This window comes from Hippopotamus amphibius, chromosome 15 (assembly GCF_030028045.1).
Source record: "Hippopotamus amphibius kiboko isolate mHipAmp2 chromosome 15, mHipAmp2.hap2, whole genome shotgun sequence".
NCBI classification, from domain to species: Eukaryota; Metazoa; Chordata; class Mammalia; order Artiodactyla; family Hippopotamidae; genus Hippopotamus; species Hippopotamus amphibius.
The window spans coordinates 24,677,433-24,729,232 of NC_080200.1; the positions used below are offsets into that span (position 1 = coordinate 24,677,433).

Here is a 51,800-nt window from a genome sequence, read left to right on the forward strand (position 1 = left end):
TATTTTGCACCAGTCTTTTTCTTCTCTTTCTTCTAGTATTCCAAACACATATCTGTTAAATGCTTTGAAATTGTCCCACAGTTCTTGGATGTTCTGGGTGTTTTTCAATTCTTTTTTCTTGTTGCATTGCAATTTGGGAAGTTCCTATTGACCTATCTTCAAGATCACATTTCCTCAGCCCTATCAAAACTACTGATAAGCCCTTCTTTCTGTTAGGTTTTCTGTTATATCTAGCCTTTCATTTTTATCCTTTCTTAAGTTTCCCTCTTTCTTCTTCATTATCCATATATTCTTGCATGATGTTTACCTTTTGCACTAAAGCCTTTAACATGTTAATAATAGGTATTTTAAATTATCTGATAATTTCAACATATGAATCTTGTTCTTATGTTCATGTTGTCCCTCTAGACTATTTTTTTCTTGTTTTGCCTTTTTGTATGATGTGTAATATTTTGTAGCAATCTTAAAATGTTTTATCCAGTAATAGGAACTGAGGTAAATCCTTTAATATGAGGATTTATATTAACCTGATAGGATTTGGGCTTTGGAGTTGGGCTTTGTTTAATTCATTCTAAATTTATAGATACCAGAGGCTTCAAATTCCACTGGTTTTCTTGTTTTTGTGGGCTTTATTACTTTGGGCTTCCCTAAGCATTCCTCCTCAGAGATAGCCTTTGTCCTGTAGCTCTTTTAACTGTAATTCGTGATTAGTGTACTGGAGCCACATTGGTGTGGTGGCAAAGTGTGGGGACAAGGAGCATTCTATAATCTTCCAATTAAACTTTAGTCTTTTAGTGAGCCTGTGACTTTCACAAACATTCTTCTTTTATAGCTTCAAAACCCTCCTTCCTTAGGTGAGATAGGAAAAACAGAAAGGGCTGGGTGGGAATAATGCCCTTCCCCCTGGTGGAATAAGCTCTGGTAATGTCTCCCCTGGATAGTAGGGTGTTATGTAGAATTCCCTGGGCAAACCTCTTGGGATTTCTGGAGGTGAAGCTGATGCCAAAATAATGGCTCTCTGAACAGCAATGCTGAAATGAGATATGGAGACACAATTTCATAGGAGAAAAAAGTACCTTTATTCTTTTTTTTTTTTTTTTTTCTGATGATAAAGAAGGTTACTGAAATTATTTGGAGATTATTTATGACAATATTTCTGAAGAGGGAGGCTATTGGCATTTAAGGTAGGGTAATTCTTCAATGTGTCCAGTGTATTGCTCCTGGTCCTTGTCCATCAAATTCTCATAGCATTCTCCAGTCATTGTGATAACCAACAATGTTTCCGCATATTTCCAAATGCCCCAGACTCTTTGAAATTTCCCTATGTGATTTAATTTCCACCAATAGCTGCATCTTCTTGACCGTAATTGGTGAATCATTGGAGGCTCAGATTGGACAAGTCTCGAGTTCTCCAGTCCATTCTCTGTATCTGCATCCTTGTTCTGGTCACTGAGTCCAACAGTACCATTTTTAGATTCCGTATATGTGAGTTAGCATACAATATTTGTCCTTCCCTTTCTGACTTACTTCACTCTGTATGACAGACTGTAGTTCTATCCACCTCATTACATATAGCTCCATCTCATCCCTTTTGATAGCTGAGTAATATTCCATTGTATATATATGCCACATCTTCTGTATCCATTCATTTGTTGATGGGCATTTAGGTTGCTTCCATGTCCTGGCTATTGTAAAGAGTGCTGCAATAAACATTATGGTACAAGTTTCTTTTGGGATTATGGTTTTCTTTGGGTATATGCCCAGTAGTGGGATGACTGGATCATATGGTAGTTCTATTTGTAGTTTTTGAAGGAACCTCCAAATTGTTTTCCATAGTGGCTGTACCAATTTACAGTCCCACCAACAGTGCAGGAGAGTTCCTTTTTCTCCACACCCTCTCCAACATTTGTTGTTTCCAGACTTTGTGATGATGGCCATTCTGACTGGTGTGAGGTGATACCTCATTGTGGCTTTGACTTTCATTTCTCTGATGATTAGTGATGTGGAGCATCTTTTCATGTGTTTGTTGGCCATCTGTATGTCTTCTTTGGAGAAATGTCTATTTAGGTCTTCTGCCCATTTGTGGATTGGGTTATTTGCTTTTTTGGTGTTAAGCTTCATGAGCTGCTTGTATATTTTGGAGGTTAATCCTTTGTCCGTTGTTTCATAGGCAATTATTTTTTCCCACTCTGAGGGTTGCCTTTTAGTCTTGTTTATGGTTTCTTTTGCTGTGCAAAAGCTTTTAAGTTTCATGAGGTCCCATTCATTTATTCTTGATTTTATTTCCATGATTCTAGGAGGTGGGTCAAAAAGGATGGCGCTTTGATGGATGTCATATAGTGTTCTGCCTAAGTTTTCCTCTAGGAGTTTGATAGTGTCTGGCCTTACATGCAGGTCTTTAATCCATTTGGAGTTTACTTTTGTGTATGGTGTTAGGAAGTGTTCTAATTTCATTCTTTTGCATGTTGCTGCCCAGTTCTCCCAGCACCACTTATGGAAGAGGCTGTCTTTTTTCCATTGTATATTCTTGCCTCCTTTGTCAAAGATAAGGTGCCCATATGTGTTTGGGCTTACTTCTGAGTTCTCTATTCTATTCCATTGATCTTCCTTTCTATTTTTGTGCCAGTACCATACTGTCTTGATCACTATGGCCTTGTAGTATAGTTTGAAGTCAGGAAGCCTGATTCCACCAACTCCATTTTTCCTTCTCAAGATTGCTTTGGCTATTCGGGGTCTTTTGCGTTTCCATACAAATCGTAAGATTTCTTGCTCTAGTTCTGTGAAAAATGCCATTGGTAATTTGATCGGAATTGCATTGAATCTGTAAATTGCTTTGGGTAGTACAGACATTTTCACGATGTTGATTCTTCCAATCCAGGAACATGGTATGTCCCTCCATCTGTTTCTGTCGTCTTTGATTTCTTTCATCAATGTCTTAAAGTTTTCTGCATACAGATCTTTTGCCTCCTTAGGCAGGTTTATTCCTAGGTATTTTATTCTTTTGGTTGCAATGGTGAATGGGAGAGTTTCCTTAATTTCTCTTTCTGCTCTTCCGTTGTTAGTGTATAGGAATGCAAGAGATTTCTGTGCATTAATTTTGTATCCTGCTACTTTACTAAACTCATCAATTAGTGCTAGCAGTTTTCTGGTAGAGTCTTTAGGGTTTTCTATATATAATATCATGTCATCTGCAAAGAGTGACAATTTTACTTCTTCTTTTCCAATTTGGATTCCTTTAATTTCTTTTTCTTCTCTGATTGCTGTGGCTAAAACTTCCAAAACTATGTTGAATAATAGTGGTGAGAGTGGACACCCTTGTCTTGTTCCTGTTTTTAGGGGGAATTCTTCCAGTTTTTCTCCATTGAGAACAATGTTGGCTTTTGGTTTTGCATATATGGCTTTTATTATGTTGAGGTAATTTCCTTCTATGCCCATTTTCTGGAGAGCTTTTATCATAAATGGATGTTGAACTTTGTCAAAAGCTTTTTCTGCATCTATTGAAATGATCATATGGTTTTTATCCTTCAATTTGTTGATATGATGTATCACATTGATTGATTTGCGTATATTGAAGAATCCTTGCATCCCAGGGATAAACCCCACTTGATCATGGTGTATGATTTTTTTAATGCGCTGTTGCAGTCTGTTAGCTAGTATTTTGTGGAGGATTTTTGCATCTATATTCATCAGTGATATTGGTCTATAGTTTTCTTTTTTTGTGACATCTTTGCCTGGTTTTGGTATCAGGGTGATGGTAGCCTCGTAGAATGAGTTTGGGAGTGCTCCGCCTTCTGCAATATTTTGGAAGAGTTTGAGAAGGATAGGTGTTAGCTCTTCTCGAAATGTTTGATAGAATTCGCCTGTGAAGCCATCTGGTCCTGGGCTTTTGTGTGTTGGGAGATTTTTAATCACTGCCTCAATTTCCGTACTTGTGATTGGTCTGTTCATGGTTTCTATTTCTTCCTGGTTCAGTCTTGGAAGATTGTATTTTTCTAAGAATGTATCCATTTCTTCCAGGTTATCCAATTGATTGGCATATAGTTGCTTGTAGTAGTCTCTCATGATCTTTTGTATTTCTGAGGTGTCCGTTGTTACTTCTCCTTTTTCATTTCTAATTCTGTTGATTTTCATCTTCTCCCTTTTTTTCTTGATGAGTCTGGCTAATGGTTTATCAATTTTGTTAATCTTCTCAAAGAACCAGCTTTTAGTTTTATTTATTTTTCTTATGGTTTCTTTCCTTTCTTTTTCATTTATTTCTGCTCTGATCTTTATGATTTCTTTTCTTCTGCTCACTTTAGGGTTTCTTTGTTCTTCTTTCTCTAGTTGTTTTAGGTGTAAGGTTAGGTTGTTTATTTGATCATTTTCTTGTTTCTTAAGGTAGGACTGTATTGCTATAAACTTCCCTCTTAGAACTGCTTTTGCTGCATCCCATAGGTTTTGGGTTGTTGTGTTTTCGTTGTCATTTGTTTCTAGATATTTTTTGATTTCCTCTTTGATTTCTTTAGTGATTCCTTGGTTGTTTAGGAGTGAATTGTTTAGCCTCCATGTGTTTGTCTTTTTTGCAGTTTTTTTCCTGTAATTGATATCTAGTCTCATGGCGTTGTGGTCTGAGAAGATGCTTGATATGATTTCAATTTTCTTGAATTTGCTGAGGTTTGATTTGTGACCCAAGATGTGATCTATCCTGGAAAATGTTCCGTGTGCACTTGAGAAGAACGTGTATTCTGTCGTTTTTGGATGGAATGTCCTATAAATATCAATTAAGTCGAGATGGTTTAATGTGTCATTTAAAGCTTGTGTGTCTTTATTTATTTTCTGTTTGGATGATCTGTCCATTGATGTAAGTGGGGTGTTCAAGTCTCCCACTATTATTGTGTTCCTGTCGATGTCCCCTTTTATAGCTGTTAGCATTTGCCTTATGTATTGAGGTGCTCCTATATTGGGGGCATAGATATTTACCATTGTGATATGTTCTTCTTGGATGGATCCCTTGATCATTATGTAGTGTCCTTCCTTGTCTCTTTTAATAGTCTTTACTTTCATGTCTAATTTGTCTGATATGAGTATTGCTACTCCAGCTTTCTTTTGACTTCCATTTGCATGGAATATCTTTTTCCATCCCTTCACTTTCAGTCTATATGTATCCCTTGGTCTGAAGTGGGTTTCTTGTAGGCAGCATATAGAAGGGTCTTGTTTTTGTATCCATTCAGCCAGTCTGTGTCTTTGGGTTGGAGCATTTAGTCCATTTACATTTAAAGTGATTATTGACATGTGTGTTCCAATTACCATTTTCTTAATTGTTTTGGGTTTGTATTTGTAGGTGTTTTCCTTTTCTTGTGTGTCCTACTTAGAGAAGTTCCTTTAGCAGTTGTTGTAAGGCTGGTTTGGTGGTGCTGAATTCTCTTAACTTTTGCTTGTCTGGAAAGCTTTTGATTTCTCCCTCAAATATGAATGAGATTCTTGCTGGGTAGAGTATTCTTGGCTGTAGGTTTCTCTCTTTCAGGACTTTCAGGATATCCTACCATTCCCTTCTGGCCTGCAGAGTTTCTGTGGAAAGGTCAGCTGTTATCCTGATGGGTTTTCCCTTATATGTTGTTTGTTGCTTTTCTCTTGCTGCTTTTAATATTGTTTCTTTGTGTTTAGTTGTCGTTAGTTTGATTAATATGTGTCTCGGTGTATTTCTCCTTGGGTTTATTCTGTATGGGACTCTCTGTGCTTCTTGGACTTGGTTCATTATTTCCTTTCCCATGTTGGGGAAGTTTTCCACTATAACCTCTTCAAATATTTTCTCAGACCCTTTCTTGTTTTCTTCTTCTTCTGGGATGCCTATAATTCGAATGTTGGTACGCTTAATGTTATCAGTGAGGTCTCTGAGACTGTCTTCTAATCTTTTTATTATTTTTTCTTTTTCCTGCTCTGTGGCAGTTATTTCCCCCATTCTATCTTCCAACTCACTTATTCGTTCTTCTGCCTCAGTCATTCTGCTGGTTATAGCATCTAGAGTATTTTTAATTTCAGTTATTTTGTTATCCATTGCTGTTTGTTTTTCTGAGGTCTTATGAACTGTTTCTTGTACTTTCTCTATTTTGTTATCGAGATTTTGTATCATTTTTACTATCATTACTCTAAATTCCTTTTCAGGCATTTTTCCTATTTCCTCCTCATTTATTTGGTCTTGTGGGTTTTTTTCTTGCTCCTTTGCCTGCATGGTGTTTCTTTGTTTCCTCATGGTTGTCCAAACTTTTGGGGTTGCTTGTCCTTGGGTTTTTTTGCGTTATTCTGTGACCAGCAGAGGTTCCTTTATTGTTCGTCTGTAAGCGTCGGTGTGTGGGGAGGGAGAGGGTACAACAGTGGCTCCTTCTCCTGGGAGGGAGTCAAGTACCTTTATTCTTTGCCAGGAAAAGAGGCAACACAGCAGGCTAGTGCCACAAGAACTGTGCCCCCTCCCTGGGGAATAGAGAGAAGTCTTATAGACAGAGTTTGTGATCAGAGGTAAGTGATAAGGATCAAGCCAGTAATGGGATTGCAATTTTCTGATGGGTTGATGGTGAGGTAAGTAGGAGTCAGCATCATTAACCTTCAGGTTCCAACTGGTCTGGGGTCTACATGCTTGTGGGCAACATACCACCCTTAATCATTAACCTCCCCCTCCTAGAGGGGGTTTCAGTATCTGGGAAACAGCTCAAAGATATCTTTGTGTGTATCCATTGATGGGGAACCAGGACCTTAACCCAAGGCTGCACTATTGTTTCTCTTGATTGTTTGTTTCTCCCTTGTCTTGCATCCCCTCCCTTCCCTAATTAACAACTGCTTGAATCTGCTCATTGGAAGTCAGGGAAGGTCATGGAGGCTGAATGAAGGCTATTTCCTATAATAAAAAATAAAAAATAAAAAAAGGAAGACACAGAAAGTCTTTCCACCCAGGAGCCCCAAGGAGATCTGCTTGGTATCAAAGTCTGTAGGAATAAAGGGTCCCCTAAGATTGTGGCCCAGGAAGTTTCTCAATCTCACACCAATCCACAAACTCCAAAAATTCATTGAAATTACCATATAAGTTTTCCTACAAGGTTATGGTTCCAGTGCCTTACAGGTTAACAGATCTTGGCTATGTCCTCTGATTTGCCTGTCTCTCCAGATTTGGGGTTGGCAATTTTCTCTGAAATTCAGTTCTCTGATGAATCTAAGACAAGTCACTGATTTTCAGTTTGTCCAGCTTTTTCTTGGTGTATAGATAGGAGTGTAAGAACTCCAAGTTCTTTACATGTCTGAGCTGAAATGAGAAGTCTCCTAGGATAGGGATCTTAATAATTGTATATTGCTATATATTTGAGAAATTGGTTCTTTGTTTACTTATTTAATGAATCAACATAGTTCTAAGAATTTTATTAATATATCCATTTATTCTGCAAAATTTTAGGCTTCTTCTAAGTCAAAATATAACTTCTAGAGGAACAAACCTCTGATATGTATTTTATCTGACACCACTAAGGAATTAACTCAATTCTGACACTATCTACTTGAAGATAGCATCAGATCCCACAGGTTAAGTGTGCAGTCCTACAAAACTGCTGCCACCTCCTCTTGAGACACCAATCCTAAGTCCAGGTTGTCACCCATGCTTTTGACCTACCAGTTACAGATGGGTTTCCATGGCCCCTGCTTGGGCTTGATTAATTTCCTGGAGTAGCTCACAGAGTTCGGATAAAAATGTTTTACTTACTGAATTAGAAAAGGATACACTTCAGGAAACACCAGATGGAAGAGATGCATAGGACAAGGTATGTGGGAAGGAGTGCAGAGCTTCCATGCTCTCTGGAATCTCCAGTCTCCATGTATTCACCAGACTGGAAGCTTTCTAAACATTCTGTTTGATTTTTATGGAAGCTTCATTACATAAGTATGGTTGGCCTCTGACGATTGAATTCAATCTCCAGCCCCTCTCTTCTTCCTAGGATGTTGGGGCTGGGGGTGGCAGTGGACTAAAAGTTCCAACTCTCTAACAACAAATTTGGTTCCCCTGGCAACCAGCCCCCAGCCTTGGGTTACCTAGGGCCTTTCCAAAAGTTACCTCTTCAACATAACAAAGACAACTTTATAGCTCCTACCAATTAGGAAATTCCAAGAGTTTTAGGACCTTTGTGCCAGGAACAGGATACACACACACACACACACACACACACACACATTTACACAGACACATCTATTTTATAAATCACAATATCACAATATTTTGACTTAAAAATATGTACAACCTAAAAGCTGAGAATTATGATTTATTCAGCAGACTTATTGAGTATTATAAGCCCAAGATACAGCTTCTCATATAGTTCTGAGGAACTGTTCCAAGAGTTAAGAGAGGACCAGGATATATAGGAGCTTCTGCTGAAGAAAAAACAAATGTAGTTGGACATTAAAAGATTATTGCTAACCATAAAAAGCAGACATCTCAAGTTAATGATTTTATTGCTTTTCTATGTATGGGAAGATGTAAGAGTCTGGGCTCATTGAAATTATTCCTTTGATATGTACCTTAATGATCTTGGGTCATTATCCTGATTTTCTCCAATTCCCCTCAGGGTGAACTTTCAAAGCAGCTGCAGCAGCTGGTGAGTTTATGGCCACAACATCTTTACTTTTTTACTGAAATGGTAGGTGACATTCTTTGTCCACAAATGTAATCCTCAGGCCTGGGTCTTTTCAATAACATAAACCATGCAGTATGATGCATAGTTAGGTGGCAGCTCCTTGCTAGCAGGAATTTTTTTGTATGCAATGCAGTGGGGCTCTGGAGAGGACTTAAGGCCTCACTACTCCAAGTGTGACACGGATGCTCAGGGACTCTGGCCCCAGACCCTCAGAAGCTGTATTGTCAATGAAAAGTTAATCAGTCAACCTACGAAAGAAATGGAAAATTTTATTTAAGTCAAATTGAGGATTATAACCTAAAAACAGCATCTCAGAAAGCTCTGAGAATTGTTCTGCCCAATAAAAGTCAAAGCACATTTATATACGTTTTTGGAGACAGAGGGCTGTACATCAAGTGACATATTATCAACAGTTTACACAATCCAAATCTGTGAGTATGAAGTGATGGGTCATGTGACTCCTTGCAAAATCAAGAAGGTAGGTTATCTTCTAAGGAGTTGTCTTGTTGATGCTAGTAGCTCTTTAGGGTTGGGCAGGTATTTCTGCCAATGGGAGAGGTTTGGTTGATGCATAATGCAGATACATGTTGACTTAAAAAATATGCACAACCTAGAGATAGCTTCCTCCACAAGAGGGCAGACAGCAGTATCAAGCAGTATCAGCAGTATTTCATCTTGTGGAACTGAAAACCACAGCCACAGAAAGATAGAGAAAATGAAAAAGCAGAGGACTTTGTACCAAATGAAGGGACAGGATAAAGCCCCAGAAAAACAACTAAATGAAGAGGAGATAGGCACCCTTACAGAAAAAAAATTCAGAATAATGATAGTGAAGATGATCAAGGACTTTGAAAAAGACTGGATGCAAAGATCAAAAAGTTTACCAAAGACCTAGAAGAATTAAAGAGCAAACAAACAGAGATATGCAACACAATAACGGAAATGAAAAATACACTAGAAGGAAACAACAGCAGATTAACTGAGGCAGAAGGGCGAATAAGTGACCTGGAAGACAGAATGGTGATCATCACTGATGCAGAAAAGAATAAGGAAAAAAGAATGAAAAGAACTGAAGACAGCCTAAGAGACCTCTTGGACAATGTTAAACACACCAACATTTGCATTATAGGGGTCCCAGAAGGCGACGAGAGAGAGAGAAAGGGCCTGAGAAAATATTGGAAGAGATTATAGTTGAAAACTTCTCTAACATGGGAAAGGAAATAGCTACCCAAGTCCAGGAAGTGCAGAGAGTCCCAGGCAGGATAAACCAAGGAGAAACACTCCAAGACATATATTAGTCAAGTTGACAAAAATTAAAGACAGAGAAAAGTTATTAAAAGCAACAAGGGAAAAACAAATAACATACAAGGGAACTCCCATAAGGTTAACAGCTGATTTCTCAGCAGAAACTCTGCAAGCCAGAAGGGAGTGGCATGATATATTTCAAGTGATGCAAGGGAAGAACCTACAACCAAGAACACTCTACCCAGCAAGGATCTCATTCACATTCAATGGAGAAATCAAAAGTTTTACAGACAAGCAACAGCTAAGAGAATTCAGCACCACCAAACCAGCCCTACAACAAATGCTAAAGGAACTTCTCTAAGAGGGAAACACAAGAGAAGAGAAGGACCTACAAAAACAAAAACAAAACAATTAAGAAAATGGTAATGGGAACATGCATATCAACAATTACCTTGAATGTAAATGGACTAAATGCACCAACCAAAAGACACAGACTGGCTGAATGGATACAAAAAGAAGACCCATATATATGCTGTCTACAAGAGACCCACTTCAGACCTAGGGGCACATACAGACTGAAAGTGAGGGGATGGAAAAAAGATATTCCATGCAAATGGAAATCAAAAGAAAGCTGGAGTAGCAATACTCATATCAGATAAAAGAGACTTTAAAATAACAAATGTTACAAGAGACAAGAAAGGACATTACATAAAGATCAAGGGATCAATCTGAGAAGAGGAGATAACAACTATAAATATATATGCACGCAATATAGGAGCACCTCAATACATAAGGCAAATGCTAACAACTATGAAAGAGGAAATGCAAGGCAGAAATGGAGACAGAGATGTAAAGAACAAACACATGGACACCAAGTGGGGAAAGCGGGGAGGGTTGGGGGGGGATGAATGGGGAGATTGGGATACCAAATTGTACACTCTAAATATATGCTGTTTATTGTCTGTTAACTGTATCTCAATAAAAGTTCTTTAAAAAAAATATGCACAACCTAAAAGTTGAGGGGGTTTTTTTGGTTTTTTTTTTTTTTTTTTTTATAAATTTATTTATTTATTTATTTTATTGTCTGTGTTGGGTCTTTTTTGCTGTGTGCAGGCTTTCTTTGGTTGTGGTGGGGGGCTACTCTTCATTGTGGTGTGCAGGCTCCTCATTGCCATGGCTTCTCTTGTTGCAGAGCACAGGCTCTAGGCATGTGGGCTTCAGTAGTTGCAGCACATGGGCTCAATAGTTGTGGCTCACGGGTTCTAAAGTGCAGGCTCAATGGTTGTGCGCACGAGCTTAGTTGCTCCGCAGCATGTGGGATCTTCCTGGGGCAGGGATTGAACCCATGTCCCCTGTATTGGCAGGCAGATTCTTAACCACTGCACCACCTAGGGAGCCCAAGTGTTATGTTTTATTCAGTGGGAATTTTTAGGACTTCAAGCCCGGGAGGCAGCATCTCAAGTAACCCTGAGATAATTGCTCCAAGGAGATAAGGGGGAAACTAGGATATATAGGAATTTTGCAACAAAGGGCAGGTAGTTGGGAGCATCAAAAATTATTGTTAATTAAAGAAAATCAGAAATTGCAAGTTAAGGAATTTAGCGCTTTTCTAAGTATGGGAAGGTTCAAGATCTGGGCTCACTGAAATCATTCTTTTGATATGTACCCCAGCTATCTGTAGCCAGTATCCTGTGTTTAACACCCTGAGTTTCCTCAGGGCTCACCATAGGGAGTGGCTACAGTCTGATGGCTGCTGGATGGCAGGTTATCTTTGTTTCCTTTCTGAGTTCCCTCAGGGCTCACCAGCTCACCATCAGTGGTGGCTGCAATAGCTGACGACTGTGATATCTTTTGTTTACTGATATGGCATGAAATATTCCATTTCTCAGATCTTCCCCTTGGTCAGGAATTCGACCAATATTTGGGAGACATGTCATGACCAATTTTTGTCCCACAGTGCTGGGAGGCTCATGCCAGATCAGGTGAAAATTCTTGTTGATATGCCACTCCAGGTGCTAATTTTCAGATTAGGCTATATGGATAATTAAAGATTCTCTGGATCCTCTGTCCTACTAGTCTATTTTGATCTAGGAGATGTCTTCCCTTGTTGCTTCTTCCCATACCAAAAATCACACTATTATAATTATTATATGAGTCATAAATGTAACCTACTTTCTCAAGATGTTTAGCCATCATCAATTTTGTTGGAAGCCTGGTTACACATCAAGTACTGTAAGAGAAAACAATCATAAAATAGATAGGATATAAGTAATGCAGCTCGTAAAACTGACAAAGTCATAGTGCAGCAGGGAGACACAAATCATAAACAATTTGATAAAAAAGAACATGTTGAAACAATGATTAGTATAATTAGTTGTAATCCAGTTAAAATAAACTGTGAAGTCCACAGGAGAGCCAGCTGAAGAAGTCAAATTCTGGCAGGATCAGGTAGAGAGAAAAAGATAAATGTTTCATCTTCATTTACAAAGGTATACTTTACCAATTTGTTACAGGTCATAGCATAAGAGAAAAGATTTTTCTGAAAAACAAAGATTAAAGCTAGTATATATCCCAAAGTCATAAAGTTATAAATCATACTCATCAGTTCATTTAGTCCCATGTAATTGATTTTCATTGATCTGGATATCAGGTTTTCCATTAGAGTTTTGTCATTTGTTGCCCAGTTCAGTGGTATTATCTGAAGGCTACCAGAAACGTATATTTGTTTAAAAAAAAATTTCCTTTTATGAGTCTTCTTGAAAATCTTCATTTTGTAAAAGCATCAGTGTAAAATAATGATTGCCTATAAAGGACAAAACTTAAAATAGCATAGTTAAAAATTTGAGTACAATGCAATTAGCAGCAAACTTGGATACTCCTGTGACATAACATTTTAGGATAGTAACTAGAATTGTGATGGATAAAATTATATCAGGACATATCAGATGTTAGGGATTCCATATTAATTTCGGAATATCTATATTAATGACATCCATACACTAAGGTTCATCTCCAATCACTTGACAATGTTTCTGAAGTAATTTAACATACCAAATAAACTTAATTTAACATTCCTCTCTGAGATGTCTTAGAGATGCTCCTTTGAAGCCTCCCAGAGTCAGCTGGAGGCTAAAAGAGCTTTAGCTAGATTTTGATATTTGGGAATTTTGTTAAAAATATCAAAAGATTTTAAAACACAACAGGATCATAGGTCTTTATGAAAATATACTTATTTGTTTAACCAAAGTCACAAAAAGATTACAGCAAGTTTCCTACCTGTGAACTTTCAAGTTGCAAACTTTCAAAGATACGAACGTGTGTTCATATGTCCAATCACATGTTAGTTCACATGTCTGGCATACATTGGCAGGTGCATGCACCCTCTACAAGTGGCTGTGCTTTGTGTACTTTACTGTACAGTACTGTGTAGAGTACACTAGTACAGCATCTTTATTTCAAGCCCAGAACCTGCGCCATCAATGTCAGGCATGAGTGAAATTGCAGCTTGTCCTCCATTTCCTATTGCTGACGATCCTTGAGGTTTACCATCTCCCACCTCCTCTCCCTCCTCCAGTCAGTAACTCTTCTTGCCTGTATGCCAGCCCCTGTATGCCAGCTGTTGTACTGTACTACTGTACTTTTCAAGGTACTGTACAGTAAGATTAACAATGTTTTCTTTTTGCATTTGTTTGTTTTTTATGTATTATTTATGTGAGAGGTATTATAAACCTACTACAGTACAGTACTATATAGCCAATTGTGTTAGTTGGGTACTTGGGCTAACTTTGTTGGACTTATGAACAAATTGGACTTACAAATGCATTCTTGGAATGGAACTCTTCATATGTAGGGGACTTACTGTTCTTAAGGGCACAGAAACTCACACAATTTGTTATCAAAAAGGAGCACTCTAAGAAACTTTGTTCAAATTCCAGTCTTGTACTAGCTTACTTAACAAAGTCTACTTACTTAACTTCAACCTAAATTTACTTAACCCTGACCATGTAAATTTTTTCCTCAATAAAATGTAATTCCATTCCTCATACCTTTTTTTACTGAAAACACACATTTTACTCTCTTACTGTACACTGAAATGCTTGTTATTCCTATTAGTTTTAATTACATGTTTAATTTAGAACCCTAAACTCTTAAAAACTTTAATTTCTTTTTTTAAAATAGCTTTTTAAAATTTATTTATTTTTTATTTATTGGCTACATTGGGTCTTTGTTGCTGTGCACAGGCTTTCTGTAGTTACAGAGAGTGGGGGCTAGTCTTCATTGTGGTGCACGGGCGTCTTATTGCAGTGGCTACTCTTGCTGTGGAGCATGGGCTCTAGGCACGTGGGCTTCAGTAGTTGCAGCACATGGGCTCAACAGTTGTGGCTCATGGGCTCTAGCACACAGGCTCAGTAGTGTGGTGCAAGGGCTAAGTTGCTCCATGACATGTGGGATCTTCCTGGACCAGGGCTTGAACCCATGTTCCCTGCATTGGCAGGCGGATTCTTAATCACTGTGCCACCAGGGAAGCCCAAAAACCTTAATTTCTAGTGAAAACTAAGTAAGCAATTATGAACTGTCTTTTACATTAGCATTCTGTTGATTGGTGAACATAAATACCAGTGATAGTCTCTAAAAATATTTGTCTTCTTATAGAGAACATCTCAGGGTAACATGAAATTTTCATTAATAGTCCTAAATACCTTCAGTTTCTCTATTTAGTAATTGATGTCTCAGCATCTTTTTTTTAATTATCTAGCTATTCAATAAAATCCCGTCACTTAAATTAACACAACTCTAGAACTTTGAGTTACCAAATATCTGTAAAGATCATTTTAAGTAGACGCTTCTAAAATATAATTATTTTTAAAGAATTTACCCAAAGTTCTTATCTCATTTACATTTACTCAGGTATTACAATATAAACTTACTAGTTTACAAATAATAGTTGGAATACATTAAAGTTGCTTTCTCCGATGACTAAAGCTTTACTATTTGTAAAGTTTGGCTGAGGAGCATTCTCAGTGATTTGAATTTTAAAACTGCCACTTTGTTGTCATTTTTTTCTCTTGGTTTCAGGTCTTGCCTGACTGAGCTAATTAGGCTCAGTCTTAGGTCCTTGTGGCCTGTATTTACATTCCTGGTTTGAAGAGATTTGCAAGAGAAAGACAGTTGCTTTTAGTTCCCCAAAGAACAGGTCTATCACCTAAAGGATACTAAAAGATTGATTTGTCCAACTATCATATTACATCAGTGAGAAGATTTCTGACTAAACTGAAATTTATGAGTTCTATGTTCTAGAACTTTAGAGTTTACTTAATCATGGCTTCAAAATTTATATAAGGCATTCAGGAATGAACTTCATTCTGAGTTTACAAGTTAAACTCAGGGCAAAATCACTATTTTTATTTTTATTAGCTCTTGAATGTTAGTTCCCAGTTTTTACTTATTTGTATGGCTCAGGTAAACATATTGGTTTCCTTTAGTATGTTTAATTAATATTTCCTAATGTGCAGACATATGCCTTGTCTTATAATACCATGCACAGGAAACACTTCCCAGTGAAACATGCCTACCCCACGATATAATTAAACAAGAGATGTAACCATCTTATACAAAGCCCATTTAAATATACCAATTTATACACTTTCATCTCAATTCTGTCAGCTTTTATACCTTTGACTTTCATTAGGATCCAATCAAAAATCTTTGATCTGGGCTTCCTAGGTGGCGCAATGGTTGAGAATCTGCCTGCCGATGCAGGGGACGCGGGTTCGATCCCTGCTCCAGGAAGATCCCACATGCTGCAGGGCAACTAGCCCGTGCGCCACAACTATTGAGCCTGTGCCTTAGAGACCGTGAGCCACAACTATTGAGCCCATGTACTGCAACTACTGAAGCCCATGCACCTAGAGCCCATGCTCTGCAACAAGAGAAGCCACGGCAATGAGGAGCCCATGCACCACAGCAAAGAGTAGCCCCCACTCACCACAACTAAAAAAAAGAAAGTCTGCGCACAGCAAAAAAAAAAAAAAAAAGACCCAACACAGCCAATAAAATAAGTAAATAAATAAATTTATAAAAAAAAATCTTTGATCTTACAAGAAGAGTTTTAGAAGTTTTTCTTTCTTTTTATTCCCTGTCCATTTTATCTACTTTTATATTAATAAGACTCTGGGATCCCCAGAGGGGGTTTGAGTTGAGGAACTCAGGCTGTTTGGCATAACTGACACCCCAGATAATTGCTGGTCATGAGGCAGGAGATAGATGAACCTCAGGCTGAACAGTTTCTCCCCTGTGGACAGAAACTCCATAAAAGTAAGATGATGGAGGAGGCTGGGCCCTGCCCAGATAAGAGATAAAAGACCACATATTCTTCCTTCTTGAAGTCAAGGAGACCTCCCTGACTACACATGTGCAGAAAGGCTCGTTGGATGTCAGAAAGGGAGGGGGCGTCACCCCACAGTAAGTGATATCAACTACCCATATGCCTCTTCGCTAGAATCCATCTTGGCTGAGAGATGTGCACGCACACAGGGGAGGACCCTGAGATATGTCAAATACAGACTCAGAACCAGGCAAAGCAAGATGCTTGGTCAAAGGAAACCTGGAAGAAGTGCCCCATAAAAGTGATTCAAACTACCACGAGGGCGCGACTCTCTCTCTGAGCCCACCCATGTGTCTATCCACATGTACTGTACTCTTTTCCTCCTAATAAACATTTTATTTGCTTCGTCAATTTCCATCTCTATGTGGAAATTCATTTCTACACAGCTGACAAGCCAGGGCCTTGTCACTGGCCCCTGGTCCCTGGTGGTCTAGTGGCTAGGATTCAGTGCTCTCACTGCTGCTGCCTGACCTCAGTCTCTAGCTGGGAACTGAAATTCTGCTTCAAGCCACTGCAGGTTGAGGCCATATGAGATCAGTCAAGCAACTCAGTGTAAATTTTTTTTCTAGCCTCTTAAATATATATTTTAAAACTGTAGTAAATAGAATGGACTTGCTTGGCTTTTAATGTTGGGGACCAGTAAGGGGTCCATTTTGGCCCAGTTAACCTTAGATAGTGTAGAAATATTGAAACTTTGTGTTTTAATCACATAAATGTCTGTTTTATTTATTCCATTTTAAATAACCATCTAATTATTTCTTTATTCATTTGAGATAATTCCTTTTAAATTTTCTACCTTGTTGGAAATAGTATCTAGACTTTCCTTACCAGATTTTTCTGTTAATATTATTCTAATGTTTTTATTAGCATCTGTAAGACCCTTTAAGGGGAAGCAAGGACCACAAATGAAGCTTCCCAAACCGGTTTTTCTTACTTGTTTTAAACTAAAGTTCTTAGATTAATCATTAGATATATTTTTTCCACCTTATTTAATTTTTGTTTTTATAGTTACCAATAAAACATCTGTTTATAATGAGAGTGCTCCAAGTTTACCAATTTATTAGTTTCTCCAATTTAAAAGGATACATCATTTGGTCATTAATAAAATATATATTAATAGCGATTCAAACCAATAAGACACAAGAGGCTTCCCATAAGACAGTGAGGGAGGATGTAACCTAAGTAAAATCCAGAGGGTTTACTCTCAAAAAAAACATGGCAGAGGTCAAGTTTTCAAAACACACACACAGAGAACATCTTAGGAAGATCAGCTAGAACATTTACATCTCAAAGACACAGGGAAATGCAAGTTCCCCTCAGAGGCCTTTGTTTAAAGTCAGAATTCTGAAAAGATATTTTTACCAAGCCAGCTTGTTAAACTTACTTTAACTGTGTGCACAATAGAAGAGCCCCCTCATTTTTAGAGGGAGATTTCCCTTCATTTCCAATTAAGTAAATACTTGTACATTTTGTACGTACATTAACCTGACTGGGGTATTAGTTGGAGGCTGGCAATCTGTTATTCCTTTTTCTTTTATTTTGAAATCTTTATTTCCCATTCTGAAGTTGGTTTGTTGAAATAAATTGCTAGTGATGATCCTGTGGTGGGCCAATGTGCTGCTTGAGAGATTAACTCCTCTAGGTTTGGCCCCAGAGTTGTTTCAGCCCCTCTTACATGTCTCAGGTTCTGCCCTGGTGGTATATAAGACCACCACGGATGCTCAGACCTAGGAATGGTCAGTTCTTATGCATGTCCCTAGTTAAGCAGGTTGTTAATTAAATGAATGTGTTTCCCTAAGGGATGGCTGCATGGCATGAGGACTTGCCTCCACCACTCCTGCAAGTTTCTCAGTTGCCTGAGAAAGCCATTACTGGCCCGGAGGAGAGAGTCCCTTCTTTGGAGCTTGGAAGCTCTCGTATGGCTTCACTTTTTATTTCGACAAATTCTATTAAGGTAGCCAATTCAAGGAAAAATGACAGGCCATTCTTCCCCATAATAACTCAGTCCCACCTTACTCAGTGTTTAACTGAGCCAAGTCTTCCCAGTCTTTAAACTGAGGATAACCACTCAGCATTTAAACTGAGTCTTACCAGTGCCTTTTATTGAGGATAACCCATTCAAGCAAAATCTTCCCAGTGCCTTTCAGTAAGGATAACCCATTCATTGCCTAAACTGAGCAAAATCTTCCCAGTCCTTTTACTGAGGATAACCCAGGTACCACTTCTTAAAACCAAGTTTCAAGGATAAACTATTCCCCTACTGAATAAAACTTAGGATCATCAACCTATAACAGGAGATCCTAGAACTGAGACTCAACCAAATTCATCTGGACTCCCTGAGGAGGCAGATGGATACAGGAGGCCTCTGCTGGTACCAAGGTTCTGGATCCTCATAGAGTTCAGGAGGAGAGGAATCTGCTCTGGCCCCTTCATGGTCACCATAACTGTCAACAAAAAATTGTTCACAACCTAAAAGTTGAGAGTTATGTTTTATTTGGCAGGAATTTTTAGCACTTCAAGCCCAGGAGGTAGCATCTCAAGTAACCCTGAGAGAACTTCTCCAAAGAGGCAAAGGGGAAGCTAGGATATATAGGAGTTTTGCAACAAAGGACCCGTAGTCAGGAATGTCAAAAGATTATTGCTAATTAAAGAAAACTAGAGTGAGGGAGGGAATACGGGGATATGTGTGTAAAAACAGATGATTGAACTTGGTGTACCCCCCAAAAAATAATACATAAATAAATAAAATTAAAAAAATTTAAAAAAAAAAGAAAAAAAAAAGAAAACTAGAAATTGCAAGTTAAGGAATTTAGTGCTTTTCTATGTATGGGAAGTTACAAGAGTCTGCACTCACTGAATTCATTCCTTTGATATGCATCTCAGCTCTCTGGGACCAGTATCCTGTGCTTTTACATCCTGAGTTTCCTCAGGGCTCACCATAAGGGGTGACTGAAGTTTGACGGCTGCTTGATAGCAGGTTTTCTTTCCTTTCCTGAGTTCCCTCAGGGCTCACTAGTTCACCATCAGTGGTGGCTGCAATAGCTGATAACTGTAGCATCCTTTGTTTACTGACATGGCAGGAAATATTCCATTTCTCACACACAATGCACAGTGAGTGGAAAGAGGAGGCCAAAGGTCAGAGAAAATTTTTTATGTTTAAGTTTTTCTTGTCTTGCCATAAAATACAAATTTTATTTCACGGTGTGTTAATAATGTTCCCACTTGATCAGTGGAAATGACAACCTCATAGACACCAACCAGACTAAAGCCACTTAACATCCCCAATGCAATGTTTAGACCCTGAAGACCACTATAAATCGGGAATTTATGAGGCAATTGGGGAAATGTTAATTAGGCCTAATAGATAAAACCAAGAAATTATAATGGCACGGTGCTTATGGTCCAAAGACCCTATTGTTCAGAAATACATTATGAAAATAGAAAAAGCAAACCCAAGCTTCTTCCACCTTCTTGATAATGTTTATGGCTACTACTTTTTCCTATGGTTAAAAAGAAACAGGCCTAAAATGGAGTCACTTGTGCCACATCCCGCATCATCAAACCATTGCTTAATACCTAACCTAACTGCAGTTTGACGCTTCCCCACAAATGTAGTCTTAACCAGTCAATTTGGAATTTTCTGTTCAGCACCAACAAGGTAACTCACCACACAGACCGTTCCATCTCTGAAAGGAACATATAATCTGCTCTTTCCTTATCACTTCCCCTTCTGCCTATAAAAGCTTTCCATTTTGTAACAGCTCCTTGGGCTCTGTTCTTTTTTAATGTTTTAACGTTTTTTAAAATTTATTTCATTGAAGTATAGATTTACAATGTTGTGTTAGTTGCTGGTGTACAGCAAAGTGATTCAGTTATAAATATATATAATTATTTGCATCTGCTAATCCCAAACTCCCAATCCATCCCTTCCCTACTCCCCCTCCCCCTTGGCAACCACAAGTCTGTTCTCTATGTCTGTGAGTCTGTCTCTACTTCATAGATAAGTTCATTTGAGTCATGATTCCACATGTAAGTGGTATCATATGGTATTTGTCTTCTCTTTCTGACTTACTTCACTTAGTGTGATAATCTCTAGGTTGCTGCAAATAGCATTATTTCATTCTTTTTATAGCTGAGTAGTATTCCATTGTGTGTGTGTGTGTGTGTGTGTGTGTGTGTGTATCACATCTTCTTTATCCATTCATCTGTCAATAGACACTTAGGTTGCTTCCATGTCTTGGCTATTATAAATACCACTGCTATGAACATAGTGGTGCATGTATATTTTTGAATTATAGTTTTGTCTGAGTATATGTCCAGGAGTGGGATTGCTGGATGATATGACAACTCTATTTTTAGCTTTTTTGAGGAACCTCCATACTGTTTTCCCTAGTGGCTGCACCAATTTACATTTCCACCAACAGTGTAAGAGTGCTCCCTTTTCTCCATACCCTCTCCAGCATTTGTTATTTGTAGACTTTTTAATGATGGCCATTCTGATCAGGGTGAGATGGTACCTCACTGGAGTTTTGATTTGCATTTCTCTAATGATTATCAATGTCAAGCATGTTTCATGTGCCAATTGGCCATCTGTATTTCTTCATTGGAGAAATGTCTATTTAGGTGTTCTGCCCATTTTCTGATTGAGTTGTTTGTGGGGTTTGTTTTTGTTTTGTTTGTTTGGAGTTGCATGAGCTGTTTGTATATTTTGGAAATTAAGCCCTTGTCAGTCTCATCATTTGAAAATATTTTCCCCCAGCCCATAGGTTGGTTTTTCCTTTTGTTTATGGTTTTCTTTGCTATGCAAAAGCTTGTAAGTTTTATTAGGTCCCATTTATTTTTGCTTTTATTTCTAACTCCTTAAGAGACTGATCTAAGAAAACATTGCTACGATTTATGTCAGAGAATGTTTTGCCTATGTTGTCTTCTAGGTGTTTTATGGTTTCATGTCTTATATTTAAGTCATTAAGTCATTTTGTGTTTATCTTTGTGTATGGTGTGAGGGTGTGTTCTAACTTCATTGATTTACATGCTGATGCCCAGCTTTTGCACCACCACTTACCAAAGAGACTGTCTTTTCCCATTGAATAGTTTTGCCTCCTTTGTCAAAGATTAATTGACCATAGATGTGAGGGTTAATTTCTGGGCTCTATTCTGTTTCATTGATCCATGTGTCTGTTTTTGTGCTAATACCACACTGTTTTGATTACTATACCTTTGTAGTATTGTCTGATGCCTGGGAAGGTTATGCCTCCTGCCTTTTTCTTTTTCTTCAGGATTGATTTGGCAATTCTGGGTCTTTTATGGTTCCATATAAACTTTAGCATTATTTGTTCTACTTCTGTGAAAAACAGCATGGGTAATTTGATAGGGATCCCATTAAATCTGTAGATTACTTTGGGTAGTATAGCCATTTTAATAATATTAATTCTTCCAATATTGGAATACCTTTCTACTTGTTAGATGAGATGTTGCCTGATTCATGATTCAGTCAATAAAGCCAATTAGATCTTGAAAATTTACTCAGATGAATTTTTATTATTTAACACTATCTATGGCCTAAAATACCCAGAACTCCCTCTTCCAGGGGACACTGTAAGTTGCACTTCCCACTTCTTTGAAGTTAGGCCAAGTAACTCACTTTGGCAAATAAAAAGTGAATGAAGTGCAAGTCTTAGCAGCCCTGTATGTGTTTGCCACATCCCCTATACCTGCCTATTTTCAGACTCCAGAATCACCTGGAGGGTTTGTTAGGCAGGTCCCGGATGCCATTCCCAGAATTTCTGATCCAGTATCTCTGGGGTGGTGGGGCCTGAGAATGTGCATTCCTAACAAGTTCCAGGTGATGGTTATATTGCTGGTCTGGGGAATATACTTTAGGAGCCAGTGTTCTAAAAGAATCCTCTCTGGGCCAGAGTCTCTGGGTGATACCTCCCTATTGAGCCATGTTAAAATAAAGGGTGGGTGATAAGCAAATATTTCTTCTGCCCTCACTGCACTGAGATTTTCATGCTCATAACTGAATCTACCCACAAAGAAGCACAAAATTCCCAGACCCAAAAGTCCTCAAGAAAACAACACTGTTTTGGTTAGAGAGAGACTTGTTCAGCTTTGACTGGGTTCCAGGCACACAAATTCTCATGGAATTACTGGTACAGAGCTGCCAAGATGTCCTTGAACACATCCTAAGGCACACCCCCCTTGGTCCTCTTCTACCTGGTAATAGGATAGCTACTTCCAAGAAAGAATTCAAGAATTTCCTAGGATGGCAACCCCTGTCCCCTGTCTTCCATGGGCCCTGCCTATGTCTTGAATTCACTCTATTAAAAGCAAGACAACAGGCTCGAGATGTAGTCACTTATGCTAAGTCCCACGGACTTAATGCTTAATGTAATTATTGCTATGGCCTCTCCTAGGAATGGAATTTTAAACCAGTCAACCAGGAATTACCTGGTCAGCACTAGTGAAATAATCTGCCTGATAGACCTCTGCAGCCCCCTAAAGGAAGGTGATCTTGCCACAGCCAGTGCATTTTTCGCTAGTATGTCTTCCTTGTTCCTGCTCCCTTCTGCCTATAAAAGTCTTTCATTTGTACAGCTCCTTGGAGCTCCTTTCGATCTGCTAGATGAGATGCTGCCTGACTCATTAATCACTGAATAAAGCCAATAAGGTCTTTAAAATTTACTCAGTTGAATTTTGCTTTTTAACAACTCACAGGATCTGGTTGTCTATTATTGGATCTCAAACACGGTTGGAGCCAATGGAGGGCTGGGCATATCTGAGACACAATTTATCAGTGATTTCCCTGACGTCAGAGCCATAAATTTCTGGCCAGCAGACGTAGGCAGCTCCAGGAATGGTCCCACCCCTATGAACCTTAAGACAGGTCAAGATAAGGGAGGGCTATAAATCTGACTTGGCTCAATTATTGTCCAGGAACCTCTGAGCACCATCTCTGCTACTAGCTCAGTCACCTGGGAGTATTTTCCTCTTCTAATCTCTGAGGTCCCTCCCTCTAGCTGAGTGCACACGCTATATTTTCACATCTCTCTTCTTCTACTACTCCACTTCTTTCACTTTCTCCAATTCTTGTGGCTTCTCTAGTGGCAGTGTTACCTCTTACCCCTTTCCATGCATGCATCCAGATCAAGTTGCCCGTCTTTCAGATTCTGCCTTTTTGCCTGTCACATTCTCTCTGGATGTGTCTTTAGAATGTATTTTTTAAAAAAATAACTCAATTCAGAAAAAATAAATAATATACCCAAGATGGCAGGTTAACTAAATACCAGGCTGCAATTTTTTTTTTTTTAACCTCGAGTTTGGTTTTTGTTGGTGCTGTGAAGACATAGCTTTCCTCTCTCTAAGGGAGACCATCTTAACACCTCATGCCTTTCTTGTCATTGACAGGTCCCTTCCTACTGGGTAGCAACAGTTCCTCTGCTGTGAAACTGTTTGAGAGAGAAGCGATGGCTTGTGATTTGAGGCTTTGGAAATCCTGTCCAACGTGGAAGCAGGGTTGGAAAAGGATTAGCTGGAAGAATGCCAAATGGGAGGACAGCAGGAACACACACTCCCACTCTGGGGTTCAGGGGAGGTGGGCTTCTGGCCTCTCTCTCCAAGGAGAGTGGGAGGCTAAAACCACAGCAGCAACACTGAGGTTAGAAGGGAGAGGTGATGTTAAGTGAGGACCTCTCATTCTCCCCTAAATAGCAGCAGGCCCTAAAAGCCTCCTGCCAGGAAGCCCTGCATGCTAGGAGCTTCCATTATTCCCTCCACTCTTCCCCTAGCCCCCCAACACTTGCAAGAATTCCTGCATCACCTTTGGAGAAGGCATGACTGAAATTCCCTCCTGTTGGATGTGAAGAGAACCCTGCCCTTCTGCATGTTATCATGGAAATCATAAGGAGAGAGGAAAAGGGAAAGGGTGGCACAGCAGGCATGTGCGATGAAGCAGCAGCTGAGGAAGTTTGTCGTCTCTTACCAAACTCCATGGCCCTGATCTTCATTCCATCCCAGATCAAAATGTTCCTCTGTCCTAAATGGGAAAGAAACTCATTTTGCCACCCTCTCTTCCCAACCATGTTGATGAATAAGCTGGTATATCCCTGCTTTGTTGTGACCACCACTTGCCTGCCATTAGGAAGGAGAAACCACTGCCAGGAATTCCAAATTCCTTGACCACAGTGGAATGTCACCACCTCATGCCCAAAGCAGAGATGTCTGGCAGCCCTCTACTGCTTCTGGGCTGGACCCTACTCAACCCTAGCCTTGGTGTTTTCATGCTCTGACACCAAACACATCCACTGTCTCACATTCTCCACCAAAACACCTCTGATAGGCTCCAACCTTCCCCACTGGCCATATAATTTTAGTATTTTAGATAACCTCAGAGGTTATCTACCCAGTTCAGCTCCACTTCTTGCAGACTGGAACACCAAAGCCCAGAGGAGCTAAGCAGCTCATCCAATGTGCATACAGCCCCTTATGGCAGAGACAGGTGAATGACAGCCCTCTCTGGGCTGTATGGTCAGTGCGTTTCAGTCCTGGGTTACATCTGCCCCCTCTCACACTCAAATGTCCCACTTTTTTTTTTTTTTTTTTTTTGGCTGAGCAGCATGCGGGATCCAACCAGGAATCAAACCCATGCCCCCTGCTGTGGAAGCAGAGTCCTAACCACTGAACCACCAGCGAATTCCCTCAAGTGTCCCACTTTAGACCATACATGACATAGTCACTGTATTAACCGATATATAGTCACAATGTCTATCGTACCATGTTAGGTGTTGAGTAAGATGTAGTCAGGGAAGACCCCAGGGGTGACATTGGGCTGGTCCTGCAGTAAGTGAAAAAAGCCTTGGGGAGCTTGGGTGGTGGGATTAATTCTGAGCTTGCTGGAGAGCTGGGGAACCAGAAAGGCCTTCTGTCAAAATTCCACATGAGCTGGGCCTCAAGCCACAGGCAGAAGTCTACCAGGTTAAGCAGGGGGGAAACCTATGCCAAGAGTAGCACAAGTATAAGCAAGTCTGAGGGCAGATGTTTGGTGGAGAGTGCCACATGCCAAGCCCTGAGAACACCAAGATGGGGCATACACAGGCCTTGGTGGGAAGAGCTCATGTCAGATTTCACAAGAGGGAAGCATGGGGACTTCCCTGGTGGTGCAGTGGTTAAGAACCTGCCTGCCAGTGCAGGGGACACAGGTTCGATCCCTGGTCCAGGAAGATCCCACATGACATGGAGCAACTAAACCCGGGCGCCACAACTACTGAAGCCCATCCATCCTAGGGCCCGTGCTCTGAAACAAGAAAAGCCACCACAATGAGAAGCCCACACACTGCAACAAAGAGTAGCCCCCACTTGGCAGCCAAAAAAGAAGAGTGAAGCATGGGGACAGGAAGGCTGGGAGGTGGGGGGCAGGGTGGGGATGGGGCTTCCTGCTTCCACCTCTCTAGCCTAAGGCCAGGGGCTGGTTCAGAGCTTCAGAGTATCCCCAGCTCAGCTAACCTCCCAGAGCCCTCTTGATTGCCTCCCTCTTTAGTTATCTATTTTTTACTGCCCTACATTGCCTATTAGCTATGTGTATCCCCGCATTCCTTACCTGCATGTCCTACCCATGGTATTATATTTTCTGGTGTTTGTAACTAGCCCTACCACAGTGTTTTGCAATCGGAAAGATCCTGGTAAATATTTCTTAATAAGCCACACATACTTTTGCCAGCCAGGGAAATGGTCCCCTGGTTCCCTTAGTTCAGGCTATGGCACAGGAATGGTGGTAGGGAGAAGCCAACGGGATTTCCCAAGAGGGGAACATGGAGGGAGGGTGAGGAAGGGAAAGGGATAGGATACCAGGGTGGACAATAAAGAAGGTGAGCTCTGAGGAGAACAGGGCACATCACAGGCACAGAACATCTGGTCTCAAATGACACCAGCCCCAGCACATCTGGCCCAGCTTTCACACAGCTGGTAATTCCAGTGACGTGCAAGGAGGCAAGGGGCCTGTGTGGGGACAGACAGGGTTCAACTCTGGAGTACGGACCCCAACCTGTACCCCACCATGCTCCCAGACCCCACTTCCCAGAGTCCAGGAGGTGAACCTTGCAGTCCAGCAGGATTAACATAGTAACGCCCACATAGCTGGAGACCCAGATCTCACTTCGCCTGCTTTCTGGTGGTTGCTGCCCCCTGCCGACAGGGCAGGACCATGACAGCTCTAGAAGCCCATCTCCCCTTTACACGCAAGGCAGAGTATGGAAGGCTACCAAAATCATATCCAAAGAGGGAAACCCAACCCTCAGTGGGGTCTTTATAAAGAGCCTCCTTGTTTAGCACAAGATGGGTCAAGGCCTCCTATGGTGAACTTCACTGCATTCTGAGCTTCAGAGAACTGCTAACATGGATCATTGTGGCTATCAACCTGGGATTGTGCTAAGCACACCTAGCTTTTCTTATCACACAGGTCATAAAATTGAAGCACAGAGAAACTGGGGACCTCCCTCCTGGAGACGTGGAGTTCCTAGGACTGTGAATACAGATCTTATCTCCTAACTGCAGTACTAACAAAGTACAGATCTTCCTAGACTTACAGTGGGGTTACATCCTCACAAACCCAACATAAATTGAAAATACCCTAAGTCAAAATTGCACTTGGGGGACTTCCCTGAGGGGTCCAGTGGCTAAGACTGTGCTCTCAATGAAGGGGGCCTGGGTGCAATCTCTGGTCAGGGAACTAGATCCCACATGCTGCAACTAAGAGTTCACATGCTGCAACTAAAAGATCCCATATGCTGCAACTAAAGGTCCCGCATGTCGCAATGAAGATCCCGTGTGCCGAAACTAAGACCCGGCACAGCCAAATAAATAAATAAATAAACATTTTTTTTAATACACCTAACCTACTGAACACCACAGCTTAGCCTAAACTACCTTAAATGTGTTCGGAACACTCACATTAACCTACAGTTGGGCAAAAACATCTAACAAAAAAAGCCCATTTTATAATACAGTGTTGAATATCTCATGTCGTTTACTGAATACTGTACTGAAAGTGAAAGACAGAATGGCTGTATGAGTTTAGACTGGTTCTAACTGTATCGGTCATTTACCTTCAAGGTCGTGTGGCTGACTAGGAGCTATACAGCATGCCATCACTGCTCACCATCATGAGAGAGTATCATACCTCACATCGCTAGCCCAGAAAAAGATCAAAATTCAAAATGTGAAGTACAGTTTCTACTGAATGTGTATTGCTTTCTCATCATTGTAAAGTCAAAAAATCAAGTCAAACTATCATAGGTCAGGGACCACCTATAACCTGGTACAGATCTGCATAGGGGCAGGGAGGAGGGAGATGAAAAAGCACATTTTCTGATTATCTATTAGGTGCCAGGCATAAACCGGATGCCAGGGAGACTGAGGCCCAGCTTCTCACTTGAGTGGGACATAGCTCAGAAGAAGTCATTACCACTATGACATATGATATGACATGGTACAAAAACAGGGAAGACTCCACATTCCCCATAACTTGACAATCTCTTGCTTACTTTAAAATTCCTTGACAGTCCTGATATTTCTCAGCTCCCCTTCCCAGTAAAACTTCCTAAGAGTTGACTACACCCACCCCCTCTACTTTCTCACCTCTAGTTTCTGTGGGTGCCTGCGCTCAAGGGCTGAAGAGTTTGGACTCTAGAAACTGCCTCCATCACCTTCTACAAGGTTAAGGGCAGACTGGCCGCCCCTACTATGCCTGTATTTTCATCTGTGAAAAAGCAACTGTGGTGCTACCCACCCCATAATGCTGTGGGTACTAAATGGGTTGATGCATATGCCTGGCATGAGACACTGGGTGAGTGCCAACCCACTATTGTTATAATAGGGCTAAGGGGCACATGTGCCATGGTTAGCCATTAGTGCTAACCCTCCTGTTCTCTCTCCACTACTGCCTTACCTGGTAGGTGATTTTGCATGGAGAAACAGGGTGGGCACAGCCAGTTCTTTTCTGGGGCTCCTTTGCACCAGGGACCCTTACAGGTCCCACACTGCCAAGGACTGGGTAGGGAAGTATGACCTTGGGGAATCATCTCAGAAAGCCCATTTGCCCAAGGACACAGGCCATACACACACTCACAGCAGCTTTTCCAGTGATAAAGGAAATATTTTCGCACCCATCCGACTTATCACACTTTACTTATTTCTCAATTAATAAGCCACATCAGGAAAGGCAGTCTCACAACCTGAACAGTCTTGTCAAAGGGTACACAGTGGCTCCTAATGGCCCACCTACCACCTGAGGTCACCAGGGTCACTCTTCTGCCCTCCTGACTTTCACCTTGCCCCTTAAAGGTCTTCAGGACACCCTTTCCCACCAGGTTGCCAGCGGGTCTCCCTCTCCTCCTCCCTGGCAGCACCGTCTTCATCCCTTAGCTGACTCCCTCCTTACCGGGTTAGAAATGTAGGTGCACCCCTGGTGGGGCTCGGTCAAAAGCCTTCACTCTCCATTTACACAGCTCCTGAAGTTCTCGTCTCTTCCCCAAGCTGATTCCACCAGATGTTTCACAGGCTGCAGGTACAAACATTCTCAACCCCCTTCTGACCCACCAACAGGTCAAGCGCTGACTTGGAAGTCATCTTTTACCTATGTTAAATTTTAATTTCAGATAGATGACAAACAACTTAGCATAAGTATGTCCTAAACACTGCAGGGTGGCAAAAACACTGTCTATCTGAAATTCAGGTTTAACCGGGCATCCTGTGTATTTGCTAAATCCCACAACCCTATTTGTCCCTTCCCTTTCTTCACGCTCACATCCAGGATTAGCACCATCAGCTCGTCTGTTCCACCAAAGGCTGACCACACCCACTTCATCCTGCAGAGCCCTCCTCAGCTGGCAGGCTGAAGGCGGGGGGAGGTTGCAGGGCGCCACTGACCTGGTGCGTATTCACCCCAGCCCTGTGGTCATAAGCCTTCCCTCCTCTCATTGCCTGGGTTTGATCCATCTCATCCTTCACCTCCCAAGAGACCTCCCCTGACTACCCCACCAAAAGAGCATCCCACTTCACCCTGCTCCTCCTCCCTCTCCATCCTCACCCCTTTCTCCTCTTCCCTCCCCTGAAAGGGACAATAAACATTACTGTTACATAAACTATTTTATTTAAATAAAATCAGGGGCAGACCCTTTTCCCCCATACACACAAGCACATGCATGCACGCACGCACGCCCACATCCTCCCCCTTCTTCCCTCCACCCATGGCCACCTCAAACCTGGAGGTTCTCATCATGGCCATCCTGCCTCAACCCTGGGACAGGGAGACACCCCCTATTCGAAGGCCCGCTCCTCCCCCAGTCGATGGCAGTAGCACACAGGCCTAGACACAAGTTCTCCTGTCCAGAGTCCAGCTCTCAGCCCTCCTGGGGTGGGACAGGAGGATCAGTTCTCCCAAGGCACCCAGATCCAGTGTGGCTTCCCTACCTTTCCTCCCCACAGCACAGGAGTACCACCAGACACCTGAAGCAGCTCCCTATGGAGGGCAGGTTCCCTCACCCCAGGCCAACCCCTCCCCATATCAGCAGAGGCTCTGCAGCCAAACCTGAGCGCCCCCCCAAGGGACCGTGGACTAGGTATTGTCTGGTTTGGGGAAGAGCGAGGGAGAGCAATTGAGCACCAAATTCCCTAACTCCACCCTGCAGGTGCTGAGATTCGGTTCAGCATCCTCTACCCAGAAAAAGTAAATAAACCTAACTCTGCAGCAGGAACGGCAAGAGCTTCAGCCATCAGGGCCTCACTACGTCTCCACCCCCCAACATGGACTCACTAGCACCCTGGCAATGTTAAGGACCCAGCCCAGCTGGGGAAACACATGCACGCGGGAGTCTGTTTGGAGCTGGTAGCATCCCCTGTGTTGACAATGAGATCGGGCTTCACCTTCCCTGACACCAGCATCCCTCAAGTCCTGTTTTGAGGCACACGTAGCAAAGTAGCTTAGGTCATCAGGAGGGAGCACTGAAGGGATGGGTGGTGTCTTCCAGAGGCACACAGTCCCACAGTGCATCTTACATGTCGCACATCAGCAGGCTGGGAAGAGGACTGGGGCGCTGGGCTGCCAGGAAGGCTCAGCAGCATCCCTAGGGACCACTCAGGAGATGGGTAGGTGGGAGGGGCACCCGTCCATTCACTCAAGCTGGGGGGGGCCAAGATGCCAAGACCCATGTCCAGCACCCACCTTCTCTGATGGCTTTCCTGTGCCTTCTAGACAAATTTCCCTGAGGGGAAAAACCAGACAGATGGAAGAAGTCAAAAAGAGGGCAGCAAACAGTGTCAGACAGACTGTGAGGGGCCAGCAAGGGGAGGAGACATGAGAGCCAAAGATAAGCCTTCTGAAAGGGTAAGGCAAAGAGAGCTGCCACCTGTGGGGGGCGGGGCAGGGCAGGGCAGGGTGAGAAAGCCAGGACAGACAGGACAGACTCAAGACACAGCCAACCTGACCTCTCTGAGGGAAGCAAGGACCCGAGGAGAGGGAGCTAGGAGCCTGCAGGGCCCTCTATGGGCCAGTGGTGGTAAGAGTGCACCAGCCACCCTGAGCACGGGGCTACAGGCTGATACTGCGCTGGTGGCGGCTCCCACGACCCCCACTCCGGGGACCCAGCTCCTGGCCATCCAGACTGGTGTGGTCCGAGAGGCCCCGCAGGTGCTCCACGGAGTCGCACTTCTGCAGGTCCGAAGCAACAGTGCGCAGACTCAGCAGGCTCAACGTGTCCGTGTCTGGGGCGGGGCCAGGCCCCAGGCTGACACCCTCCTCCAGACCCCCGCCCTCAGCCCCCTCGATGATCCCGCTGTCCCCATCCTCGCCACCATCAGGCCCAGCCTCGGCCCCCACTGGGGAGGAGCGCCGCTGGCCCGGGGGGTGAGGGAGCTGGCCCCGGCGCCGGGCGTGAATCTGCTCGCTGATCTGCTCCAGGTTGCGCAGGGCAACTGAGTAGCGGGTCTTGGCCTGGGCCACCTGCTGCTCCAGTTCTGTCACCTTGGCCTTGTGCTCCTGCAGAGGGAGGGTCAGAGTCAGGTGACCCTCTGGGCAACTCTCCGAGGCTCCTGGAGCTGCCAAGCTCTGTCATGCCCACCCGGCTTTCTGCGCTGGGGCCTCCCCTCCCAGGCCCTCCGCCCTGCTCACCACCAACCACTGATCTGCAGCACCCCACCCAGCCCCTCTTTGCTCCTCCTCCTCCCGGAGTCGTCCTTCCGCAGCAACCTGCCCTGCTCCTGCCTGACCTTCCAGAGCCTTCCTCCCAGGTCTTCATTCCCACCTGCTCTTTCTTCTCTCCCCATTGTTCCCTTTCCCTATCTGGCTGATTCCTTTGCCCCATTCTCCCTGGTTTCCCCCAATTCTAATTTTTTTTCCTTTACCTCCCTTCTCTGCCAGCACCCACTCCCCAACCCCACTTCCCACTCCTGCGGGGTCATTCTGAGCACACCTGTTTCACCACGCTGACCTGGTGGATGGCCCAGAAAACAGACTGGCGGCCGGCCCTTCTACCTGCCCTCCCTTTCTATGCATGCCCCCTCCCCCACCCTCCATCCATTCCCCCTCCCCCCTCCCACTCAGCTACCTCCAGGATCTGGCTGAACTGGGCCTTGAGCTCGAAGTAGGGGCGGCTCTTGCCAATCGCCCGCCGGAGGGTCTTCTGTAGGGCCTGAACCCGAGCCTCAGCTTGCTGGCACAGCCGTGTCACCCGTTGGTGCTCCCGCTCACCACGAAGCCGCTCCTCCTCTGCCTCATTCACCTGGCCCAGGTGGGATGGAGGACACACATCACTGAACTCGGTCCCACCCTCCTGCCCCTATAGCCTGCCCAGGCTGCCACTCCAAATGTTACCCTGGGGGAGATTCCCCACTGCAGAGCCTGGAGAGGTCACTGAGCTCCCGAGACACAACAGTGTCCTTGCACCTGCCTGTTGTTACCTGCACCACCCGCCTCTCAACTTTGTTGCTACTAGGACGTGCCAGAGCCCTCGGGACCACTCGTGAGCATGTAGGGAATGTCCATCTGGGAGCACATCTGCCACAGCCATGGTCCTCAGAGAGCCCTCAGGGCTGGGGGGCCAGGGCTGGGGGAAGGGAGGAGCCTCACCGTGGGGAGCCACAGCTCTGCACTGGGTTCTCCAGGTTTCCATACCTGAGCAGGTAGCAAGCAAGGGCTCCAGCCACCTCATCCACCAGGACCAAGAGGCCGACCTTGCCCACAAACAGCTTTAACAATCCCTCCCCTAGTACTGTGCTCTCCTCTGTGTGAATTCCAAAGTGGAAGCGGAGCTTCTGCTGTGCGCTAGGCTGTGGGCCTGGACTAAGGAGCACACAAAGAACCTCAAGGCATGACTACTTCTCAGGAGCTGACAGTTACTGCTACAGACTAAATGTTTCTGTCCCCCCAAAATTAATCTGTTGAAATCCTAACCCCTAAGGTGGGCCCTCTGAGAGGTGATTAGGTCAAGAGTGGGAGCTCTCACAAATGGAACTAGTTTCCTTATAATAGAGGCCTTGGAGAGCTCCCAAGCCCCTTTGGCCATGTGAGAGCAAACTGAAAAGACAGCTGACCATCTGGGAACCAGGAAGCAGGCCCGCAGCAGATACCAAATCTGCCTATGCCTTGATCTTGAACTTCCTAACCTCTATAACTGTGAAAAATAAACATTTGTTGTTTAAGCCACCCAGTCTGTTATTTTATTGTAACAGCCCTAATGAACTAAGACACTTGCCCTTTACAAGGTGAAGGTGGCAGACTAGAGGTGATGCCAGTGATCCTCCCTCTCCCCAGTACCCAGAGTATCTTGGAAATAATACACAAACTGTACTTCAAAAACCAAGGTACACTGGCAGAGCCCAAAAGCAAGAAAGGGAGAACATAACAAAAGAGTGTTGAATCCAGAGCACTCAGCAGAAATGAACTATTCGGGTTAGTTCCACATCTGGAGGCAAAGGTTCAATAAAAGCCCAGAAAGACATTCTAAGTCAGAAGGAAGTACATATGGGACACACTGGAGGCCAAACAGGGCAGAGAGCAAGGATCAGATTTTGCCTGAAACAGAATAAAAGCTGAGGGAAGGCTGGAGTGGAGGAGAGAGAGAAAGGACCGAGGAAGGTGACAGGATGCAGGGAAAGCAAAGGAAGTACAGGAACCGGCAGAAGGGACCTGCTGGCACTGCCTGGCTCACCTTGCAGGTGGCGTGGTTGAGCATCTCCTGCCACGTGGGGTCCAGCCGGTTCTTGTCAGCCATGACGCCCTGCTCAGCCACAAACACCATCTCCCGGGCAGCATTGTGCATGCTCACAGCCCGCTCATACCGCAGTGCTGCCTTCTGTGTCTCCTGCTGGGCCTGGGGGGAAAGGATCATCAGGACAGGGAGCCTCAGAGGACCCCTGGCTGCCCACGGAGACCTGCCCTGGGCAAGGACAAGAGAAGGAGGAAGGCCCACTGCAATGTTGGCTTCACTTCCCAACCTACACGAAGAATAAATGCCAAGAAAGTAAAATTCTATGAAGAATAGGTTGCAAGGATATAGCTGAGAGAAGAAATATATTAAGAAAAAGAAGGATACTGCCAGTGGAAGATGAGTGTGTAAAATCCAGCACTCTCAAAGGCTGCTGGCCTTTTGCCCTAAGGAGAACAAAGAAAACTCCACACCCTTTAGTTGGAAGGTGGTTTGTTGATGGTTGAGACCATCAACTCCAGTCCAGCGGGTAAGCTGAATGAAATAACCAGGTAAGTGCTTGGAGATATTCATCACAACCATATTTATCAAACAAAAAACTGGAAACAAACCTAAGTTTTCAGTTACAGAGAACTGGTTAAAGGAATAACAGTACACCTAATATAAAGAAACACTAAGAAGCCCTTAAAAATAACAGCATGGATGGGTACTTCTTGACATGGAACCAAGTCCTAATGTAATCAAGGAATAAAAATAGTACATTTGTGATCCCATATTGGCAGGATACACACACACAAAAAATTAAGGAATTATTTGTGCCATATCAATCACATCTTTTATTTTCTATGTTTTACGATGCTTTGATATCTTGGAGGCCTTGCTGGCCCTCCTAGGGCTGGCTAATTCCTAGAGACAGTCATCTCCTCTGTGAGCACATCTTTCATATGCAAATCAACCAATCGGAAGCCCAAGACCTCCTTTATTTATCACACAGCAAGCGAGTATTTCCCCTGCTCTAAATCCCTGAAGGGCCAGGTACCAGAAAACCAGAGACCACCCCTACGGTCCAGAGCCTGTCTCAATTATTCAAACAAGCCAACCCTAAATGTGCTCAACACTGCCTGTCCTGCCTTACCCATTCCTTCCCATGAAAACCACAATAAAGGCTCTATAATAAAAGCTCTGAGCCAAGCGTTCCCCTCACATTTTCTGCCTCCTCACCCACACGGGTGCTTCCCCACGTAGCCCTGCATCATGGCGCAGGTCCTTTCCTCTTAGGAACTACAAGTAATAAATTCTTCTTTGAAGGCAGTTGTCTCTGTGTCTGTGACCTTACCACACTTGAGTAAACAAATCCCAGGTACAAAAATCATGAAACACGCACATGGCTGGATTTGGGGAGATACTGGTTCTCTTTGTTTTATAGTTACAGGTTACAATTACAACCCACGTTGTTTGTGAAAAGAAAACTTAAAAAGGAAGGAAATGGGTAAAGAGGAGTGGAGGAATAAGCAAAGAAAAGAGAGACAAGAACCAAAGGGAACAGAAGAGGAAAAGAAACTAGAAACGGTGATCTGTCTCACACCCCGTACGGAGATAGAACACTACAGGGCCATGCGGCCCCCCACCCCAGAATGTGGGTCAGCTGGCCATACCTCCTTAGCCAGCCGCCGAGCCTCATAGTAGGGCCGGGCCTTCTCGATGCAGCTCCCCAAGTGGGAGCCCTGTGTATTGAGCTTCCTTGCTGACTCCTGCAGGATCCTCCGGTAGGTGGTCCTGGCCTCCTGGCAAAGGGATAGGGATGTGGGCAGAGGATGGCATGTGTGTGGGTCCCAGCCCCTCCTGTTTTTCATACATGCCCCTTCCCCTGCCACTGTACTGAAAGAGGAGGGAAAAAGATGAAAACACCTCCGGAACCAGCCCAAGAATGTGAGGAAAAGGAGCAACACTCACATCCAGCTGCAGCTCCACCTGGTTGATCTCCTCGCTGGCCTGGTTCAGATGCTCCAGCTCCTCCTGCCAGAGAGAAGGGCAGAAAGTTAGAGCAGTGGAACTGAGCAACCTCACATGAACCAGGCAGGGCAGGAGCACAGTACACAGAGGCAAAGCCCAGCCAACCAGGGAAGGGAAGAAATGCAGCAGGAGGTCACTGTCAAATGCCTCCTTGTCAGAGACTTAATAATATATAGCCTCCTGCAATCCGCACAATTCCACCTCTATATCAGGTAGTAAATCCCCATTTTAAAGATGAGAAAACTGAGGTTCAGAGTATGGAAAGCTCCTATTCACACAGCAAAGTGGCAACAAGCCTATGCTCTCCCCATCAGACTGCACCACTTCCTCCTCATACTCCAGCCAGGAGGAGTCTCCTTAAGGCTAACAGTCTCTGTCCCAGAGAGGACAACAACCCCCCTGGGCCACTCACACAGCACACTTTTACTACACACTTATCAGTTCAGTAGGATGAGACCTGAGAACTCAGAACACAAAGAGGTGGAAGCTCACCACCCAATAAGTAAGCAACAGGCCCTCAGCGGTGTAAGGAGCCATGTGAGGGGCGGGCATGGTAGGGGCTGGGAATCAAAAGGAGAGCAGGTGCCCAGGGCAGGCAGGTTGTCGAATGAGAAACCAGAGAGGCTGGGGCACAGGCACAGGATACTAGGACTTCTCCCAGTGGCAGGGGGAACCCCTCAGAGCCTGATACCACCCGGTGGTTTAGGAAGGCAGACCTGGGCAATGTAGGCAACGCTTAGAGGGGCCAGAGAGAGAAAAGTGGAGGCTGTCTGCAGTACTCCAGGTGGGAAAGGAGAGGGCAGATCCCAGGGAAATACAGGATGCAAAATCATTAGAGCCTTGTGGACAGTTAAGGTCAAGATTAGAAAAGAATGCGTGTTCCAGAGGCCTCTTAGGCCTACTTGGACAGTTGTGACAGTGACCCCAGGTCCCCACACAGCAGATCCTGTGGGAGGGAGGGAGCGCCTCAAGAAGTCACCAGACATTCTGGCTTGAGCACCTCACTGGCCCTGGGGCTGGCAAAAGAAGCAACAAGTCACCAGGGCCTCTCGGTAGCAGAGAGTACAGAGGGTGCTGGCCTTGAGTATCCTCCCCTCCCCTTGGTCAAGTTCCTGGGGCCCAGTAAGCCAATGACACTCCTGAAGAGGAGCAATGCCCAGAGATATGCCTGGTACTCGACTACAGGATCCTCCTCCGGGAGCCCTGCAGCCTCTGGACAGGCCAGCAGTAGCCAGCCTGTTGTCTGCCTGCTGCCCATGGCCCAGACATGACCTGCACTTGGTAGTGAGCGACGCTGTCATCACTGCTCCCAGACACCTCGTTTGGCCCTTCCAACAACCTAGTGTGTGATCCCCTGTTAGTCCTTTATTTCTATACCCCATCGCAAGCCCTAAAAGATTTGAGTCAGCAAGTAAGAATCCAAGAAACCGAGCTATGTGCTCTAATTACAGTGTAAGGTAAAACACAAAGGGAGAAACACATAACAAAACCAGGAATGATATGAAAATATGCATACTCACAACAACGTAGACTCTGCCTCAAAAAGGACCACAAATCTGGCTCTAAACTTTCCAGAACAGAGATGTCTAACAGAAACATAATGTGAGCCTCATATGAAATTTTTCATTTTCTAGAAGCTACTTTTTTTAAAAAAGCCAAACCATAGAGATAATATTGTAACAACATATTTCATTCAACCCAATATATCTAACAATAATATCTATATTATTTCTCCACATAAAATAATTATTACCAACACTTTCACATAATTTTTTAAACTGCACCTTTGAAATCCATGTGCATTTGATCTTAGGGCATATCTCAACTTGGACAGTGGCATGTGGCTCCTGTACTGGTCAGTGCAGATCTAGCAGTTGGTGCAATGGACAATCTGATTAGTAACACAACCCAGTGCTCATAAGGTAACAACAGGCCACTGTGGAACCACACGCAGCCAGCATGGCTCAGAGGACCCCAGAGGAAGCCCAGGGGTAGTGCCAACACCACCCTACACACAGCTCTGAGTTTCACAGTGCCTTCCTGTGAAAGGATGTCACCTTCAGCTGATGAGATTACCACAAAGGACACTCAGAAAAGGCAATTCCTGCCAGGGTGAGAGGCAACCTCTCCCTCTGTGGGCCCAGCTTTCTGTGGCTAAACATGGCCCACAGGGGTTTGAGACAATCTAAGAGGGGAGGGGACCAGTCCTTTTAGCAGCTCCCACTCTTTATTTCAACTCATTCACATTTGATAACCAAGAAACAATGGGGTAAGGAATCAGGGATGGAGTTGGGACTGGACCCAGGACCTGATCTTTGATCTAGCTTTCCTGCTACTATTGACTACATTCCTAGGACTAAGGATGTCCCTGGATGGATGTCTCAAAGACAGGAGCACTGCCACCTAGGCAAACCGTAGTCCTGGTAGGATAACACTGATTCTGGGGGAGAAGAGGAGGTGGGTAAAGGGCACCCTGAAATGTTCCTGTAGGCGAACCAAGGTCCAAGGCGGTCCCACTCGGTTCCACAGCCCAAAGCACTCCCATACCCTGACAAGATCATCAGAGGAGTGAACAGCAAGTCATCCTCACTGGAAAAGGAATGTGAAAGGCTCTGGCTATTGGCCCACAGAAGCAGGCATGTCTTTCTACATGGAAACTCATACCCATGAAGCACCTCCTGCAGTTTTAAAAAAGACTTCCTGTTGAATCTGAGGTCTGCCCCTCAGAGTCACAAAGCTCTTTCTAACAGGACAAGGAGACTGGGGAGCACAGCAGGCTGGAGGACAAGGTGGGCAAGGGGTGGGAGGTGGGGGCAGCCATGCTGAGGCAGACCCAGGGCAAAGCAGAGCAGGAAGCCAGCCAGCATCCAGGGCTCTGTTTTGGGCCATTGGTGACACATTTCAGTTGGCCTGTTCCACCAGGGACTCCTGGCACCCGGCTGAAATGGAATTCGAGGAGGATGAAGTCTGAGTCAGTGTACATCATCCATTAGTGAGCCTACAGCCAGCAGGGAGGGTGACCTTCCCGGAGCACACCGGGGGCATTCCCAGGATGCCAGGTCACTGAGTCAAAAAGCACTGGCGCTCAGGCTATAGATGCTCCTGCTCCACTTGTGCAAGACATTAAATCACTCAGGTCCAAAATGAAGTATAACCTTATAAACTGTGAATCACTATGTTATACACCTGAAACTTATATAATATTATAAACCAATTATATCCGATTAAAAAAAAACAACAACAAAACACTCAAGCCCAAAGTCAGTCGGCAAAGCCAGAGTGATTCATGACCCAAAGACTCAGAAATTCTAAGGTAAAAACAACTGCCCAGAAAAAGCTAAACTGACACTTCGGACGATGCAGAGATTGCAAAGTCACTCTAAGGAGAAGCAGGTGAGTGAACGCATCCACTTACCTGAGGAAAGAATGTGCCCCCAAAGGGGGCTGAGAAGAGTCATAGGAGAGGAGACCCAGGCCCATCCTAGTACCACCCTCCTTTATTCCTTCTTGCCACTGAGACCCTGTGTTCTCAGAAAACAAAACTGAGGACCAGCCTGGAGGCCTCTGAGAACCACACTGAGGTCACGACACAGAGACACATCCAGTGGACTCCCCTGGAGGGCAGCACACTCTAGGTAGGCCTAGACCTGGCCTCCACCTGGCTTCCCTCCAACTTTCAGAAGGATCCCACCAGACAAGGAGGCACAAGCTGCCTGCCTGCCAAGAATCCCCATTCTCCACATCAGAAAGAACTTTGCCCTAAGGGACCATCTCTGGGAGTTCCAAAAAATACCTGAAGAATAGGGTTTCCACCTTTGGGATATCCCTGGATCAGTGGACTCTCAAAGGCCACAATCAGAACCACTTCACACCCCACCCGGAAGGAGAATTCACACGTCCAAGCACAGCTCAAGAATGTGTGTTTTTAAAGTTCCCCTGATGGACTGAATGCACTGGTCCATTTAAAGTGGTGAAATATATCAGGATAACATGATCTTGTACATTGTCAACACTAAAAAGAAACTCAAAGACACACACCCCAATGTCTTTCTCAGCCAGAAGAGCCCAACCCAAAAGGTCTGAATGCCATCGGCCTCCTGCATGAAAGGTGCCCCTCACACCACGCTGCCTCTCCCACATGGCAAGAAGACACTGAATCTCTGCTGCGGCCAGAGCACTGGCCCAGCCTCATCAGTGAGGGAGGCCTCTACAACAAGACGTTGCCTCCCTACATAACCCACAACATGCCTTCCAGTTTAGCAAGAGAGACTAGGGTACGCCTGCCCCTGTTGCTCCAGTAACACTGCAAGCTCACCGAAGGCAAGGTGAATCTTTCTCCCGCTCAGTATTCTCCAACCCTCACAGAGCTCATACGATAGAACTGTCTATGATGATGGAAATGTTCTACACCTGCACTGCCAACAGCACCTGGGGAACTGCATTTTTAATTTTCATGTACTCTTAATTGATTTAACTATCCACATGCAGCTAGTGGCTACTTTACTGGACAGCACAGCATTAAAGTTGCCTTTTCACACTACCATCTTTGCCTGTATAGGCACTGGACAAATACACAGGAGCGACTGAGCAAAGAAACGGAAGTGGATTCTCCTCTAGAGTGGAGCAAGGAATGCTGCAGAGGGGTGTATAAATGGACATCAACCAGGCCCTCCTCCCTGACAAACTGACAGAGGTCTCTTTTCCAAAGCACAAACTATGAACTTTCACCAAAGACAGGCAACAGAGTTTGTGAAAGAAAAGAATCATAGGACTATGTCAGAGCAGAGTGGGAATGAGTTGTGCAAATCAGCTAGACCAACCCTTCACTTTACAGATGAAGAAACTGAGGCTTGGAAAGGTTACATAACTTACACGCAAATCACAAATCATCGGGCTAGACGTTGCTTGAATCTCAGCTCTAGGCTTTTTTCACTACAACTTGTTTCCTCAGTGGACAACAAATCTATACAGAACTAGCAGGAGAAATTGAGCTGTTCTTAATACAATGTCCATGAAGCACAGCAGAAATAAATTACTGACTCATGCCAGTAAACAAATGGCTCACCACTGCTCCACGATAAACTCCCCACACACATCCTGGGAAACTCCACCGAGAGAGAGCAGGAAGGATGCGAGCACCAGTTTTGAAATCTTCTTGACTCACTGAAGTAATTTAATAAAGGTTTGTTGACAGAGAAGCCCAGGAACGAGAGCCCCGGGATGCTTTTGCTCACCTACAGAGGTGTGAGTCACCTCCACATCAGAATCTTGGAGATGCTACCATACCAAACAGCAGACTCAGGCCCCAAACACACAGGAGCACCCTGGCCCTCACCTGCCCAAACAGCATCTCCAGGGAGCCCTTCCCTGCCACCACCCAGAAACAATGCAATCCAGCCTCAGTTGGCCATGCATCTACTACACATGGTGCCTGTCCTCCTCCTCCACTGCTCCAAGGTCTCCTTCACAAAGTTCTGCCCCTCTACCAACTAGCCTATAAATGCTCCAAGGTAACAGATCAGCTCTTCCATCCATTTGACTGAAGCAGCAACCTCAGAACCAGAAATTTGTATTATTAAGGACTGACCACATCTGATAGAACATTCTGAACACATCAGATTTCCTTTGGCCTAAGCCTGATGCCACCTTTATAAGACATGAAAGGTCTCATCACTTACAAATATGAAAGTCCCAGAGAGTCACTGAAGAGAAAGCAACAGAGGGGAACAGATTCAAAACTGCCTCCTGATCTCAAAGCCATCTTCTCTCACATCCCACTCATGCTGCATCTCTGAGCCAACAACCCCTCTGCTTATTTGGAAAAGAAACAACAGTTCTACTCTCTACTCACCTAAAGTGTGCTTCCTGCATCTGCTGCCAATTTGTCACTTCACTTCATCAGTGAAGCCTCAGCAACACCCCCCAGGCACTCAGGCCAGGCCTTTCTCTGTACTCCCACCACACGTAAGTCTTTTAGCACTTGTCACACTATACTGCAATGATTTGTTGACAACCTTGTTTTCCTTTCCTGCCCCAGTGCACTTGGAAAAGAGTATGTCTAACCCCTCATTTATCCGACAGCTATTCAGAAAAGCTGAACTTTAACCTCCCTATGTTTCCCCCAGCTCAGTCTTCTCACCTGTATTCTAGGATCCAGTTCTTCTTCTTCTCTTGGGGACAATTTGGTTTCACTGCTGTTGCTTCCACCTCCTCCAGGCTCCTCTGCAACTGGGCTCCGAGGGACTTCATCTTCTACAACCTCAGACCGAAGCTCTCCCTGTGGGGTCTCCCGCCCCCCTGGAATCTGCCTGAGTTCAGCCATGCTGACAGGGAGAGGGCACAGCCCTATGCATAAGAGAGGACTGACATGTTGGGACCAGGGCCCCAGCTTGGGGCTTCCTGGGCTCTGGGTGGCAAGAAGAGGGGTTTCAATTCTCAAAGGGTGGAAAAACAGGGCACAGGAAGAACCTCACACTCGGTTAGAGGCCGAGATTCAAGTTGCCGGCGGGGTCCCAAGAGCTATAGCCTTGTATGTGCAAAAGTCCTTCCCTCCCTGTCACGGGGAGTCCACCAGGAGAGACCCAGAGCAATAGCTCCGAGGCAGGGGGCAAAGGGGGCCTGGATCCTGGGCCGAGGCCTGCGAGGAGGAGCACCATTCGGGAGGGCGGAGGCAAGCGCCTCCAGGCTGTGGTGGTAACTGGAGAGAGAAGGCTGGGCCTGAGCAGAGGCTGCTGGATGAGAGTCTCTGGGGAGCTGCAGGGGAAACAAAGGCCAATGACATGGTCAGCATTAAAACGTCGGCCACCAGACCCTTTCGAGCCCTTCAGCCTCCCAAGGGCTCCACTCCCTTCCTCCCACACCCCCAACATTGCGACCAACCCCCCTCAACTTCTTTCCCACGTCCCAGGATCTCCGGCCCCAGCCCCTCCCCCACCAGCGCCTTCCAGACTTCCCACCGCACTCTCATCCTCTCCACCATCTCCCCCAACCCTCCCCGCTTCTGTCCCGCCCGCCACATTCCACCCCCGCCCGGCTGTGCCAATCACCTTGTAACCCCCAGCCCCACCCCACCTCCTCTCCTCTCTCCAACCCTGCGGACAATCCAAGCCTCCCATCTCCAACCCTACTCTTCCTAAATCCCAGCGACCCTGGCCTCAGACCTCCTACGTATCCGGGTGCGAAGGCCCCCGCCCCCGGCATTACCTCAGTTTACCTTCCCGGGCGCGGACCACCTCCACCGCAAACAATCTTCCCCCGCCCTCCCCGCAACAAGCCGGTCCAACCAAATACGACGAGGCCGAGAAGAAGCGGAAATACATCATCCTGTAGCCACGCCCTCCTGCCCTCTCGCCCCTCCCTCTCACGCTGGCCTGCTAACCAGGCCACGTCTGGATTCCCCAACGCTAGTCCCCGCCCGGCCTTCGGTTTCCGTACAAAATGGTGCCTCACGGCGCTGGGGCTCACCTCACGTTTATCTGCAGCCCATCCTCCACCACTGATAAATGAAATTGAAATATGAGAGGGGTGTGCTGAGAAAAACTAGGGCGAGTAATGGAAGTCGAGAGTCCCTGGTGAGTAGGGAACTGCTAGAAATAAAACAGATTGGACAATCGCCTTAAAGAGAGTGCTGCCATCTTGCTTTACGGTGGAGGGTTCTGGCTGCTGCCAAAGCCACTCAGACGCCCGGGACGTCGGAAGTGGGCTTGTGGGCTTCCGGCTGCGGTGGTCCTCGTCGTTGGAGTCCGGCACCTGCGGACTCGGCTGCTGCGACGAGGGGTCGTTTTCCAGAAATGACTGTCCTCACTCAGGTGAAGTCAGCGGTACCCTTAGTTAGTAACGGGATCTAAACGGCAGGTCTGATAGGTAAATCTCTCCTGCCGGCGTCCTCGCCATGGCCCCAGCGCTGCACTTCGACAGCCCGCCCCCGAGCCAGTCCCTGTCCCACTGAACGTCGTTGCAGTGGGGTCACTGATGACCCCGTGAGCACTGGTTAGAAGTTTAGTTAATCTGAACTCAGTGCACTAGTGCACTCTGCTCAAAAGCCCGCGAGGAGGAGGAGTTTGTTACATGGCTTTATGTATCAGTGAAAGGACATGACCTCAAGTCACCGCTTCTGAGTGTTGCCAGGAGAGGCTTTAAGGGGAAGGCTTCGAGATGGATGTTTTATTTTTGCAGAAGACCAAACTTCCCCTGAGGTGACAAGTCAAATGGACTGAATTTTTTTTTCTTCCCTTTGTTACCCAGTGATTTAAGAGATTTTTTTCAACGAAGTTGGAAATTTTATTTTTTTTAATTCCAAAAGTGACTTTTCTGCAGTGAATCATCAAGACCCTGAGTAACAGTTCTAAGTAGACAGATCTGGTGGGTAATAATACCTCATATTTGAATCATATTCCTTTTTTTTATTAAGGTGCCACACAAAAACCATGAAAATTACATATAGAAATCAGAAATTACTTATTAGTTTTCTACCAGTCTCTTTAAATTTGTAAAACTGGAGTTTCACAGTAGTGATTCCGTTTTACCAACCATCTTCTGTGTACCCTAGCCTGAATTTTCTGAGCCTTTCCTGTTCAGCACTACTGCAGTATGTCATCCTTATATCTTGTCCCACAGCTTTTTCCTGTGCATTCATTCCTTAGCAGTCATGAGCTTCAAGTCGTCATGTATCTGGTGGGAAAACATCTTAAATACATGTAATGCCCAGACTGCACCTAGATTACATCCTGAGGTTCAGTACCCTCCCTGATGTCTCCACTGACCTCCCCTGGGGTTAACGCTCACTCACAAAGAGCAAAAGTGATCTCATCATGTATAGATTGTAATATAATCCCCAGCGGTTTTTATTCTCGGTTTGGATAATGTTTCAGGTAGGAAGAGGTTAGGGAGTGCTGTGCACTGGCTTATTTTATTGAGGGTAGCATAGATGATGAGTTAAATTTTTTTTTCTGGAGCAGCGCTGTCCAATAGACCTATCTGCAATGATGGAGATATTCTGTATCACCTCTGTGCAATATGGTAACCACTAGCCATATGTAGCCACTGAGCACTTGAAATGGAGCTAGTATTATTAAGCAACTGCATTTTTAATTTAATTTAAATTTAAATAGCCATATGTGACTATTGATTTCCATTATTGGACAGCACAGTTCTAGAGCATGCCTTTCCTTTATAATCTTCCAGCACATAGTGAACTTCCAAGCCTACAGAACAAAATAAATGTCTCTCAATCTCCACTCTCACTTGTCTTGTCTCCACTTCCTCACCTCCCGTTTACTTCTTTAGTCTGACTTCTTCTCCTGCCAGTCCACAGACATTGCAGGGAAAAGCTTTGAATACCACCAGAAAACTGACATCTAACACTTTTTTATTTTTTTATTTTTTTTCCATTCTTTCTCATCTTTCTTTAGCTTCTGAGTCACCCTTGTCCTGGGTTTCCTCTTACTTCTCTGGCCTGTTGGTTAATTCCTTCATACAGTGTGTTTACTGAGTGTCTGCTACATGCCAGGAGTTTGTATGTAGGTTATAATCTGTGGTGCTCATTTTATAAACCAGTGATATTCAAACTAGTCACAAGTCAGAAATATGTTTTACCTTGCAACCTAGTATACACATATGTATGTAAATATATTCATAACAAAAGTTTCAGGAAAAGATCTTTACTCAACATGCAAAGCATATTAATATTTGCTATACTATTTATTTTTAATGCTCATGGAGACCTACTCTGTTGATTTCATGAGCCACTCAGTTTGAAAACCCTGCCCTAAATATCAGTACTTCCCAGGCCCTGATGCTAGCCTCTGACCTTCTCAAGCAACCTAATTTCTCTGAAAGCCCTTACCCAAGTGCATGACTCTGACTCTCCTACCCATGGCCACTGCTCCTTTCTTGGAACTCTGTCTACCCAGAATCCCCACAGATCACATAAGGAAATCCAGCAGCTTCTCAGACCAGTGGCCAGTCCACGACTGTGTCTCACTCATTGCGCACAAATCTGATTTCATCTCCTTTTCCTAAATCCCACTGCTTCTCCTGTTTACTTTGTTAGTGAATGGTTCTAATCATCAACCTATTTACTGCAAGGAGACCTGTGGAAGACGTCCTAAATGAATCCCCCTGTCTTCATTCTGCATCACGTTAAGTATCTCAGAGAGACCCCTCCTCTTCATTTCATTGCCGTTGCTTCAGCTTAGACCTTCCTCATCTCCCCTGTGGGTAGTATACCTCAAGAATCTTCTAAATTGCTCTGTAGAATAGAACTTTGAGCAATGATGTTAATTTCCGTATCCATACTGTTCAATATGGTAGTCACTAGTCATATAAGGGGTGCTTGAGAACTTAAAATGTGGCTAGTGCAACTGAGGGACTAAAATTTTAACTCAAGTTTAGATACCCATATGTGGCTAGTGACTCATACATTGGACAGCACAATCTCAGTGTTCTCCCCACCACAAGTGTACCACCTTCCAGTCCCTGACACAAACAACCAACCCACCCCTGTTGACTAATGAATGAAATATAAAAATATGAAAGCCATATAAAGATGTTAGTAACACCAATTATTAGGTAGTATCACAAGTCATCTCTTTCTCAGTGAAAAAGTTTTCTCATAAATTTTTATTGGTACCTTTTAACTTCACACAAATACTCTGTTATCTTCATGTTTAAAAACTAACTTTTTTAAAAAAAAGTGGAATTTCTGGGTCATGTTAATTCTGTGTTTTAACTTTTTGAGGAACTGTCAACTGTGTACCATAGCAGCTGTTAAATAAATTAAAACTACCCTTTTTTTAATTTGTTTCTAACAATAGAAAATACCTTTTATGTTGTTTTCTTTTGTTACTATCAGTCAAATATTTAATAAATACCACCATCAGTTGCTAATTAAACATATTGGTTGACTAGTGTATAGTGATAGAAAGCAGATCAGTAGTTGCCTAGGGGAGTGATGGGAGGGATTACAAAGTGGCCCACAGAAACTTGTGGGTAATAGATGTGTTCTCTATCTTGATTGTTGTGAGGATTTGATTTGTGTATATCCATGTCAAAAGTTTTCAAACTGTACATTTCAATATCTGAAATTTTGTTTGTCAATTATACCGCAATAAAGCTGTTTTTAAAATATCTGGTTGAATGCTTGCTGCTCCCAGAAATATACGGTGTAGAGTCTACTAATAAATGTTGATAAAAGGGACAACCTTTACTCAAATGTGTGAATTATTTCTACCCTTGTTAAATCTACTGGGTTTTCCAGAAGTAAATTATTTTCCCTGACTTGTTCATATCATATGACAATAAAAACAGCACACACTAATGCAGTGTTTATCTTGTACTAGGCACTGTTCTGAATTGTTTATATCTATTCATTAGACCCTCACGACAACCAACTGAGGTGTATTGTACCTCTATTTTACAACTAAGGAACTAGAGGTTAAATAGCTTGATCCAGTTCAGTGGAGAGTTGGAGGGAACAGACTGGAAGGGCAGGTTGGAACAGGTGAAAAGGGACTTAAATGTCATATCAGGAGAGTAAACTTCATTCAGTGGTCAATACAAACCTTTGACAGTTTTTGAGCAGGAGTATGACACAGCCAGAGCTTCTATTAAGGAAATTCCTCTGGCAATTCACAGCTGTATTCCCCAATACCTAGAACACTACCTGGCATATAGTAGGCCCTCCATAAATGTCTTGAATATTTATGGAAACATGTTGGGAGTTGTCATGTATTGATGTAGATTTGTAGGGAAAGAAACATTTGGATGCAATATTTTCAAGTTGACAAATATGCCCATAACTTCATTCTTGACCTTCTAACTTTCTCTTACTACACTCATCATTGCTCTTCCAGTTATCATTTCCCTCTATAATGAGTCCCATAAGAAACAAAAATACACCTTCCTGTATTTTCTCTTCATTGTTTGAGTTATTCTCTCCATAGCTACACAAAAGAAAGTCATGTAATCCAGCCTTCTTTCACATGACAGTGTGTCAAACCCTGTGTACAGTCATCATGTACAGGTTTCTCTTTTCCAGGTTAAATATTCTCAGCCCATTCAATTATGTGATGTATCTATCACCATCCTAGTCACTCCTCTGGAATTGGCCTATGTCGCTTAAACACATGACATCAATATCCTAATTAGTCCATTTCTCTGGTTTGAAAAGCTTTGTAATTGTCCTCAATGAATCGTCCTCCACACCAGGAGTCCCCAATCCCTGGGCCACAGAACTGGGCTGCACAGCAGGAGGTGAGTGGAGGGTGAGTGAGCAAAGCTTCATCTGTATTTACAGCTGCTCCCCATCACTCACGTTACAGCCTGAGCTCCACCTCCTGTCAGATCAGCAGCAGCATTAGATTCTCATAGAAGCACAAACCCTGCTGTGAACTGTGCATGCGAGGGATCTAGGTTACTCACTCCTTATAAGAATCTAATGCGGGATGATCTGAGATGGAGCTAAGGCAGTGATGCTAGCACTGGGGAGTGGCTGCAAAGACAGGTTATCATTCGCAGAGAGGTTTGACTGCACAGAGACCATAATAAATCAGTTGCTTGCAGATATATCAAAACCCTATCAGTGAGTGGCAAGTGACAATTAAGCAGCATCTTACAGAGTAGACTAGACATAAGCAACACACTTCAGGTGTCACAGTCTCCAATCACCCCCAGATGGGACCATCTAGTTGCAGGAAAGCAAGCTCAGGGTTCCCACTGATTGTGCATTAAGGTGGGTTGTATAATTACTTCATTATATATTACAATGTAATAATAATAGAAATAAAGTGCACAATAAATGTAATGCACTTGGGTCACCCCAAACCAATCACTCCACAACCCCAGTCCATGGAAAACTTGTCTTCCACAAAACTGGTCCCTGGTGCCAAAAATGTTGGGGACCACTGCTCTACACACTGCTACCTTAAAATGTATGGTGCTTTACTTCAGGCACATTTTCCACTTCTGCATCTCCCACTTCCATTCCTTTCTGGTTCAGGCTGTCATCACCCTAGGCCTTCATCCTGTGTCTGTTTTCCACTTCCTTGCCTCCTGCTGCCAGACTTGTACTCCTTACACCATGCTGCTGTATATGGACCAGCAGACATTCATTGAGTATCTGTGATGAGCAGGCACTGTGCTAATGCTTCAGGGCATTGCTTATGGGTAGGGTAAAGCCTTTCCCTTAAACTCTGGGAGAGAAGGGCATTCCAGCATAGGCATCTCCAGGTTTGTGGAGATGCCATTTGACTAAACTGTTAAGAATGAGTTGATTTCAGAGCAGAGTTGAGTAGCATTCCAAAACCACCACAAGCTAGGGACAGAGGCATGGAATAGATTCTTCCTCATATCCTTCCAAAAGAACCAGCCCTGCTGACACTTGATCTCAGACTTCTAGACTCCAGAACTGTGAGAAAATAAATTTCTGTTGCTTAAGTCACTCATTCTGTGATACTTTGTTACAGCAGCCCTAGGAAACTAATACAAACTCCAAATGTCCATCAGCTGTATTTATTCGGTAAAACAGGTAAATAAAGTATGGTATGTTCACACGATGGAATACTATACAGCAACAAAAACGAACTAACTACAACTGCACTCAACAGTATGAATAAACCTTACACATGTAAAGTTAAGCAAAAGAATCAGACTCACAGAAATCCCAACCGTGGGAAGCAAAAAAAAAAAAAAAAGAATCAGACTCAAAAAGAATTCATATAGTATGATTCCACATATATAAAGTCAAAACTATAAATTAGCCAAAACTAATTTATGGTGTCAGGATTATTGTTACTCTTCGTATGGGAGTAGAGACAAGAAGTGGGCAAAAGGATTTTCTGGGGTTCTGGAAATATTCCGTTTCTTAATATGAGTGCCGGATGCATGGGTTTATTTGGTTTATTAAAAAAGCAAGGGGAAGGGCTGAGGAATCTAATTGTACACTGATTTAGGGAACCCCTAAGCAGAGCAGAGGGGCGGAAGCTTTGGATGAGTGACATGATGTGTGGTACTAAGTGACCTTGAAAGGAAGATTGGAACTGGTAACAGTGGTCCAGAGAGCCATCATCCGGGGTCTGATAGGCTGCTCTGAAGAGGGGATGGGCGTTTCCGGAAAACAAAACTAACAGCACAGCGCAGAACAAGATGTTGCACAGAGAGCTCAGCCAGTAAGCTGTTGTAGAGACAACTGGCAAGCAGGCCAGGAGTACCCCCAACCCTGGCAGTGCGATCTTGGATCAGTCATTAATATGTGGGTGCCTCCTTGGCAGGACTGTGTCGAGGATTAAGATAACAGCTATCAAGTCTGGCCTAATTTATTGCTGGAGACTGTGCGGACGGGTGTCTCCCAAGCCCACTCCGCGTCGGGCATCCCTACCCCCAGCTGCAGCACCCGCGGGGACATCTCTCGGCGGTCCAGGGTGGGCCCGTGAGCCACAGGAATACCACACAGTGCACCCAGACGCCGCCACTGCGTGCTGAGGCGGTGCACGCGGCTCAGCGCCTTTTCCTCGGATTGGGAGGGAAGAGGCCCAGGGGCGGGACGTGGGCAAAGGAGGATGCAGGGATTGGTTAAGGAAGAAGGCGGGCCTTGACAAGCGAGGGAGGTGGGACCGGAGTCTCCCTAGGCTCCGCCTGTTAGCTCCGCCCCCTTACTGGGATTCCGGCCTGGGCAGGCGAGGCTGAACAGTTAGGGGAACCGTCTTACGTCTCCTAGTCCTCCCAGCAACCGGTGACGCAGCCCGTCTAAGGCAGACCACTGGTCAACCCGGGGCTCAAGCGTGACCCCCGATCCTGAGGCGCCTCCCATCTCCCCCTACTTGGCGGCCCCGCGCTCCGCCAGCTCCTTCCCTCCCTTCTCCGCCCCAGCCCCGCAGTCCGGGAGGCGGGAGTCGGCGAGCCAGCGGAGTGGGAGCCGCGTGGTGTCCGAGGAGCCAGTCGGCGACCGGTGAGGGGACCGAAGGGCCGGGAGGGAGGGTTAGCGCGGGGCAGCGGTCCCCAACTGTCGCCAGGCTTCTTCCCTCCGCTCCGGAAGGCTAGCGTCTGCCGCCGTCGAGAACGACGCCCCGGCAACCAGTGACGCGAAGGCGTAGCGGAGCAAGCGATTGGCCGGCGCACACCCGTTGCTGCCGCGCGGCCTGCTCCTCCCAGGCCTTGCCCTCCGTCTGTCCTCGCCAGTCCTCCCCCCGGTGACCTTCGTGGCTGGCGGCCGCACGACGCAGACATCGCCAGGCTGAGTCAGATCAAAAGGGCAGCGGCAGCCTCCGGGCTCCGTCGATGCTAAACACCCCCTACTCTCCACCACGTTTTTGATGCCCTGTCTTGCCCTTCGGGTGGCCTGGCGCCAAGGATGAAGAGCTGGGGTGGGTCCGAGGATGGGAAGCTGCCCGTGTGTGGGCAGGGTCCGCGAAAGGCCCACGCTGCTCTAATCCTGTGAAGTAGGGTTCTTTGGGAGGGTCGGTGGGGGTGGGGGACAAGGACTTAAAAAGTGTTGCAGAATGTTTAGGATGCTTAGGAGGTAAGAGGCAGACCCCTTATTCAGGGTTCCTCAAAACTTACCTGGGGAGAGTAATCCTAAAAAGTTGGCAACTGCAGTTCTCAGACTTAACGCCTTCCCTCTTTTCATAGGAAACATAGCTTCCTATACTGAGTTTTCTCAGGCAGGAGTGTTAGACGCCCGAGGTCCCCTGTCCAAGGTCACACAGCTAGTAATGGAAGACCCGGAATTTGGACACTTGCCTCTCTGGTTCCCATACACAGGTTGCAGTTCTGACTTAGTAAACCAAGGCAGAGTATTTGCAGTATACGCAGTAGATAGGGCTATGGAGGATAAAGAAAGGCCCTCTCCTCCAGGAGCCTAACATTTAAAAGAATTGTATTCCAGATTAATACATCATTTTAAAAAAAGCATTAGATGCCTTATGTGTGCCCAACTTCTTGCTAGGCTCAGGAAGAGTGCAAAGCACCCTTCCCTCATCCCAGTTCTGGGCTCCTCTGGCTCTTCTGGGCTGTAGTCTTGCCCCTGTGTCAAAGGAACATAGAGAATAAACTATCATACTGTGTTCTTTCCCTGTCAACTTACATAGCGTCACACTTCCCAGATTTCACAGTAAAATCTTTGTGGAAAAAACTTGTAAAAGAATCTGTTTGGATCATGATCAGGCTTGGGCACTTGGGGTGGAAAGGAGCTGTCATTCCTCTTTCCACCAACTCCTTAAATATGTCAGACTGGATCTGAAGCTGGAAGGGGTAATGTCTTTTAAAGAACTGGACCTTGTTTCTGTTATGGGAAAGGAGCTCTGGATTTCATACCCTATTCTC

At 44.4% G+C, this 51,800-nt stretch overlaps 1 protein-coding gene across 9 annotated transcripts; it reads right to left on the minus strand.

Moving 5' to 3' along the window:
- Positions 1-8,899: 8,899 nt before the first annotated feature.
- Positions 8,900-42,779, minus strand: SH3BP5L (SH3 binding domain protein 5 like). Of its 9 annotated transcripts, none has more exons than XR_009049148.1 (8): positions 42,363-42,431; positions 41,623-42,236; positions 35,424-35,486; positions 35,126-35,254; positions 33,474-33,635; positions 31,872-32,045; positions 30,491-31,303; positions 8,900-28,903 (listed from the first exon to the last, which is right to left on the minus strand). XR_009049148.1 is itself a non-coding variant. In XM_057708535.1 (7 exons), exons 2-7 carry the CDS (start codon positions 41,803-41,805, stop codon positions 30,857-30,859), a joined length of 1,158 nt encoding a protein of 385 aa, XP_057564518.1. In that variant the 5' UTR covers positions 41,806-42,236; positions 42,687-42,779; the 3' UTR covers positions 29,401-30,856. The 9 variants fall into 9 exon arrangements, 7 of the variants coding, with proteins under 7 accessions (XP_057564518.1, XP_057564519.1, XP_057564521.1 ...); XR_009049149.1 differs by having other exon boundaries at positions 28,724-28,828; XM_057708535.1 differs by lacking the exons at positions 8,900-28,903; positions 42,363-42,431 and adding an exon at positions 42,687-42,779 and having other exon boundaries at positions 29,401-31,303.
- Positions 42,780-51,800: the final 9,021 nt, after the last annotated feature.

Bases quoted from the DNA above. Each gene is read 5' to 3' on its own strand.
- SH3BP5L (XM_057708535.1), bottom strand. From the start codon at position 41,805: ATGGCTGAACTCAGGCAGATTCCAGGGGGGCGGGAGACCCCACAGGGA. The intron at 35,487-41,622 runs GTGAGAAGACTG...TCTCTCTGGCAG, and splicing joins AACTGGATCCTAGAATACAG to GAGGAGCTGGAGCATCTGAA. The intron at 31,304-31,871 runs GTAGCTGAGTGG...CTCCCTCTGCAG, and splicing joins AGTTCAGCCAGATCCTGGAG to GAGCACAAGGCCAAGGTGAC.